Here is a 58235-nt window from a genome sequence, read left to right on the forward strand (position 1 = left end):
TCCGAACATCACACCTGCGGGACAGGTACAGGATGGCAACAACAACTGCCCGAGTTACACCAGGAACGCACAATCTCTCCATCAGTGCTGACTGTCCACAATAGGCTGAGAGAGGCTGGACTGAGGGCTTATAGGCCTGTTGTAAGGCAGGTCCTCACCGGCAACAACGTCGCCTATGGGCACAAACCCACCGTCGCTGGACCAGACAGGACTGGCAAAAAGTGCTCTTCACTGACGAGTCGCGGTTTTGTCTCACCGGGGGTGATTGTCGGGTTCGCGTTTATCGTCGAAGGAATGACCATTACACCGAGGCCTGTATTCTGGAGCGGGATCGATTTGGAGGTGGAGGGTCCGTCATGGTCTGGGACAGTGTGTCACAGCATCATCAGACTGAGCTTGTCGTCATTGCAGGCAATCTCAACGCTGTGCGTTACAGGGAAGACATCCTGCTCCCTCATGTGGTACCCTTCCTGCAGGCTCATCCTGACATGACCCTCCAGCATGGCAATGCCACCAGCCATACTGCTCGTTCTGTGCGTGATTTCCTGCAAGACAGGAATGTCAGTGATCTGCCATGGCCAGCGAAGAGCCCGGATCTCAATCCCATTGAGCACGTCTGGGACATGCTGGATCGGAGGGTGAGGGCTAGGGCCATTCTCCCAGAAATGTCCAGGAACTTGCAGGTGCCATGGTGGAAGAGTGGGGAAACATCTCACAGCAAGAACTGGCAAATCTGGTGCAGTCCATGAGGAGGAGATGCACTGCAGTACTTAATGCAGCTGGTGGCCACACCAGATACTGACTGTTACTTTTGATTTGGACCCCCCTTTGTTCAGGGACACATTCAATTTCTGTTAGTCACATGTCTGTCTCAGTTGTTGAATCTTGTTATGTTCATACAAATATTTACACATGTTAAGTTTGCTGAAAATAAACGCAGTTGACAGTGAGGACGTTTCTTTTTTTACTGAGTTTATATAGGCTAGTGTACGGATGTTGCATTAATAGTCCAGCCTATTAATTCATTTCTAATTTACACATCTGTTTCTTTCTTGCGCAATTTATGCATCTCTGTTTGCAGCGCCACTGGCCTCTCTTCCGTTTAAAGCTCTTGAACCAGTAGCCTAGCCCAATGCGTTCCTAGAAATATATATATCTCAATATATCAATACATTGCTCTTGCTTGATGGATATAAAATAGGCTACAGCGTTCACAATGAACTGGCGGGAACGTTTGAATGGAGAGAGCTTCTTTGGTGTGATTGTGATCACATAGGCTGGTGGTTAAAATGCAATAAACGTGAAACCTCTTTCTCCCTCGCCCAGTTTTTATGTTTACAATTACATGTATTACGTCAGAATACCCAATGTTTAAATGTTTCCAATCAAATGTATTAACTAAACTTTAGAACGTTTTCCTATCGATCTAATTTGCATAAATATTGTGATTGGATAATAGCTGTGTGGGTTATATCAGGATCAAATCTCCTGATCTCTTCGAGCTCATTAATGATAGAATATTCATATTTGAAGATTGCTGAAAGGCAAGTCTCTTTGGCAAAGACAATGAGTGGCAAGAAGTGGGACGTTCGCTAAAGAGACTGGTATCATGTTAGCCATTTTGTTGCCGAGACTAAACAAGACCGCTGTGAAACAAGCAAGAATAACTAAGTACTTCCAGGTCACAGATTTTTGGAATCATTCAGAATAAAAGTCCCATCCTGTATACTTTGTAAATGAATAGTTAGGGCGTAAATGATGGAAAATGTGCACAATTATCAATATTTTATAGTAGTTATCATACAAAGAATAATTACAAGTATTTCTATAAGATATGTCATTCTAGCTCCAAATCCACAGAGGTTACACCCAGAGGAGCGTCGCGGCCCTTATTCGCCTTATTATGGAACGTCACAGTGATTGCGGCGATTTAGTCGCTATTGTGTTTGCTACGCTAGCGCATGGTAGAGGCGGGAGGCGAAAGCGGCACTTTAAGTTGAAAGTTTAATAGTTTTACACTGACAGAACCGCACAAAATACTAAACTCGATTAACAGGAGAAGCATTATATGTTCAGTACGAGGCTATCACAATAATTGTATCTAGAGCCAGTTTTTACAACAATTATGTTTTTGACACCAACCTCTACGTCTATCTGAATGTACCTGTGGAGCCCAATTCGACCTGCATCCGCATCCTAAAGAGACAGTCTTTGCGGCTCTGGCTCAAAGCGTTGTTCCTAAAGAAACCACCAAAACCTCCCTTTTGTGTGCTCCTACCACTTCTTTGACAAGAAGCCTACAGTGGAGCATCCTTACCCAGAAAAATGGTTTGGCCACGATGCTCCACTCGTGAAGAAGAGTCGGTCAGGCAGTCATCAGTGACAGGTAAGCCAAACGCTTGAGCAGTTTGCCTGCTCTCATTGTGTCTCCCTCTTGCATCTAAGCATAGTCTCATAATAGCACAATTTATTTCCTCTACAAATCAATACAATTCAATTGTATATATATATGATTATTAAATATTAAGAGCTTTCATGCAGTATGGTGTCTTATTGTACAGTTTTGTCAATTGACTTGTTTAACAAGCCATACTGATTTCTTAAACAGAAGACAGGCTCAAGTGTTCACCGAATTGAAAATGTGGATTGGCCAACAGAGAAGGAATGGATATGCCTTCAGAGAAGGATGCCCAAACCCAATGGGAAGACCCATCTCTAAGTGATCACAACTACAGCTCAGGTGATCATGTAAAGCCAACAGCACACTGACATGAAACAGAAACAATAACGCCTGGGGAAGGAACCAAAGGGCTGGTGGCCATTGCTCCTTTTGGTTTAGTGATGTACATCTCCTCAGCATATGGAGGTAGATGTAGCGACAAATATATAACATTGGATTCTAGGTCCCTGGAGTACCTCTGTCCAGGTGATGAGGTCATGGCTTCACAATCCGTGATCTGCTACACGAGAGGAAGGTCAAATGAACAATTCCTGCCTTCACAGAAAGAGGCGCACAGCTGTCAGAGGAGGACACCACATGTACAAGACGGATAACTAACGTGTGGAACGCGTAATTCAACGGCTCAAACGGTTTACAATCATCACAAACAGTACCAATCAACCTCTCATCTAAAATGGACAAAATACTTCGAATCTGCGCTGCTCTGTGTAACATGCGTGGTGATATCAATCATTTAGATGCTGAGTGAACTGACTAGTCAAATGCCATTTTCAATGTCGATTTCCCAATATGAATTAAAGTTGTCAAAAGTTACGTTAAATAAATGTCAATTCATTCTTTAACAACTCAACTTAATTATTTGTTTTACATACTTTTTAATAAAAAACAACTATAAAAACAATTTCCACAATACTGAGACTGTTTGTGCATTAAGTCTGGCTTTTTAACTGAAAAACAATGTGTTAACAGTAACTGCAAACAGGAGAGACATCTGACTACATACTTCTACAGAGCTGCATATATTTGTCACTCAGTGACAATCTGCCTGCCTGATGCTCCTCAACAATAAATGGCAGCATGTGTGTTCAGTAGAAGGCCTTCAACCTCAGGACAGCCTGAGGGCTCCCGAGTGGCGCAGCGGTTTAAGGGACTGCATCTCATTGCAAGAGGAGTCACTGCAGTCTCTGGTTTGAATCCATTCAGAATCACATCCGGCCATGATTGGGAGTCCCATAGGGCGGCGCACAATTGGCCCAGTGTCATCTGGGTTTGTCCAGGGTAGGCCGTCATTGTAAATAGGAATTTGTTCTTAACTGACTTGCCTAAAAATGTTAAGCCTGACTATTTTATCATTATGTGTCTAGATAAGGCAGTATTACGCACTTTCATCTATACAAGGAACGAAGAAAATAGGCTATAAACATCCATTACAAGACCAAATGTCCGAACTGAATTTGGTTAAAGGGCGTTTATGTACTCTGCGCCATCGGCTTGGAACGCCTTACAAAATACTTTTAAACTGGAAGAACCGATTGGTATTTTTAAATCACTGATGAAGGATTTTGAGGCTGATTCCCTGACCTGTCAATGTTTTTAATTTGCTGTTTTACGATTTTGTTATACTCTTGTGAATTCTATGGTTTTTACTCGATTACTTGTAGTTTTTCATGTTGTCTGTCTGTAATTGTGTAATGACTTGGTGCTTCCTTTCTTGGCCAGGACGCTCTTGAAAAAGTTATTTCAAATCTCAATGAGCCCTTCCTGGTTAAATAAAGGTTAAATAAAAAAGTAATGCGGAGATTGGTCATATCATCTAAGAACTCTATCATAATGTTAGCCTATGGATTATAGTAACTGTCACCACAACACATGTAGGCTGCTTGTATGCTGTAATCGCTTATGTTAAGCAATGTTAGACTTAGAAATGCAAGTGGCTTTGCTTATTAGCCTACCTTCCACAAAATTGAGGCTGCATGACTTTCCAAGGCCAGCGATGCAAGCGCATCCAGCCGTCTCTACTGATCCGTTGTTGGATACAAGTACACAAGCAGGTAAGAGCTGGTAAACTGAGCTGCTTGATTGGCTGAGCTGAACATCGGCCTTCAAAAATACCAATCGCTTTCCCTCCTGGTGAAGTCGTTTGTGTGTTCCCAAATGTGAGCCATGTTTTGTTTTTGTTTATTTGTAAGTACTCCTGAATAGAATGCGACACAATGTAAAGGTAATTGTGTACGCTGGTGTAGTATGTCCAATATGAAAAATGTACTGAACATTGTGCGATACCAACAATGGGCTAATTAACAATGGGGATTTAAAAGTGTTTTCTAAAGTTGATTATTATAATATTACTATTGTTATTATTAGTATTAATAGTAGCATTATAACATTTTTATTTTTTTATTTGTATTACTGTTACAGTGATAACTATCTGGTAATCATTACTTTTAATGTTAACATTGTCAATTATATAATGTTATTTGTGCTATAAAGGCGATTCACTTTATAACTTTTTTTTATATTGGTAATTAAACAACATTATACGTCTGCTAACATTTCCTTATAAAATGTTAAGATTTTCGGCCATTTGAATTATTTTTCACAATCTTCATTGCGGAACTTTTATTTTGAAGGAAAATCGCCGAGGTCACAGCCTTATTCTGGCTAGGTCTTGCTTATTCTCGCTAGGTCTTGCTTATTCTTGCTGGTGGAACGGAGGTCAAAGCAATCCGCGACAAGACTAGCTGCAGCCGTTGTTTTGAAGTACAGCTGTTTATTTTTTTTACTACCACTTCGGTTTTTAATAATTGAAGACATCATCGAAGTACAATGTCAGATTTCGACCACAACCCGTTCGCGGACCCTGAATTCAATAATCCCTTTCAGGTATGTGTAATACTCACCGGTCTGTCATTTGGCTATGCTAATTGGTTAGTCTGATTATTATAACTAGCAAACTATGTCATCTCTGTTGAATTCATTTTAGCTTACTAAGCTAACGTTAGCTAGCTAGCTTTCTAGCGATAGCAGTGTCAGGTCGTTTCTCCTGGCATGACTGACAGCATAGCAGCAGTAACGTCAGCTAGCTAGCTTGCAATACTTTCTAGCAAACGTTTAACATTAGCCTAAGTCGAAAATGTATTGTCATCTTCAACCTAGACTTTAACAGTACAGTAACTAGCAATTCGTTATTTGGAACAAAGATAAAGTTGTACTATGTCAGGCAATTATTTACCAACGATATTAGCTAGTACAGTAAACTAGCCAGCTAGATTTAGCGTATTCTTCTCATGTGTGATGTTATCAGTGTCAGTATGCTAGCTGCTACATCTAGCTAGCTAACGTTAACTTGCTTATGATTTGCCACCCATCTATTGTGGTGCGTCTTCTCCTGAACTGTTTATCTCTGCTAGACCGGCAGCGTATATGGTCTAACACACACACACACACACACACACACACACGTATGTGGCCTCATGTTGATTCATTAAGCACTTGTGAGTTATTAATTTAGGACAAATCATTGAAATTGATGTTGGTCGGCAGTTAGTGCCTGGCGTTACACATGACATCAGTGTTACAGACATGGTGGACATGACAACAGTGTTATTAACTTTATCAGGCAAAAGTGTTGCTTGTATTGGACTGTGTGTAGCATTGACCATTTTTTATGTTATGGGAAACAACACGCTTTTTCACAACTGACACAATGTAGGTTAATCCTCAATGGCCACACGCTGATGCTTACTAATGTAAAGTCTGCAGAGTAGAAGTCTGAGCACAACCCGCATGCTATGAAAATGTGTGATGTATTTGGAATAAATAATCCAGGGGATTTGAAGAGGGGGTGAATGGGAGCACTGTGGGGGCACCTTTTGTTGTCAGTGATTCTGGGAATGATAATCCCAGTCTTTGGGGGTGTCCATCGGCTCAGATCGCTTTGGACACAACATAGGTAGTTTGTGAATTGGTTGGACTCCCTGAGATGGTCATCGTTCTGGTGTTTGGTGACAGAAAATAACAATACCACAATATAACAGACATCACCAAAAAAAACTGTTCCTTGCAACAAAAGCACATGTATAATTTCTAGGAACTGTACTTACCAGACATAAAGTGAAATGTCTTTCGCTATCAAATAAACATCCTGAATCCAACTTTGTCCAAACTGCACCATATTCCTGCTGTGTAAACAGTGGTAGATTTCGTGGTTTGATGGTAGCCCGCTGTCTCAACTGTTGTCTTGGAATTCAATCACCACATTGTGATTGACAGGCAGAATACTCTATTCAAGCCAATAGTTTACATCGTTTCATCAAAACAACGTGATATTATGGATGCCTACAGTCATTTGATGTGCTGCTGTGATGTCATGAGTGGCGCAGCGGTCTAAGGCACTGCATCTCAGTGCAAGAGGCATCACTACAGTCACTGGTTCAAGTCCCGTAGGGCGGCGCACATTTGGCCCTGCGCCGTCCGGGTTTGGCCGGGGTAGGCCATCATTCTAAATAAGAATTTGTTCTTAACTGACTTGCCTAGGAAAATTTAAAGGTAAAAATGATGTGACACCACGTTTGCTTTCCATGAACACTGCGTTGATACCTGCTACTGTGGTGGTTGTAAGATGAGATGTTGCATTGCTTTCATTATGATAATGGAAGCCTATTACTTAGATCTGTAGACTGTCAATGTAGAAGTGTCTCACCAGGGAGAGACTGTGTATTTGATCCTCACAGCACATTTTACCCTGTTTGCTTGGTAAACAGGTCCTGCTTTGTATTGTTTGCCTAGGCTGCTTCCTAGCTAAGTAAAACGCAACTCGATGTAGCCAACTTCATATCAACAGAGTTGAGCGGCGACTCGTGTGGGCGAACTGGAGCTCGCAACATCACATGGACATTTACCCGTGTAATTGCGGACTATTCTTTGGGTGCTTAAATCTGTAGTTTTTGATAACTTAATTTTATGTGATGTCACGACCTGCAGTCCGCCCACACTAGGCGCCGCTCAACTCCGTTGATGAGAAGTAGGCCTGCATTGCAGAGTTGAGTTTTACTTGGTTAGGTTCCTTCCCAGGCTAGTTGTTCCTTGTTTTAGGCACAAACCTCTTTCTTCCTTTATCGGTTTCTCTCTCGCCCTTTCTCTCTCTGTTTCAATTAAGTTATAGTTTACTCACTGACGCGGTTGCTTGCTAGCTCTCAACTCTGAGACACATACACATTCTTGTCCTTTAATCATTGCTTTGTCAATCCTGGGAGCAGCAGAGTTGCCCTCATTAAATTATGTCCCCTCCTTGCTGTTTGAATGATGTGGCTTGGTCTGTAGGTTGATGCTTAGGCCTATGTATAAGGATTATTGATAATTGATCGTAAGCATGGTTTTATTTTTAGAGAAGGAATGAATGGTGTACTTCCCACAGCTAACTGTGCTGTATAGACATGTGTGTAACTTAACACGAGTTGTGGAGTGGTGTGCTGACCACAGCGCCACAAACAGTAATTTATTTATTGGGCTATACACGATTAGTCCCTCTCTGCATTTCTCTGCTCTCACGTATTGCTGCAGATTGTGTACCCCAGGAAGAGTAGCTGCTGCTATTGCAACAGCTAATGGGATTCTAAAAATATATATATATATATATACACACACACACACACACACACATAGTACCAGTCAAGTTTGGACACACCTACTCATTCCACACCTACACACCTACTCATCAACTATGAAATTACACATATGGAATCATGTGGTAACCAAAAAAGTGTTAAACAAATCTAAATATTTCAGCTTCTTCAAAGTAGCCAGCCTTTGCCTTGATGACAGCTTTGCACATTCTTGGCATTCTCTCAACCAGCTTCATGAGGTAGTCACCTGGAATGCATTTCAACTAACAGGTGTCCCTTGTTAATTTGTGGAATTTCTTTCCTTAATGCGTTTGAACCAATCAGTTGTGTTGTAACAAGGTAAAGGTGGCATACAGAAGAAAGCCCTATTTGGTAATAGACCAAGTCCATATTATGACAAGAACAGCTCAAATAAGCAAAGAGAAACAACAGTCCATCATTACTTTAAGACAGGAAGGTCCGACAATCCAGAAAATTAAGAACTTTGAAAGTTTCTTCAAGTGCAGTCGCAAAAACCATCAAGTGCTATGATGAAACTGACTCTCATGAGGACCGCCACAGGAAAGGAAGACCCAGAGTTACCTCTGCTGTAGAGGATAAGTTCATTAGAGTTACCAGCCTCAGAAATTGCATCCCAAATAAATGCTTCACAGAGTTCAAGTAACACACATCTCAACATTAACTGTTCAGAGGAGACTGTGTGAATCAGGCCTTCATGGTCGAATTGCTGCAAAGAAACCACTAAAGGCCCCCCAATAAGAAGAATAAAATATTTGCTTGGGCCAAGAAACACGAGCAATGGACATTAGATCGGTGGAAATCTGTCCTTTGGTCAAATTTGAGACTTTTGGTTCCAACTGCCGACGCAGAGTAGGTGAACGAATGATCGCCGCATGTGTGGTTCCCACCGTGAAGCATGGAGGAGGTGTGATGGTGCTTTGCTGGTGACACTATCTGTGATTTATTTAGAATTCAAGGCACACTTAACCAGCATGGCTACCACAGCATTCTGCAGCGATACACCGTCACATCTGGTTTGCGCTTAGACTATCAATTGTTTTTCAACAGGACAATGACCCATAACACACCTCCAGGCTGTGTAAGGGCTCATTGACCAAGAAGGAGTGTGATGGAGGGCTGCATCAGATGACATGGCCTCCACAATTAACCAACCTCAACCCAATTGAGATGGTTTGGGATGAGTTGGACCGCAGAGTGAAGGAAAAACAGCCAACAAGTTCTCAGCATATTTGGGAACTCCTTCAAGACTTTTGGAAAAGCATTCCAGGTGAAGCTGGTTGAAAGAATGCCAAGAGTGTGCGAAGCCGTCATCAAGGCAAAGGGTGGCTACTTTGAAGAATCTATAATATAAAATATTTTGATTTGTTTAACACTTTTTTTGGTTACTATATGATTCAATATGTGTTATTTCATAGTTTTGATGTCTTCACTATTATTCTACAATGTAGAAATTTGTAAAACAAAAATGAAGAGAAACCCTTGAATGAGTAGGTGTGACAACTTTTGATCTCAGGAATCTGTGTGTGAACATACAGGATTGGTCAGATTTCAGAGCTGGAAGGCTGTAGTGATTCCATCTGAAGTGCTCACATTTGTCACTCAGTCACTTGAATTGGGACATGAGTGCCTGCCTTACCCCAGTCCTAGTGGGCCGCTGTCCTGTTTGGCTCCTCCCTGTCGTGGATCAATAAATCACATATTGCACAGAGTGCACAGCACACACCTAGTTACTCAAAGGGATTAAAAGGCATGGCTGAAAAGCAGCAGGGACTACTGTCCTCAATGACCAAATCTGTGCACCCCAGAATTAGGCCTAGGCTAACCTAACAGAACACAGGATTTCTAAGACCACTGTCGGTAATGGCATTGTTAGTTCAATCAAATGTATTTATAAAGCCCTTTTTACATCATCAGATGTCACAGTGCTATACAGAAACTCAGCCTAAACCCCAAACAGCAAGCAATGCAGATGTAGAAGCACGGTGGCTAGGAAAAACTAGCCACTTTTCATAGCCGCTTTTCATTGACTCCCCATTTCAGCCCGTTTTAGCCTTGAAGCCAGTAGCCTAGTGATTAATTCCCTGCAACTCCGGGCTCTCTTCAATAGTTCATGAAATCATATGGTGCTGTCATGGCGACAGCTGGTGCTTAGGGTATTTTTGGCTGCTTTCCCCTGACTTGCTTCCTGCTCTTTCATGGTAGTTTCTCTTATCAAAGCATTTGCCTTCCTAAAACCCATCTACCAAATAGCTGATGAAGTCGTTGTTGTTGCAGTGTCGCCGTGAGATTGATGTAGAGAGGCTACAAGTTATCCCTATCTAACACACACACCCACGTGTTTGTGTGTTTGCATTGTGCGCGTCAGCATCGTTGTTGCTGTGGCAGTAGTGACTGCCTGTACGGCTGCTTTCTCTCTGTGAGATGCTCTCAGAAGGAGAGGACTACTTCACCTTCTAGTGGAGCTATGTTAATGGCCCCTCATTTCTAATTATAACTGATGTTTTTTGTGTTTCACATAACCTAGATCGGTCCAACCTGTTGAATCTGTTGTACTGTAGGCTAACAAAAGCAGTAGCTTATCTTGTAGTTTTGAAGTTCAATGGGGTGTGCTTGTACTTAAGCGCTGTGTGTTTGTGGCTGTGCGTCAGGACCGTATTACAGATTCATCACGATATACCCTGAAATATTGATGACTGGCCTGTCCTCGGGACAAGGAGCAGCCTGCTTCTGTTAAACACAGACATGAGACTCAGTCAGAACAGAGGAGGAAGGTTGGACTGGGACAGATGGACTGATACTGGACCGTACCGGCTGTAACTGGCTATACTCCACTGCGCTAGTCTGTAGCCAATAAATCCAGTATAGACCGCTATCTTGGACTGCACTGAACCTGAGTCTCATCTGAATTTATGCTGCGTGAGTGAAACTTCTTGTCATTGTGAGCTGGCTACCTGAAATGCACCCTACACATGCGTGCATCCATGCACAAACACAGTGATGATATAGCCTACACCAAAGCACACCTTATTCTCTGTTTCAGAGCTGCCAGCAGCACACACCTGTAGACACAGTGGACACACAGTAGTTAAACAATGCATCAGTCCTGGGAGGTGCACCTCTAGGCCTACTTTTAGCACTTGGCAAACAGCCTACCTGTAGCCTCCTGGCTTTACAAGGAGACTGGAGAACAAAGTAGGCCAATGAAACTGAGGTTTTAACTGACTGATACCAACTTTAAATCTGCATAGCCTAAAATAAAGGTTGATGAAATATAATGATTAGCCTAGACTGTATGTCTACACAGCACAGCATGCCAGCAGCAGTACCCAGTCTTTTTTCTTAGAGAAGAGAACGCCTTCCTCTGCTAACTAGTGGGCTCTGCCATATTTATAGCTGTCTGTGGTGGGGAAAATGATTGGAATCATCCTGTCTTTGCCAGTTTTGGATTATAGCCCTGGGTTGACAGTGAAGGGTAGCCTGCTGTTGGGGTCGGTCTGTCTGTCTGCAGCCTTGTAATTGTGGAGGCATTCTCCTCTTCAGATGAAAAGTATGTTCTGATTGTTCTTTTGAAAACCTGAGACCAGGTTAGGTAGATGAGGCTGGTGGTGCTCTTGATATGTAAGCAGACATCATAGATTGGGTTGAAGTAAGCTTAGGCTAGGCTAGCATCCACTACAGATGATCTGTTCACGTCACACTGGAGTGGCTTCAGAGTTCATTCATCACACCATGGCAATGCAGCAGATATAGGCTAGACAATTTGAGAGCCTGTTATTAAGGCCTGATTTACTACATGGGAGTGCAGCCTGTTGACTGCCTCACTGCTCCTGGTGATCTACTGTATGAACACTGACTTTGTTCTCTCTTTTCCTTTCCTCTCAGGATCCGTCAGTGACACAAGTAACACAAAATGCTCCTCCAGGGTTGGAAGAGTACAACCCCTTCACAGATGCCAAGCCGGTGAGAAGTACACTGCACACTGTTTGAAGTGTTGAGGAGAGGTGGGCTGTTGGATGTGAGAGAGCGACACCATTGATGAGAGAAATAGAAGAGCTGATATGGTACTGATGGTGACTGCAGATGATTAGTGTTCGTTATGGTATTATATTCAGCGTTAACTTCCAGGAGGAGTGGCTGAAGATTCTGATTCCTGAATGTCTGCTTCTCAGCTAACACCCTATTCCCTCGTTAGTGATATATTATATGACATTTAGCAGACCCTTTTATCCAAAGCGACTTAGTCATATGTGCATACATTTTAAGTGGTCCCGGGAATTGAACCCACTATCCTGGGGTTGCAAGCACCATGTTCTACCAACAGAGGACCACTAGTACACTACCTTGTTTTGAGCTGAGCTATATGGGGTTCTTGTCAGAAGTAGTGTACTACATGGAGAATAGGGTGTGGGTTGACACTAAACCAGTGTGTGATGATTCTATTTTCCTGCCAGGTCCCTCCTGGCACGGCACCCAAAGTACCTGCCCCCACCACCACCAACACACAGCCAGCCATCATGAAGCCTACGGAAGAACCGCCTGCATACTCGCAGCCTCAACAGACACAGGTACCCCCCCACACACACCTCACAACCTCTACTACCCTTTTACACCATGCAGTTCCACCCCTCTGAAGAAAAGAGAGGAGAGCTCTACGGCTGCACCTTTTCGCGATGGAATGTATTTCCATATAAACACCATGCATGCCCCCCCCTCCCCCTGGGGTGGGTGTGACAGCTCCTGGCTACGAGGCAGCAGACTCTCCCTCAGCATGTGGAGTGTTCTAATAAAAGCTGTTTGTGACAGTGTGGAGATAGGAGGCAAGGTGTAGAGCTAGGCTGAGGGAAAAGTGTAACTTAGTGTTTGTAAAAGAGAGTGTGATAGAGACACAAGCAGACAGATAACACAGGAAAAAGAAAACGCCTTAATCTAAAGTTTTAGGGACTTTTTCTACCTCTACTGACACAGTTTTGTCCTTGGTCATACACACAGAAATAGTTTCAGAATGCTGCACCAGGAAGTTGGCAATAAGGCATGTGACTAGTATCCTTTCTCTTCACTGTTTAAATACAAATCCTTCCTACTTTAAAGATGCATTGTTCAGCATTTTTTTTCAGTAGTTTGGCTAGTGACTTCTAGTGATGGCTAATGATGTCAAATGCAGATATTGCTTCACCTGCAGTTGTAGCATGCTAGAGATGGGGCACACACGTTAGCGAGGCAATTAGCATTTTGTAAAGTAAGCAGCAGAGCGTTAATTATTCTGACTTGCATGGAGAGAGAGCAGTTGGAGATGACGACTGGGACTGTACTAACACCGTAGTCTCTGCCAAACACACACACACACACACACACACACACAGAGAGATACAGTTGAAGTTGGAAGTTTACATACACCTTAGCCAAATACATTTAAACTCAGTTTTTCACAATTCCTGACATTTAATCCTAGTAAAGATTCCCTGTCTTAGGTCAGTTAGGATCATCACTTTATTAAATTTATTCACATTCAGGTCGCAATTGTAAATGAGAACTTGTTCTCAACTTGCCTACCTGGTTAAATAAAGTTGAAATAAAATAAAAAATATTCCCAGTGGGAAGCATTAGTAGCATTGCCTTTAAATTGTTTAACTTGGGTTAAACGTTTCGGGTAGCCTTCCACAAGCTTCCCACAATAAGTTGGGTGAATTTTAGCCCCATTCCTCCTGACAGAGCTGGTGTAACCGAGTCAGGTTTGTAGTCCTCCTTGCTCGCACACACTTTTTCAGTTCTGCTCACATATTTTCTATGGGATTGAGGTCAGGGCTTTGTGATGGCCCACTCCAATACCTTGACTTTGTTGTCCTTAAGCCATTTTGCCACAACATTGGAAGTATGCTTGGGGTCATTGTCCATTTGGAAGACCCATTTGCAAACTTTAACTTCCTGACTGATGTCTTTAAATGTTGCTTCAATATATCCACAAAATTTTCCTCCCTCATGATGCCATCTATTTTGTGAAGTGCACCAGTCCCTCCTGCAGCAAAGCACCCCCACCACATGATGCTGCCACCCCTGTGCTTTACGGTTGGGATGGTGTTCTTCAGCTTGCAAGCCTCCCCCTTTTTCCTCCAAACATAACGATGGTCATTATGGCCAAACAGTTCTATTTTTGTTTCATCAGACCAGAGGACATTTCTCCAGAAAGTACAATATTTGTCCCCATGTGCAGTTGCAAACTGTAGTCTGGCTTTTTTATGGCAGTTTTGGAGCAGTGGCATCTTCCTTGCTGAGCGGCCTTTCAGGTTATGTTGATATAGGACTCGTTTTACTGTGGTTATATACACTTTTGTACCTGTTTCCTCCAGTATCTTCACAAGGTCCTTTGCTGTTCTGGGATTGATTTTCACTTTTGCACCAAAGTACGTTCATCTCTAGGAGACAGAACACGGTATGCGTGGTTCCATTCCATGTTTATACTTGTGTACTGTTTGTACAGATGAACGTGGTACTTTCAGGCGTTTGGAAATTGCTCCCAAGGATGAAAGAGACTTCTGGAGGTCTACAATGTTTTTTTCTGAGGTCTTTTTTTTTGGATTTTCCCATGATGCCAAGCAAAGAGGCACTGAGTTTGAAGGTAGGCCTTGAAATACATCCACAGGTACACCTCCAATGGACTCAAATGATGTCAATTAGCCTATCAGAAGATTCTAAAGCCATGACATAATTTTCTGGAATTTTCCAAGCTGTTTCAAGGCACAGTCAACTTAGTGTATGTAAACTTCTGACCCACTGGAATTGTAATAAAGTGAAATAATCTGTCTTTAAACAATTGTTTTTTGTCATGCACAAAGTAGATGTCCTAACCGACTTGCCAAAACTATAGTTCGTTAACAAGAAATTTGTGGTGTGGTTGAAAAACGAGTTTCAATGACTCCAACCTAAGTGTATGTAAACCTCCGACTTCAACTGTACATTACCAAAAAAAAGTCAGCTGCCTCAATTTCAAGTTGACTTGAAGTTAACTGTCAGAGATCAAATCAGACTTGTCAGCCATATGGAGACTGATCTAGTCTGGATAACGTCCGCAACATCTCTGTGTACTGTAGAGTGTCAGTGCCCCCTGTTTGACTGTGTGTGTAGGAGCAAGTGCGTGCTGCAGCAGAGCTGCTGAGGAGACAGGAGGAGCTGGAGAGGAAGGCAGCAGAGCTAGACCGCCGGGAGAGAGAGATGCAGTCCCTCAACGCATCAGGAGGTTGGCACCGACCTTCATATAACATTCAATGTTTCCACATTAAAACATTGTTAAGCTTTGTCAGACCCAAAAGTTCAAACAAGATCTTAGCAAAATCATTCAAGCATGTTTCTCCTCTCTCTCCTGTCTCAGGTAGGAAAAACAACTGGCCTCCTCTCCCAGAGAAGTTCCCTGTGGGTCCCTGTTTCTACCATGACATCACAGTGGACATCCCTGTAGATTTCCAGAAGACTGTCAAGATCATGTACTACATCTGGATGTGTGAGTGACTATATATGTTCCCTATACCTCATAACCACATTAACCTAGCTTCAGTCTCTACCCAAGATCATGTACTACATCTGGATGTGTGACCTCATATGTTAACTGCTCAGCTCCCTTGTCAAGTCAGACTCTACTATGGAAAATGTACACTTTTAGAATTGTACTTTCAATATGCCTGAACTTTTTGCCCGAGTTTTGTTGCAAGCTTAAAAAAAAATACTATTCTCCATATCTGTTAGAGCTGAAAAGGCTATTGAGAAGTGGTACAAAGGAACACATAAATGCAGCATGTATTCAATATGAGCCAATAGTACAGGGTGGAATTCCACTACCACATGATGCAGCTAGTCATGTGACCGGGTCAGGTGACTGGGGGAGACTTTGGGAGTTCCAACCTGTCTAGGGCACTCCTACCTCTCTCCTACAGTATCTCCCTTTCTGCATCTCTCTCTCACCACCTCTTTCCCCATACCTTATGTATTCTTTACCGTCTCACCAGAGAGCGTTTATAGAAGTGTAATGTTCCTCAGTATGGTTCAGAATCCTGCCGCTATAGTTATGACTGTACCATGCCAATGTGACTGTAGACTACAACACACCAGACTCTATACAATGCCCAGAGTCATGCCATTATTATAGCCCCAAGGTAGAGTTCTGCTCATTGTGATTTATTTTATTGACTGTGTGTGTGAACACTGTTTAGTTTATTAGGATCCCCATTAGCTACTGCACATGCAGAAGCTACTCTTCCTGGGGTCCACATAAAATGTACAAATGCATGACAAAGTAAAGATCAGTAATAGACAAGAACAACATAAGATATTACGTTGTCTACATAGGAAAGACAACAAAAATACTATTTACACAGTATTCATATTCTTATATACACTACAGTTAAATGAGTGCTATAGAAAGAGGAGGCGCTGTGATACAATATGTTTTTAAAGCTAAACTTGCTTTTTTTCCCACCTTTATTTAACCAGGTAGACTAGTTGAGAACAAGTTCTCATTTGCATCTGTGACCTGGCCAAGATAAAGCAAAGCAGTTCGACACATACAACAACAGAGTTATATATGGAATAAACAAACACACAATCAATAATACAGTAGAAAAATATATACAGCATGTGCAAATGAGGTAGGATAAGAGAGGTAAGGCAATAAATAGGCCATGGTGGCGAAGTAATTACAATATAGCAATTAAACACTGGAATGGTAGGATGTGCAGAAGATGAACGTGCAAGTTGAGATACTGGGGTGCAAAGGAGCAAGATAAATAAATAAATAAATAAATAAATAAATAAATACAGTATGGGGATGAGGTAGGTAGATAGATGGGCTGTTTACAGATGGGCTATGTACAGGTGCAGTGATCTGTGAGCTGCTCTGACAGCTGGTGCTTAAAGCTAGTGAGGGAGATATGAGTCTCCAGCTTCAGAGATTTTTGCAGTTTGTTTTGCATAACATCTCTCTCTATACATAACTGAGCAGTGTATTGAATCTGTTTTGGGTTTGAGTACCATGAAGAAACCCATATTGGCGTGTCGGGTATGTACTGTGTATCTGTTTTGAAGTGTATACAGATTATACAAGTGGTTAGGCATTTTCAACACACAAATGTCTTAAAAAGACTAGAAGAGAAGTAGTAATTTTGTCCTCAACCATAGCTTTGCTAGGTCTGTCTTTGCTACACCTGACTATATTACTAGACAGTAATCAAGATGGGACAAGATCAAAGCCTGAACAACTAGTACAGTTGATCTTTGTGTCAAAAACGCAGAAAGCAGAACAATGCAGACATACAGTGGGGGAAAAAGGAATTTGATCCCCTGCTGATTTTGTACATTTGCCACCTGACAAAGAAAGGATCAGTCTATAATTTTAATGGTAGGTTTATTTCAACAGTGAGAGACAGAATAACAAAAAAAATATCCAGAAAAACGCATGTCAAAAATGTTATAAATTCATTTGCATTTTAATGAGGGAAATAAGTATTTGACCCCCTCTCAATCAGAAAGAATTCTGGCTCCCAGGTGTCTTTTATACAGGGAACGAGCTGAGATTAGGAGCACACTCTTAAAGGGAGTGCTCCTAACCGCAGCTTGTTACCTGTAAAAAAGACACCTGTCCACAGAAGCAATCAATCAATCAGATTCCAAACTCTCCACAATGGCCAAGACCAAAGAGCTCTCCAAGGATGTCAGGGACAAGATTGTAGACCTACACAAGGCTGGAATGGGCTACAAGACCATCGCCAAGCTGCTTGGTGAGAAGGTGACAACAGTTGGTGCGATTATTCGCAAATGGAAGAAACACAAAAGAACTGTCAATATCCCTCGGCCTGGGGCTCCATGCAAGATCTCACCTCGTGGAGTTGCAATGATCATGAGAACGGTGAGGAATCAGCCCAGAACTACACGGGAGGATCTTGTCAATGATCTCAAGGCAGCTGGGACCATAGTCACCAACAAAACAATTGGTAACGCACTACCCCGTGAAGGACTGAAGTCCTGCAGCGCCCGCAAGGTCCCCCTGCTCAAGAAATCACATATACACGCTCATCTGAAGTTTGCCAATGAACATCTGAATGATTCAGAGGACAACTGGGTGAAAGTGTTGTGGTCAGATGAGACCAAAATGGAGGTCTTTGGCATCAACTGAACTCGCTGTGTTTGGAGGAGGTGGAATGCTGCCTATGACCCCAAGAACACCATCCCCACCGTCAAACATGGAGGTGGAAACATTATGCTTTGGGGGTGTTTTTCTGCTAAGGGGACAGGACAACTTCACCGCATCAAAGGGACGATGGACGGGGCCATGTACCGTCAAATCTTGGGTGAGAACCTTCTTCCCTCAGCCAGGGCATTGAAAATGGGTCGTGGATGGGTATTCCAGCATGAAAATGACCCAAAACACACGGCCAAGGCAGCAAAGGAGTGGCTCAAGAAGAAGCACATTAAGGTCATGGAGTGGCCTAGCCAGTCTCCAGACCTTAATCCCATAGAAAATCTGTGGAGGGAGCTGAAGGTTAGAGTTGCCAAACGTCAGCCTCAACCTTAATGACTTGGAGAAGATCTGCAAAGAGGAGTGGGACAAAATCCCTCCTGAGATGTGTGCAAACCTGGTGGCCAACTACAAGAAACGTCTGACCTCCGTGATTGCCAACAAGGGTTATGCCACCAAGTACTATGTCATGTTTTGCAGAGGGGTCAAATACTTATTTCCCTCATTAAAATGCAAATAATTTTATAACATTTTTGACGTGTTTTTCTGGATATTTTTGTTATTCTGTCTCTCACTATTCAAATAAACCTACTATTAAAATGATAGACTGATCATTTCTTTGTAAGTGGGCAAACATACAAAATCAGCAGGGGATGAAATAGTTTTTTCCCTCACTGTACCTCTCATCATCTTCACAAAAACTTTGTCAATATGACTTGACCATGATAACTGACCATCCAATGTTACTCCTAGAAGTGCACCTTGTGCTGGGGAGAATAAAAGGCCACTCTAAAATGTGCTGTTTTGTCACAAGTCAAATCAAATCAAATTTATTTATATAGCCCTTCGTATATCAGCTGAAATCTCAAAGTGCTGTACAGAAACCCAGCCTAAAACCCCAAACAGCAAGCAATGCATGTGAAAGAAGCACGGTGGCTAGGAAAAACTCCCTAGGAAAAACTCCCTAGAAAGGCCAAAAACCTAGGAAGAAACCTAGAGAGGAACCAGGCTATGAGGGGTGGCCAGTCCTCTTCTGGCTGTGCCAGGTGGATATTATAACAGAACATGGTCAAGATGTTAAAATGTTCATAAATGACCAGCATGGTCAAATAATAATAATCATAGTAGTTGTCGAGGGTGCAACAAGCACGTCCGGTGAACAGGTCAGGGTTCCGTAGCCGCAGGCAGAACAGTTGAAACTGGAGCAGCAGCATGGCCAGGTGGACTGGGGACAGCAAGGAGTCATCATGCCAGGTAGTCCTGAGGCATGGTCCTAGGGCTCAGGTCCTCCGAGAGAAAGAAAGAGAGAATTAGAGAGAGCATATTTAAATTCACACAGGACACCGGATAAGACAAGAGAATACTCCAGATGTAACAGACTGACCCTAGCCCCCCGACACACAAACTACTGCAGCATAAATACTGGAGGCTGAGACAGGAGGGATCAGAAGACACTGTGGCCCCATCCGATGATACCCCCGGACAGGGCCAAACAGGCAGGATATAACCCCACCCACTTTGCCAAAGCACAGCCCCCACACCACTAGAGGGATGTCTACAACCACCAACTTACCGTCCGAAGACAAGGCCGAGTATAGCCCACAAAGATCTCCGCCATGGCACAACCCAAGGGGGGGGCGCCAACCCAGACAGGAAGACCACGTCAGTGACTCAACCCACTCAAGTGACGCACCCCTCCCATGGACGGCATGGAAGAACACCAGTAAGTCAGTGACTCAGCCCCTGTAATAGGGTTAGAGGCAGAGAATCCCAGTGGAAAGAGGGGAACCGGCAAGGCAGAGACAGCAAGGGCGGTTCGTTGCTCCAGCCTTTCCGTTCACCTTCACACTCCTGAGCCAGACTACACTCAATCATAGGACCTACTGAAGAGATGAGTCTTCAATAAAGACTTAAAGGTTGAGACTGAGTCTGCGTCTCTCACATGGGTAGGCAGACCATTCCATAAAAATGGAGCTCTATAGGAGAAAGCCCTACCTCCAGCCGTTTGCTTAGAAATTCTAGGGACAATTAGGAGGCCTGCGTCTTGTGACCGTAGCGTACGTGTAGGTACCAGGACCAAATCGGAAAGATGGGTAGGAGCAAGCCCATGTAATGCTTTGTAGGTTAGCAGTAAAACCTTGAAATCAGCCCTTGCCTTAACAGGAAGCCAGTGTAGGGAGGCTAGCACTGGAGTAATATGATCAAATTTTTTGGTTCTAGTCAGGATTCTAGCAGCCGTATTTAGCACTAACTGAAGTTTGTTTAGTGCTTTATCCGGGTAGCCGGAAAGTAGAGCATTGCAGTAGTCGAGCCTAGAAGTAACAAAAGCATGGATTAATTTTTCTGCGTCATTTTTGGACACAAAGTTTCTGATTTTTGCAATGTTACGTAGATGGAAAAAAGCTGTCCTTGAAACAGTCTTGATATGTTCTTCAAAAGAGAGATCAGGGTCCAGAGTAACGCCGAGGTCCTTCAGTTTTATTTGAGACGACGGTACAACCATCCAGATTAATTGTCAGATTCAACAGAAGATCTCTTTGTTTCTTGGGACCTAGAACAAGCATCTCTGTTTTGTCCGAGTTTAAAAGTAGAAAGTTTGCAGCCATCCACTTCCTTATGTCTGAAACACAGGCTTCTAGCGAGGGCAATTTTGGGGCTTCACCATGTTTCATTGAAATGTACAGCTGTGTGTCGTCCGCATAGCAGTGAAATTTAACATTATGTTTTCGAATGACATCCCCAAGAGGTAAAATATATAGTGAAAACAATAGTGGTCCTAAAACGGAACCTTGAGGAACACCGAAATTTACAATTGATTTGTCAGAGGACAAACCATTCACAGAGACAAACTGATATCTTTCCGACAGATAAGATCTAAACCAGGCCAGAACTTGTCCATGTAGACCAATTTGGGTTTCCAATCTCTCCAAAAGAATGTGGTGATCGATGGTATCAAAAGCGGCACTAAGATCTAGGAGCATGAGGACACAATGCTACAGATGTCTCAAGTTTTGAGGGAACGTTCAATTGGCATGCTGACTACAGGAATATCCACCAGGGCTGTTGCCAGATAATTGAATGTTAATTTCTCTCCCATAAGCCTCATACGTCATTTGAAAGAATTTGGCAGTACTTCCAACTGGACAAAAAAATGCAGACCAGGCCTGCCCATGGTGGCGCCCCTGCCCAGCCATGTGAAATCCATAGATTAGGGCCTAACAAATTTATTTCAATTTACTGATTTCCTTATATCAACTGTAATGGCATTCAGTATATAATTACCCATTCTGACACTGACTAACTCCTTGTTAAGAGTTTCAGTGAGCTTACTGGCTGTAGGTGCTGATGTGTGGAGTGTGTAGTCATCAGCATACATAAACTGTGTTCGAATACCCATACTAACAAACTGTATACTACATACTTAATGAGTATATACTAATTAGTACATTTTATTATACTGTAAACGGAACAGTATCCTTTCAGTTGTGCATTCTAGCTCTTCGCCAGTCTACCGGAAGTTGATGCTACTGCTGTGCAACCTCTTGCTAGCTAGTTGGCATAACAAATGACTAGTTAAACATTTTACAACTTCGGGTGTGTTCTTAAATTCAATCTGGAGTGCGCTCGTAAATTCAGAGCGTTGTCAGATTGTCCGTTTGAAATCAGAACGTTTCGCTCTCGGGGGTTCGCTCTGGCCGAGGAGTTGGGTTGATTTGAACATTTTGACCTTACAACGGCAGTCAAGCACCCAAGTTAACGTTGGCTAGCTACTTCCAGATACAAAAGAGTGACCACTCTGACCATTTTATTCCCCCTAGCGAAGCTGGTTAGGCAGTTTTCATGTTATCCAGTGCGTTGGTGACCAACTGTTGGTGACCAACTGGCAGCAATTTAATTATGCTTTTTTGCCGACGTTAACTGACACCGACCATATTCAACCGGTGTTGAGTGCTAGTAAATTCATTATTCTGCTCTCTGGTACACCCAGACGAGAGTGCTCTGAAATCGGAGTAGCTAGCCAGAGCGAATTTACGAAAGCACCCGAATGTCCATTGAGAACGCACAACGACCATACCATTTAGCTAAGCTTTGGTGCGTGTGTTCCCAAACAAGGACCAGTTGCGCTCTGAGGCGGCTGATGTTGGTGGGATTTGGAGGATGATGGAGGCAACAGGGGAAAGAGCCTCAGATCCACAAAGTCCCTTCCACCAGGTGGCTGATGAGATATGTTGGCACGACTGCCATATTGTATCTCCATCCCAAAGGCCTTGCTTGGAAGTGTACCTCATCCAGGCCAAGGTGGCGAGACACTGTAGTGATGACACCGTAGGCCTTGTTGATCTCTGCAAAAAAAATAAAGGAGAGCCGCACATTCTAGGAGCTCAGATGCAAAAAATGTATGTCCAACGTTTCGACAGACAAGCGGTCTTCATCAGGGTATAATGACAAACACTGCGGGGTGACTCATTTATATTGTCAAAAGACACACACAGGTGTCTGTAATCATGGCCGGGTGTGGCCTGATATCATTGGTTAATTCTCATATATTAAAATAGCATACAAATAACACAAATGGATAGTGTACGATCATATATACAATTTGGCTACATAAGCCTACAAACCATTTACAATACACAATCACAAGAATGGCTTCAGATCAAAGTCTACGTTGAGACCGAAGGGAGCATGGGTCTTTTAAATTAAAGATCCAGGCAGCCTCTCGTTTTAACAATTAATTGTCGAGGTCACCCCCTCTCCTAGGGAGGGTGACCTGTTTGATGCCAATATAACGTAGAGACGAAATTGAGTGGTTTGCTTCCAAAAGGTGGGCCGCAACTGGGTAAGTCTGGTTTTGCACCTAATGGTGCTACGATGCTCTGAGATACGTACTTTTAATTCACACCTTGTTTTACCCACATCATTTTTACCAGAAGGACAAGTTATAATATAAATAACTGCCTTTAGTGGAGCATGTGATAACACCTTTGATTGGGATCTGTTTCCCTGTTTGGGGGTGTTTTGAAGGATCTACATTTATAAGTGCCATTGCATTGAGCACAGCCATTACACTTGTACAACAAATACCCATTGTGCAGGGATATCTTTCGGTAGTAAATCAGTTTACCAATTGATCTGAGGTTTCTGCCCCGCGAGAATACGACCAAGGGATAGTATCGGTAATGTGTTTTCGGACCATCATCGGATCTTAGAATGTGCCAATGTTTGAATGATTCCCTTAATTTGTTCAGAGCACTTTGAGTAGCGGCTAGTTAGAATGCGAGACTGACCTTAAAAGGTCATGTTTAGAATTTTCTCAATGGCAGTATTAATCTGACCATTTTTGTACCCCCCTCTCCTTGAATTTTCTTTGCGTCTCAGCCATATTTCTGTCAAAATCTGATGGTTTTTTTACGAATTCTTTTGATTTGACAGAATTAGCTGTAGGGATCTCTGCACCAGACCGGATGCTCTTTCCAGCATAGTTGGGGTCCAACATGTACGCTGCGGCGTGTATAGGCTTCAGGCAGAAGTCTTCACCCTTTGATGTGTTTCAGAACTGCAGTTTCCTCTGCTTGGAGCAACAGTGAAGTGGGCGGGGCAGAACGGATTTCTTCTCTTACATCTGCAAGCAGAGTCTGAACATCAGACAGGAGGGCATTGTCTCCCTCAATCCGAGCAATGGCTACTGCTATAGGTTTCAGGAGTTTAAGTCTGCTTACCACTCTCCCAAAATACATCATCCAGGAGGATCCTCTTGATGGGGCTGTCCATATCGGCAGACTGTGATATGGCCATTTCTTGGAGAGACTCCTTCCCATCCAAGAGACTGTCAAACATGATGACAACACCACACCAACGGGTGTTGCTGGGCAGCTTCAATGTGGTTCTCTTATTCTTCTCACTTTGCTTGGTGAGATAGATTGCTGCTATAACTTGATGACCCTTCACATACCTAACCATTTCCTTGGCTCTCTTGTAGAGTGTATCCATTGTTTTCAGTGCCATGATGTCCTTGAGGAGCGGATTCAATGCATGAGCAGCACAGCCAATGGGTGTGATGTGAGGGCAGGACTCCTCCACTTTAGACCAATCAGCCTTCATGTTTGCAGCATTGTCTGTCACCAGTGCAAATACCTTCTGTGGTCCAAGGTCATTGATGACTGCCTTCAGCTCATCTGTTGTGAGTCTGTTGTCTGTTGTGCCTGTGAGTCTGTTGTGCCTGGGAGTCTGTTGTGCCTGTGCTCTTGAAGAATACTGGTTGAGGGGTGGAGATGACGTTGTTCGACCACCCACCAGAGATGATTGCTAAAGTCAGTTTTTTTCTATTTGCTTGATCTTCACTTGAACTCTGAACTCTGCATCCAGCAAATGAGTAGATAAAGGGGTGTATGCTGGGCGAAGAACGTTCAGAAATCTCTTCCAATACACATTGCCTGTGAGCATCAGAGGTGAACCAGTTGCATACACAGCTCAAGCAAGACATTCATCAGCATTTCTCTGACTACGTTCCTCCATTGAGTCAAAAAAACATATTCTGATTCCAGGAGGACCATGAGCTTTTGCTATCGATAAGGTGTTTGATTCATCATTTTCACCTCGAATAGAAGCAGAGGGACTTTTGTCAGAGGTTGCTTGTTGTGAGCGCTGAGGGAACTTTATGCACTTGGCCAGATAATTCTGCATCTTTGTTGCATTCTTCACATATGACTTGGCACAGTATTTTGAAATGTACACAGCTTTTCTTTCTACATTAGCTGCAGTGAAATGTCTCCACACATCAGATAGTGCCCGTGGCATTTTCCTGTAACGATTAGAAAAACAATGAGTAAAAAACGAACAAATACAATTCCATGTATAGATAAATAGTTAAGCAGTTAGATTAAACAACTCCTTTGTAAGATAAATGTTTGAAACATGCATGGAAACAGGTGAATTAACACTACTCAGTTAGCAGGCTCAAGCAAGCCAAAACCCACATGGTAGCAAAAACTAACTAGCAGAAATTGTTAACAAGTTAGAAATTATTTAAACACACTTTGCTGTAGGCTATTTACTAGTTAACAAAAATGTCATATAAAATATATTCACCCCACCCAGTGTTGTAATCAAAACTTACCAGAAAGCGTGTAGTCCTTGGCTCAGACAGTGTAGTAGTGTGGGCTCAGTAGCATATCATTAGTGTGAAAGATCTTGAGAATCAGCTGCACATGTGATGGAAGAATGCACTGTGCATGCAGAGGGTTGCAATTTCATTGATAGTTTAACCAAAATATGCCACAAGACCTAGAATTGCCTTGTGTATCCCATAAAAAAAGGTTTACTGTTATAAGCTAACTTTTTTTTAATGAATTTAAGCAAAATTCCAGGGCTTAACTTCCCATGGAAAATTCCCGGAATGTTTCCGACCCTTTGCAACCCTTTGATGTATAAGTGGCACACTAATTATATCCATACTATGACCAATATGCTCACTATATACTCAATTCACGCCACCAATGGTACGGTTAGTGTGGGTAGTATGAGTATTCGAACACAGTGTTAGTCCTTTTAGCTTCTTGTAAGACAAGTGGCAAATCATTTGTAAAACTAGTATAAGAGTAACGGCCCAAGGAAACTGCCCTAAGGGATACTGCACTGTACATATCTGATGTTAGAGAAGCTTCCATTGAAGAATACTTTGAGTTCTATTGGATAAGTAACTCTCCAACCATGTGGTGGCAGGTGATGTAAAGCCATAACAAGTGAGGTTTTCCAATAACAAATTATGATCAATAACATCGAAGGCTGCTCTGAAATCCAACAAAACAGCTCCAACTATCATCTTATTATCCATTTCTTGTGTGTGTGTACACTGTGTGTGCTGGTTCACGCTCCACTTGGCACGGCACCACCAGGCTCCTCAGTGTGTTAAATGATTTAGTAGCCATCTTTCCTTATCCTCCTCCTGTTCCTCACATCCTGTTCTTCATTAGCATGACTTGGCAGGACAGTGAGGTAGCTTGAGGTCCTCTATCAGTCTTTCAGATAGAAATGTAATGTTTAGAGTTGTTTTCTCCACAACATAGATTTATATCAGCTCTATACGTTACATTTCTATCTTCAATGTATTTAATGTTAACTAACCAATGATATTGTGTGTTTGGTTCTGCTCCAGTCCACACGGGGACACTGTTTGCCAACATGTTTGGCTGTTTGGCCTGGTTCTGTGTGGATGCGTCCAGAGGAGTGGACTTCGGCCTGTCCATGCTCTGGTTCATGATCTTCACTCCCTGCTCCTTCGTCTGCTGGTATAGACCCCTCTACGGAGCCTTCAGGTCGCTACACACACACACACACACACACACACACACACACACACACACACACACACACATCTTTGTCAACATTAAACAGGAAACTTTCTCCCCCTCTCCCTTTCTCTCTCTCCAGGAGTGACAGCTCTTTCCGTTTCTTCGTCTTCTTCTTTGTCTACATCTGTCAGTTTGGTGTTCACGTGATGCAGTCCATTGGCATCTCCGGCTGGGGTGCCAGGTACGGACAGGGAGCGGTCACAGATATTGACAGGAAGTGACACGGTCACAATGTTCTCTGAGAACAGAGGGTGCAACATACTGAACTTTGATTGCACATAGAAATACAAGTAATAAAGGTTACATGTTACTCACCCTTTAATCTTGTCTATGGTTGTCCTTTTTTCCTCCAGTGGGTGGATCTCAGCTCTGACTGGTCTGAATAAGAGCATCCCTGTTGGCATCATCATGATCCTCATCGCTGCTCTATTCACTGCCCTTGCTACCATGTCCCTCATCATGTTCAAAAAGGTACCACACACACACAATTCTTCATCATATTCATAAAGGTATGAATGAGACTCAGCCTTTCACTGTGTTAGAGATGATGAGACTTAATGGAACCAGAACACCCACACAGTCTCTGAGATGACGAACACCGGGTATTTATAGACATGCTCAAGTAGATAACCTTCTCACTGCTCTCTGTCTCCTTTCTCCCTCACTTCCTCTTATTTTCCTCTCCCCCCCTCCCTCTCATCTCTCTACCCCCCCCCCCCCATTTCTTCAGGTACATGGTATGTACCGCACCACAGGGGCCAGCTTTGAGAAGGCCCAGGCAGAGTTCGCCACGGGCGTCATGGCCAACAAGACGGTCCAGACAGCCGCCGCTACTGCAGCCTCCAACGCTGCCAGCGGAGCATTCAAGCAACAGATCTGATTGGTCCACAGACCCCCCTAGAGCTCGCCCTCTTTCTTCTCTCCATCCAATCCAAGCTCCAGAGCGAGCTGGAGTTTCCCTGCCCTCCTAACTTAGCTCTACTGACATGACTAGCATGACACCTAGAAGGATGAGACCAATGATGTCATAGTAGATGGAAGTAGAAATGAGAGGCTCGTTTGAATCGTTTCATTCAATTCAATTTGTCTCCCAGTGCAGATGTACTTCCTATAGAATCTTTGAGCTTTGACATCCCCGTCTGATCCCTCTCCTCTTTCTGCTCACATGGCGACACCCAGCTTCCACCAAGCCCCGCCTCTCACATGCCCTGAGGGCTGTAACTCCGCCCACCCCAGTGACTTTATTAATGCACTCTTGTCCTGTGTCTGTCTTACCCCATACCTCTTAGTCATGTCACTAAGTGTTTGCAAACTTTCCTTTGTGTCTGATTGTGCAGCTGTGTGTATGGGTGTACAGCTGTCTGTATGCGTGTGTATATGAATATTAGTGTCTCTCCATATGTTGTGAGTCCCAGCTATAGATTCTGTTCTTTCTCTCACTCCCTCTAAAGCATTGTACCAAGTCAGTTCACTGCACCAAGACTCTCTTAGCTGTAGCTATCCATTCACTTCCACGACTGTTTTATTAACTGGATTTAGCCAAGTACTGTTAAAATGTAACACTTAATAAAATCAACACTTGTTTACTTCTTTTGAACCCTGAGCCGGTCAGGCTGAGATGGTCACTAGTCAGTGAGGTCTGTCCTCTGGTGGTGATACTGGCTAGTGTTGATGATGAATGCTGTGCATTCCACAATGTTGTTTAATACCTCGGAATGATCACATCTAAATGGTTTAATCTCAAGAAGCGAGTGTAAACTGATCAGAACTCTAAATCAGGAAGGAAGGGTACTATTGTGTCTGTACAGTTCATACACTGACAGTCACGCGACATGTTATTGTTCAGTTGATGTTATGATTAAAAGAGCAGTTAGCTCTGACACCAGTGGTTGCATCTATCCTCAATTTAACAGGTACGTGTCTCAGAAATCAGGTTTCTGTCTTCTACTGTCTTGGTTATCCTTTTCATAACCGTGTTTTTCTCACAGCCTTGTAGTCTTGCCTTTGATAACGTTTGATCAAAATACCTTATAATATAAACAAAGAACCAGATGACATGAACCTAAATGTCATAGCCTCTATCCTCTAGCCTTGTCCCTTGCTTTAGTGGTAAAGTTGCACTTCATGTAGACACTCCTTCACACACAGACACATCCACCCAATAGCTGGATTCTAGGCCTTGAGACCTGCACAGACACATGTATGCTAGCTAAGCTATATGCTAACAAATGACTCCAGTGTGAGAGAGAGAGAGCTAGCTCGTCTCCAGCCTTGGTTTTCTGGTGGAGAAATACCTCAGTTACAGTTAGTACTATTCAGGATTATATCAAGATGTACTCTACGTGCATGACAAAGCTTGCAGATCAGCTGGACACTACTCTGGTCTAGGCATCTGTGTGTATAGAAGTCCACGGTTACACTCCAGTGAGTGGGTGAACTGATGAAAAAGGAGGTTTCTGTCTGTTTGAAGTTGATGCTGTGCATTAAAGTGAATCACTCCAGTAGTCCCTCTTTCTCCAAACACTCCTTCAGAACATAAGATATCATTGGTTATATCCCAGTTATATCATTGGTCTGTTCTGTATGGCTGTGTAGATAGCCTGAGTATTCATTATTTTATCTTCATGGTTGAGTGAAAGGAGAGATTCTTCTATTCCCAGAGAGGCTTGTTTATTGGTTTGCCTGTTCTGTCTTCCCCTCAGTTGGATTGTATTCATCATGTTAGATAGAAAGTACTGAATAAGTTCTGATTCAATTTATTAACATGTCTTGTTTTGAGTGTTTATAACTGAACCTACCTGTGACTTTCAGCCTTTGAATGTGACATGAAGAGGGGTTGGGAATGTTTGAGGGGTGTGTGCGTGTCCATGTGTGCTGTAATATCATGGATGTGTGTGTTGTGGGGTGTCGGTCAAAGTGAAGTCTTAACAAGGATAACTGGTTGTTCAGTTGAATACTGATGTGGGCAGAGACAGGCTGACATCCTCATGAGTTTCCTCCTTTTTATACTTAATAGTCTAATAGTCATTCATCTCTCTGGTCTTGAATGTGTGTGTGCTGAGCTACTTTAAGTTATTCTACATCTTTTGAAAATCTGAACGAATGGCACCTGAATGTTCCTGTTAAATATGTGTTGGCTTGAAAACAATAAAAAAAAATGCATCAACTGGGAAATGTGAGAAAGTCAGTAGTTGAAACGAAGCGATGTTTGTGTTTTGAGATGGACTGTGGCTTTAACTTGTGCTTTTTAATCAATGTATCAAGTATATAGTAAAATACTGAGAATGAATATGAAATTTGTCTTGCTCAACTCTGACAATGGAATAAATTGAAGTTATTTAAAAAATTAAGCAAACTTTAAGGGATGTTTGTAGATTTTGTAAAGTTTGACAACTTGTCGGCTGGTATCCTGAATTTCATTGTACTGTACAGAAACTCTCCTCTCCTTTTTAGTCGCATGTTGAGTAGTTTAAGTTTTGTATATTTATTGTATTAACATAAAATAAAATTCAGAAGTCAACTCTACCTCCTTTTTTCACGATGGTATTTTCTGATATGGTGTTAAAAGCTGCACTACTAGTTGATGCACAGCAGAGGTCAGTAGAAACCAACGGATCTGGAGTACTGAAAGGTGGTTGATCAGCTTGTCATGGATTGTGACACTACATTGATCCTTCAACTAAGATTCTAGACGTCCTTGTGATTGACTCATTATGGTGGGTAAATCTTTAATAAACAGATACCGGGGACAAAGCCTGGAAGATATAGAAAGGAACAAAAAGACAGGGGGACAAAGAGAAACAGATGGACAGAGAGGGGATCAGATTGCCTCATGCTAAACTTCATGCAGGATGCCTCTTCCTTCTTACAGTGATCGTGTGCTCCATTTTTACCCAATGAGGGGGAGGGGATACGATTAAACTGTCCCGGGCACCTGGTAGGCGGTTTACACCAGTTGAAAAGTGATTACATTCGTTTTGGAAATGGGGTGCCTCCCGAACGTGAGTCCGGTGCCCAGTTCTGGCTAATGCCGAAGTAGGCTTAAAGCGAAAGTGAAGAACAAAAATATAAACGCAACATGCAACAAACATTTTACTGAGTTAGTTCATATGAGGAAATCTGTCAATTGAAATGCATTCATTAGGCCCTAATATATGGATTTCACATGACTGAGAATACAGATATGCATCTGTTGGTCACAGACAACCTTTTTTAAAAGGTAAGTAAAATCAAATTGTATTTGTCACGTGCTGAATACAACAGGTGTACAACAGTGAAATGCTTACTAACAAGCCCTTAAAACTCTTTAGGGATAAGGGGCAGCATTGGGAAGTTTGGATGAAAAGCGTGCCCAGAGTAAACTGCATGTTACTTAGGCCCAGAAGCTAAAATATGCATATAATTAGATTGGGAAGTTTGGATAGAAAACACTCTAAAGTTTCCAAAATTGTTAAAATAATGTCTGTGAGTATAACAGAACTGATATGGCAGGCAAAAACCTGAGAATAATCCAACCAGGAAGTGGGAATTCTGAGGTTTGTAGTTTTCAAGTGAATGCATATCAAATATCCAGTGTCTGTGGGGTCAGATTGCACTTCCTAAGGCATCCACTAGATGTCAACAGTCTTTAGAAGTTGTTTCAGGCTTCTATTGTGAAAGGGGAGCAAATAAGACCAGTCTAAGCAGGTGCTCAGCTGAAAACCTTTAGTTTAGTCACGTGCGTGGCCGTGAGCGTGAGCTCCGTTCCCGTTCCTTTCTAATGAAAACAGTATTGTCCGGTTGAAACATTATTGAATATTTATGATAAAAACACCCTAAGGATTGATTAGAAACATCGTTTGACATGTTTCTACGAACTCTAATGGAACTTTTTTGGCTTTTCGTCTAGACTTTGTGCCCGCGCTTTGTGCATTTGGATAACTGGACTAAACGCACGAACAAAAAGGAGGTATTTGGACATAAAGATTAACTTTATCGAACAAAAGTAACATTTATTGTCTAACATGGAGACCTGCGAGTGCCATCGGATGAAGATCAACAAAGGTAAGTGATCCATTTTAACGCTATTTCTGACTTCTGTGACACCACTCCTTGGTTGGAAAATGGCTGTATGGTTTTTGTGGCTAGGTGCTGACCTAACATAATCGCATGGTGTGCTTTAGCCGTAACGCCTTTTTGAAATTGGACACAGCGGCTGGATTAACAAGGAGTGTATCTTTAATCCTATGTATAACGCTTGTATCTTATATCAATGTTTATGATGAGTATTTCTGTAATTTCATGTGGCTCTCTGCATTTTCACCGGATGTTTGTTTGAGACAATGCATTTGAGACAATGCATCTGAACAATGCATCTGAACATAACACGGCAATTTCAAATTAGGTTTTTGCACATAAAGATTAACTTTATCGAACAAAACAAACATTTATTGTCTAACATGGAGTCCTGGGAGTACCACCAGATGAAGATCATCAAAGGCTAGTGATTCATTTTAATGCTATTTCTGACTTTTGTGACACCTCTCCTTTGGAAAATGGCTGTATATTTTTTTGTGGCTAGGTGCTGTCCTAACATAATCGCATGGTGTGCTTTAGCCGTAAAGCCTTTTTGAAATCGGACACTGTGGTTGGATTAACAAGAAGTTTATCTTTAAAATGGTGTATAATACTTGAATGTTTGAGGAATTTTAATTATGAGATTTCTGTTGTTTGAATTTGCGCCCTGCAATTTCACTGGCTGTAGGCCAGGTGTTCTGCTAGCGGAACCCCCTTCCCAGAAAGGTTAACCAACCATGCTTAAAAAAAATACAATTTAGTTTTTAGTAAAAAATAGATGAGTAAAAAATAGAAAATAAAGGTAACAAATAATTAAACAGCAGCAGTAAAATAACAAGCGAGACTATATACAGGGGGTACCCGTATAGAGTCAATGTCCGGGGGCACCGGTTAGTTGAGGTAATATGCACATGTAGGTAGAATTAAAGTGACGCACCCCTGATTAAAGCACGCACCCCTGAAGAGCCCCCGTGTTGAGGATCAGCGTGGCAGATGTGTTGTTCCTTACCCTTACCACCTGGGGGTGGCCCATCAGGAAGTCCAGGATCCAGTTGCAGAGGGAGGTGTTTAGTCCCAGGGTCCTTATCTTAGTGATGAGCTTTGAGGGCACTATGGTGTTGAAAGCTGAGCTGTAGTCAATGAATAGCATTCTCACATAAGTGTTCCTTTTGTCCATTTGCATTTGAGTCATTTAGCAGACACTCTTATCCAGAGCGACTTACAGTAGTGAATGCATACATTTCATAAATGTTTTCCCCCATACTGGTCCCCTGTGGGAATCGAACCCACAACCCTGGTGTTGCAAACACCATGCTCTACCAACTGAGCCACACGGGACCAGGTGGGAAAGGGCAGTGCAATAGAGATTGCATCATCTATGGATCTGTTGGGGCTGTATGCAAATTGGAGTGGGTCTAGGGCTTCTGGGATAATGGTGTTGATGTGAGCCATGACCAGCCTTTCAAAGCACTTCATGGCTACAGACGTGAGTGCTATGGGTCTGTAGTCATTTAGGCAGGTTACCTTAGTGTTCTTGGGCACAGGGACTATGGTGGTCTGCTTGAAACATGTTGGTATTCCAGATTCAGTCAGAGACATGTTGAAAATGTCAGTGAAGACACTTGCCAGTTGGTCAGCGCATGCTCGCAGTACACATCCTGGTAATCCGTCTGAATGTTGACCTGTCTAAAGGTCTTACTCACATCGGCTACGGAGAATGTGATATCACAGTCTTCCGGAACAGCTGGTGCTCTCATGCATGTTTCATTGTTGCTTGCCTCGAAAGCGAGCATAGAAGTAATTTAGCTCGTCTAGTAGGTTCGTGTCACTGGACAGCTCGTGGCTGTGCTTCCCTTTGTAGTCTGTAATAGTTTGCAAGCCCTGCCACATCCGACGAGCGTCGGAGCCGGTGTAGTATGATTCAATCTTAGGCCTGTATTGACGCTTTTCCTGTTTGATGGTTCGTCTGAGGGCATAGCGGGATTTCTTATCGGCTTCCAGGTTACAGTCCCGCTCCTTGAAAGCGGCAGCTCTACCCTTCAGCTCAGTGCGGATGTTGCCTGTAATCCATGGCTTCTGGTTGGGGTATGTACGTACGGTCACTGTGGGGACGACGTCATTGATGCACTTATTGATAAAGCTAGTGACTGATGTGATGTACTCCTCAATGCCATCGGAAGAATGCCGGAACATATTCCAGTCTGTGCTAGCAAAACAGTCCTGTAGCTTAGCTTCTGCTTCATCTGACTACTTTTTTATAGACCGAGTCACTGGTGCTTCCTGCTTTAGTTTTTGCTTGTAAGCAGGAATCAGGAGGATAGAATTATGGTCAGATTTGGGCGAGAGAGAACTTTGTATGCATCTCTGTGTGTCGAGTAAAGGTGGTCTAGAGTTTTTTTTTCTCTCTGGTTGCACATTTAACATGCTGATAGAAATAAGGTAAAACTGATTTGAGTTTCCCTGCATTAAAGTCCCCAGCCACTAGGAGCGCTGCCTCTGGATGAGCGTTTTCCTGTTTGCTTATGGCTGTATACAGCTCATTCAGTGCGGTCTTAGTGCCAGAATCGGTCTGTGGTGGTATATAGACAGCTACGAAAAATATAGATGTAAACTCTCTTGGCAAATAGTGAGGTCTACAGCTTATCAGGAGATACTCTACCTCAGGCGAGCAAAACCTTGAGGCTTCCTTAGATTTCGTGCACCAGCTGTTGCACCAGCTGTTGCCCCTTCGTGCACCAGCTGTCGCCCCTTGTCTTACCAGAGGCTGCTGTTCTATCCTTAAAACCCGCCAGTTCGTCTATTTTATTATCGATTCATTGTAAGTTGGCTAATAGGACCGATGGTAAAGGTAGATTACCCTCTCAGTGACGAATCCTTATTAGACATCTGGACCGTCGTCCACAAAACCTCCGTCTTTTCCTCTTGCGAATGACGGGGATGAGGGCCTTGTCAGTTGTCTGGAGTAAATCCTTCCCGTCCGACTCATTGAAGGATAAGATTTCCTCCAGTACAGGGTGAGTAATCGCTGTCCTGATGTCAAGAACCTCTGTTCGGTCATAAGACACGATGGCAGAAACATTGTGTACAAAATAAGTTACAAATAATGTGAAAAAACATACACAGCGGCACAATTGGTTACGGGATCGTAAAACGGCGGCCATCTCCTTCGGCGCCATTATTCAGGGGCGTGGGTCGGAAAACCAGTCAGTATCTGGTGTGACCACCATTTGCCTCATGCAGCACGACACATCTCCTTCACATAGAGTTGATCAGGCTGTTGATTGGGGCCTGTGGAATGTTGTTCCATTCCTCTTCAATGGCTGTGCAAAGTTGCTGGATAATGCAGTAACTGGAACATGATGTCGTACACGCCGATCCAGAGCATCCAAACCATGCTCAATGGGTGTCATGTCTGGTGAGTATGCAGGCCATGGAAGAACTGGGACAGCTTGCCCACAGAGCTTGCCCACATGCTTGCCACACACACATGACACCCAGTCTGCCATCTGCCCGGTACAGTTGAAACCAGGATTCATCCGTAAAGAGCACACTTCTGCAGCATGTCATTGGTCATCAAAGGTGAGCATTTGCCCACTGAAGTCAGTTACAACTCCAAACTGTAGTCAGGTCAAGACCCTGGTGAGGACTACGAGCATGCAGATGAGCTTCTCTGAGACGGTTTCTGACAGTTTGTGCAGAAATTCTTCAGTTGTGCAAACCCACAGTTTCATCAGCTGTCTGGGTGGCTGGTCTCACACGATCACCCAGGTGAAGAAGCAGGATGTGGAGGTCCCGGGCTGGCGTGATTACACGTGGTCTACGGTTTTGAGGCCGGTTGGACGTACTGCCAAATTCTCTGAAACAATGTTGGTAGAGAAATTAACATTCAATTCTCTGGCAACGGATCTGGTGGATATTCCTGCAGTTAGCATGCCAATTGCATGCTCCCTCAAAACTTGAGCCATCTGTGGCATTGTGTTGTGTGACAAAAATGCACATTTTAGAGTGGCCTTTTATTGTCCCCAGCACAAGGTGCACCTGTGTAATCATGCTGTTTAATCTGCATCTTCATATGCCACACCTGGCAGGTGGATGGATTATCTTGGCAAAGAAGAAATCCTCACTAACAGGGATCTAAACAAATGTGTGCACAAAATTTGAGAGAAATACTATTTTTGTGGGAAATTTCTGGGATCTTTTGTTTCAGCTCATGAAACATGGAACCAACACTTTACATGTTGCGTTTTATATTTTTGTTTAGTGTGTATTAAGCGTGTGGAGTAATGAGTAGGATTCTTTAGAGGAACGTGCAGGATTCTATGGAGTAACGAGCAGGATTCTTTGGAGTAACGAGTAGGATTATGTGTTTTCACGTGCAAAAGTGATTGCTTTTGATAAAAATGCTTGACCTGCCTTCCCAATGAAAACCAGTTCTGAAAATATATAGTTAGTTTGTAGATTATGGCATTATTTATTTTCATTAATAGAAACTAGTCTGTGGAATTGATAGAATAATTTGTATGTTTAAAGTAATGACTAAGATATTTCACCCTGAAACTGTATCATTGTGTGTGACATCCATTAGACACATAAGACTATAAGTTGATAATGTGCAGCGTAGGCAGGATAGAATTAGAACATTGTGTTCCTTACAGGACATTCTGTCCCCACCCGTGGAGTGGAGAAACTGTTAGGCTTGCAGAAAATTATGAAACAATGTATGTGTACAGTGGAACAATACAGCCCGCCTAAAGCGGGGTGGGGTTCCCGACTGATGTGTGTGTATAAAAGATGGGCTCTGAACTTGAGAGGGCAGAGCGCTCTCTGAATAAAGAACTGATCATTTGTATGCTGGGACTCTGTCTGTTTATTAAAACTTAGAGCCTTACAACCTCTAGGATACAGATGGAGTTATAAAATAGTTCAGTTAGAACATTGAGATAGAAATGTATAGGCCTAGCCTACGTTTCACATGATTGGGGGGTATTAGTCGTGTTTGATGCAAGTGGCATCGATTTTGGCACCAGGGAACTGGACAGCTCCCCTGTCATGTGAAAAACCGAACATGCCCCCAACGACGCTCTTAGCTGTCGCTCTTGCTGTTCACTCTGTGCTTGTTTGGGAAACACTATAAAAAATTGGATCGTAAATAATATATAGATATTGCTGGTACGGCCATCATAATGCTTAAAGCGGCAGTCAGCATTAGAAATAATAACAAAGCCATCTCCCCACCCCTGGTTTGTTAAAAAGCTGAGGGATGGGGCTAGAGAATTGATAAGCTACCACTCTCAAATTCATAGACAGAGCTTTGGATGCAAGGACTGATCATCCATTATATCAAAATTATAACATGCTTATATTTTGCGTTCTGATGGGGTCTGAAAGTTGAACTGAGCTCATGATGCATATATAAGTTATATTTTTCAAGAATCAATGATAATATCATTATTATATCTTTTTATTAGACTGTTATTTTATTTTAACAGGGGTTGCATAGACAAGCAAACAAAGTGCACCACACAGACTAAGTACAATAAAAGGAATAAGGATACAGCAAAACATTATACAAAAAGGCAGTCATAAAAGAAAAAAAATATAGACAAAAATACAAACATCACAATTATAACATGGGGCATTTATGGGAAGTTTTCTACATAGGACCACAATGGAGACCAGATTTTCCAAAATGTATCAGACTTCTGGTTTAAATCAAAGATAAGTTTCTCTAGGGGTAGAATAGCAGAAGCTTGAGAAAGCCGAGGGCGAGGCGATCTGGAATAAGGGCAATCGGTGACCGGAGTAATATTTGGTCTGCAATCTGCAAGTACCTCCATGGATCTTTCCAAGCTAAGAGTGTATTATGTACTGTAAAATTGTCAGACAAGGCCTGGATCTTTTGAAAGCTATTAATAAATGGTAAAGATGCTATTGCTCTTGGATGATATGCTATTGATTCCATCCCAACCCAAAGTGAGTGGCGTCTGTCTAGGCACCAACTAATCTGTGCTTGATCTGAGCAGACCAGTAATATTGTTGCAGATTTGGCAAAGAGACCCATTCTAAGTCCTTAGGCTTAATTCTTTTTGTAAATTTGGTTCTAGGGTTCTTATTGTTTTAGATATATTTAGAGAGATTTGCATTCATTTTCTGAAAAAAGGACTGAGATAGATGGCAGGGGATATTTTGGAATAAATAATTTAGCCGAGGAAATATATTCATCCTGACGACATTAATCCTGCCAAAAAGAGAGTTTGGTAGGGTAGACCAGTTAACCAGGTGATGTTTAATCTTTGTGAGCAAAGACAAATAATTTGAAGTGAACAGGTCTTTAAGATTTGGAGTAACATATATGCTCATGTATTTTAAGCCTGTTTCAGTCAATTGGAATGGAGATATTGTTTCTAAGTTGATTGTAGAGGGGATATGCAAAGGTAAAGCCATAGATTTATCCATGTTAATTTTGTACCCTGACAGGTTACCATATCCAGATATGATGTCAATTACTGCAGTGACAGATGTCTAAGGTTTAGATATGTATAAAATCACATCAGGGGCCCCTCAGGGGTGCATGCTTAGTCCCGTCCTGTACTCCCTGTTCACCCACAACTGCGTTGCCAAGCACAACTCCAACACCGTAATTTAGTTTGCTGATGACACAACTGTGGTAGGCATGATCACCGACAATGATGAGACAGCCTATAGGGAGGAGGTCAGAGACCTGGCAGTGTGGTACCAGGACAACAACCTCTCCCTCAATGTGAGCAAGACAAAGGAGCTGATTGTGGACTACAAGAAAAGGAGGGCCGAACATGCCCCCATTAACATCAAAGGGGCCACATCACCAACAAACGATCATGGTCCAAACACACCAAGACAGTCGTGACGGGGGCACGACAACGCCTTTTCCCCCACAGGAGACTGAAAAGATCTGGCATGGGTACCCAGATCCTCAAAAAGTTCTACAGCTGCACCATCGAGAGCATCCTGACCGGTTGCATCACCGCCTGGTATGGTAGCTGCTCGGCATCCAACCGTAAGCCGCTACAAAGGGTAGTGTGTACGGTCCAGTATATCACTGGGGCCAAGCTTCCTTCCTTCCTTCCAGGACCTATATACTAGGCGGTGTCAGAGGAAAGCCCAAGAAATTGTTTTTTATTTTTATTCAATGTTTTACTTTAGTTTATTTAGTAAATATTTTCTTAACTCTATTTCTTGAACTTTCTTGAACTTGGTTAAGGGCTTGCATTTCACGGTAAGGTCTACACCTGTTGTATTCGGAGCATGTGTCAAATAAAATTTGATTTGATTGATCATCAGCAAATAATGAAATTCTAAGCTCTTTGTCACTCATAAAGATCCCCCTGATGCTATCACTAGACCTTATTGCCTCAGCCAGTGGTTTTATGACTAACGAGAACAGAGCAGGAGATAAAGGACAGCTTTTATGACAGCCCCTACTGATAGGCAATCTTTCTGATCATTTACCATTTGTGTTAACTGCTGCTGATGGGTCAGAATAAAGTCATTTTACTACATTAATAAAATGGTCACCCAGATTAACTTTTTCTAATACAGCAAACAAAAAATTCCACTCAACTCTATTGAAGGTCTTTTCGACATCGAGAGAGATAATGAGTGCAGGGTCTTTATTTCTGCCAAGATGGTTTATGATATTCAAAGCACATCTCACATTGTCTGTTCCAAATCTGGATTTGACAAAGCCAGTCTGATCAGGTTTAATGAGGTCTGGAAGTAGGAACTCCAACCTGCGAGCAAGTGTCTTAGCAACCTTTTTAACTTCAACTCCCCAGCAAACTGATAGGTCTAAAGGAAGAGCAGTTTGAGGGGTTTTTGTCCTTTTTTAGTATCAGGCTAATGGATGCAGTTTTCCAGGATTCTGGTATGATGTCCCTTTCGAACATATCATTTAGAGCAGGCATGAAGATAGGGCATATCTCAGGCCAGAACTTCTTGTAGAACTTTGCCAAGAAGCCTTCTAGGCCGGGTGCCTTGCCAGAAGGCGTTGCCTTACTAGTTTCCCAAACCCCTTCAGGAGTAAAGGGAGCTTTTAGTCTATTTCTATGCTCATCTGATATAGTGGGCAAGATGATCTTATTCAGGTATTTTGTAATTTCGTCGTTCGATCTTGTACATTGTAGCCTAGCCTATATAATAAAACAAAAATAAATAAAAGTAAGTTAACATAGCCTAGTAATTATGCCCCTTTGCCTACCTTGAGTCCCAACTAAAGGAGCAAATTAACAGCAACATCATTGTCCTTTGGCTTACTCGTTCTTGAAAAAATGAAAGAACCTCAGTTCTGTAAATGAAAAGCTTAGTTACATTACACCATAACGCTTAATGATTCATTTGTATACCATGGCAAATTGGAATGGTAGACGGTTCCATCACGAGATAGTCAGCTTAAACCTGATCAGACTGGCTAATGGCGCCGGAAGAAATGGCAGAAGGTTTACGGGCGCTCAACCAATTGTGCGCCCGTGTTTTTTTTTGCGTTATTTGTAACTTATTTTGTACATAATGTTTCTGCATCCGTATCTTACAGCAAAAAAGAGCTTCTGGATATCGGGACAGTGATCACTCACCTCGGATTAGACTAAGATTTTTTCTTCAACAAGCAAGATGCACAGGACATTCTCCAAACACCCAACAGGGCCAACATCCTACTTGCCTAGAGAGTTTTCAGCTATACTTTTCGTTGCTGTTCATTTACCACCACAGACAGATGCTGGCACTAAGACGGCACTCAGTCAGCTGTATAAGGAAATAAGCAAACATGAAACCACTCACGCAGAGGCGCCGCTCCTAATGGCCAGAAACTTTAATGCAGGGAAACTTAAATCAGTTCTACCAAATTTCCATCAACATGTTAAATGTGCAACCAGAGGGAAAAAAAATCTCGATCACCTGTACTCCACACACAGAGACGCGTACAAATCTCTCTCTCGCCCTCCATTTGGTAAATCCGACCACAACTCTATCCTCCTGATTCCTGCTTACAAGCAAAAATTAAAGCAGGAAGCACCAGTGACTCGGTCAATAAAAAAGTGGTCAGATGAAGAAGATGCTAAACTACAGGACTGTTTTGCTATCACAGACTGGAACATGTTCCGGGATTCTTCCGATGGCATTGAGGAGTACACCACATCAGTCACTGGCTTTATCAATAAGTGCATCGTGGCCGTTGTCCCCACAGTGACTGTACGTACATTCCCCAACCAGAAGCCATGGATTACAGGCAACATTCACACTGAGCTAAAGGGTAGAGTTGCCGCTTTCAAGGTGCGGGACTGTAACCTGGAAGCTTACAAGAAATCCTGCTATGCCCTGCGACGAACCATCAAACAGGCAAAGCGTCAATACAGGCCTAAGATTGAATCATACTACACCGGCTCCGACTTATATGGCAGGGCTTGCAAACGATTACAGACTACAAAGGGAAGCACAGCCGCGAGCTGCCCAGTGACACGAGCCTACCAGACGAGCTAAATCACTTCTATGCTCGCTTCGAGGCAAGCAACACTGAGGCATGCATGAGAGCATCAGCTGTTCCGGACGACTGTGTGATCACGCTCTCCGTAGCCGACGTAAGTAAGTAAACAGGTCTACAAACACAAGGCTTCGGGGCCAGACGGATTACCAGGACGTGTGCTCCAGGCATGTGCTGACCAACTAGCAGGTGTCTTCACTGACATTTTCAACATGTCCCTGATTGAGTCTGTAATACCAACATGTTTCAAGCAGACCCCCATAGTCCCTGTGCCCAAGAACACAAAGGCAACCTGCATAAATGACTACAGACCTATAATACTCACGTCTGTAGAAATGAAGTGCTTTGAAAGGTTGGTAATGGCTCACATCAACACCATTATCCCAGAAGCCCTAGATCCACTCCAATTTGCATACCGCCCAAACAGATCCACAGATGATCAAATCAAATCAAATGAAATGTATTTATATAGCCCTTCGTACATCAGCTGATATCTCAAAGTGCTGTACAGAAACCCAGCCTAAAACCCCAAACAGCAAGCAATGCATGTGAAAGCAGCACGGTGGCTAGGAAAAACTCCCTAGGAAAAACTCCCTAGAAAGGCCAAAAACCTAGGAAGAAACCTAGAGAGGAACCAGGCTATGAGGGGTGGCCAGTCCTCTTCTGGCTGTGCCGGGTGGATATTATAACAGAACATGGTCAAGATGTTAAAATGTTCATAAATGACCAGCATGGTCAAATAATAATAATCATAGTAGTTGTCGAGGGTGCAACAAGCACGTCCGGTGAACAGGTCAGGGTTCCATAGCCGCAGGCAGAACAGTTGAAACTGGAGCAGCAGCACGGCCAGGTGGACTGGGGACAGCAAGGAGTCATCATGCCAGGTAGTCCTGAGGCATGGTCCTAGGGCTCAGGTCCTCCGAGAGAAAGAAAGAAAGAGAGAAAGAGAGAATTAGAGAGAGCATATTTAAATTCACACAGGACACCGGATAAGACAAGAGAAATACTCCAGATGTAACAGACTGACCCTAGCCCCCCGACACAAACTACTGCAGCATAAATACTGGAGGCTGAGACAGGAGGGATCAGAAGACACTGTGGCCCCATCCGATGATACCCCCGGACAGGGCCAAACAGGCAGGATATAACCCCACCCACTTTGCCAAAGCACAGCCCCCACACCACATGATGCATGATGCAATCTCTATTGCACTCCACACTGCCCTTTCTCACCTGGACAAAAGGAACATTTATGTGAGAATGCTATTCATTGACTACAGCTCAGAGTTCAACACCATAGTACCCTCAAAGCTCATCATTAAGCTAAGGATCCTGGGACTAAACACCTCCCTCTACAACTGGATCCTGGACTTCTTGACAGGCCACCCCCAGGTGGTGAGGGTAGGTAGTAACACATCTGTCACGCTGATCCTCAACACTGGAGCTCCCCAGTTCTCCCTGTTCACCCACGACTGCATTGCCAGGCACGACTCCAACACCATCATTACGTTTGCAGACGACACAACAGCAACGACGAGACAGCCTATAGGGAGGAGGTCAGAGACCTGGCCGGGTGGTGCCAGAATAACAACCTATCCCTCAACGTAACCAAGACTAAGGAGATGATTCTGGGCTACAGGAAAAGGAGGACCGAGCACGGCCTCATTCTCATCGACGGGCTGTAGTGGAGCAGGTTGAGAGCTTCAAGTTCCTTGGTGTCCACATCAACAACAAACTAGAATGGTCCAAACACACCAAGACAGTCGTGAAGAGGGCACGACAAAGCCTATTCCCCCTCAGGAAACTAAAAAGATTTGGCATGGGTCCTGAGATCCTCAAAAGGTTCTACAGCTGCAACATCGAGAGCATCCTGACTGGTTGCATCACTGCCCGGTACGGCAATTGCTTGTCCTCTGACCGCAAGGCACTACAGAGGGTAGTGCGTACGGCCCAGTACATCACTGGGGCTAAGCTGCCTGCCATCCAGGACCTCTACACCAGGCGGTGTCAGAGGAAGGCCCTAAAAATTGTCAAAGACTCCAGCCACCCCAGTCATAGACTGTTCTCTCTACTACCGCATGGCAAGCAGTACCGGATTGCCAAGTCTAAGACATAAAGGCTTCTCAATAGTTTTTACCCCCAAGCCATAAGACTCCTGAACAGTTCATCAAATGGCTACCCAGACTATTTGCATTGTGTGCCCCCCCAACCACCCCAACCCCTCTTTTTACGCTGCTGCTACTCTCTGTTTATCATATATGCATAGTCACTTTAACTATACATTCATGTACATACTACCTCAATTGGCCGACCAACCAGTGCTCCAGCACATTGGCTAACCGTCTATCTGCATTGTGTCCCGCCACCCGCCAACCCCTCTTTTACGCTACTGCTACTCTCTGTTCATCATATACGCATAGTCACTTTAACCATATCTACATGTACATACTACCTTAATCAGCCTGACTAACCAGTATCTGTATGTAGCCTCGCTACCTTTATAGCCTCGCTACTGTATACAGCTTGCCTTTTTACTGTTGTTTTATTTCTTTACCTACAGTAAGGGAAAAATGTATTTGATCCCCTGCTGATTTTGTACGTTTGCCCACTGACAAAGAAATGATCAGTCTATAATTTTAATGGTAGGTTTATTTGAACAGTGAGAGACAGAATAACAACAAAAAAATCCAGAAAAACGCTATTGATTAGAGCCTGTAAGTAAGCATTTCACTGTAAGGTCTACAGCTGTTGTATTCGGCGCACATGACAAATAAACTTTGATTTGATTTGATTCTCTATGTAGTGCATGGACTGCCCAAATAGGGCAAATAAAAGTTACTCACGTTCACATTCTTAAGCTGACAATGTGTGCACCCTAATAACATAACTAGCAGCCTTCACAGATCTGGGTTCTGTGCCGCTGTTGAGTGGATATTGTCCCTATAGAAGGTGAGCGCAGACTGGGGGTTGTCATATGTGTGGCTAGCCCCCTAGAAAGTAATCCTCAGTTTAGCAGGGTGTATCAGGCCAAATCTGACTCCTGCCTTGTAAAGGTGGGCTTTCAATAGCTGGGTAATTGCTTCTTCACTTCTAACGGCACATTTTTACGAGTACGAATTTGTATAAGCAGTAATATTTCTAGAGGTAGTATCATCTGCTTTGTCTGATAATTAAATAATTGTAATTCAAGAAAATGTATTTAACATTTTAAATATATTAACATTTTTCATCCTAAATTTCAGATTGGTTGTGACCGCTGCCCACGATGGTTCCACCAGTCCTGTATGAAACCCATCCCATCATTGGAGGATTATGTCTACGCTGCCTGTCAGAACAAGGTTAGGCTTGAGTTCCAGGCGACAGTATCACCTGGAAAACTTTCCATAAAACGTAGACTAAATGTTCAGTCAAGTTTTTGCAGCTTTCCAATATTTGTTTATGTTATTTATTGTATTTTTATATTTGATTTATTGTCATTTTATATCTTATTATGCAAAGATCGAAATGTGTATTTCTTTTTTAATGTTTGTTAACAAACTTAACTTTCTGTGATGCTTTTGCGTTATTGTGTGATAATATTTTGTGTATTATCTTTATTTTCTTAAACATTACAAAATATTTCTAAAATAAATGTGTGTTTATTTATACTTTAATTGTGCTTTCTGTGGCACACACTACTGGTCAACACGAGCTACCAAAATGATTCTGACCGGTGCCAGGCCTTGCAGTCCCAAGATAGAATGGGGAGGGGGGAGTATTTCAGCAAGCAAGAAAATGATTCTGACCGGTGCCAGGCCTTGCAGTCCCAAGATAGAATGGGGAGGGGGGAGTATTTCAGCAAGCAAGAAAATGGCCTTGTTGAAATTCTCCCACCCTTCTAATTTCCTTCATTTGGTAGCTAGAGTCAAATACTTTCTATAGAACAAACTTCTCGTCAGGATAGGCAACCGAAAGGAATAATTAATGTATGTGTGTTATATTAAACATAGAGGATGGAGTAAAATGTAGGCAAGCAATAAACATACTACTATGTGAATTAAAATGTGATGTTTGCATAGCCGCGGGGATAGTGGGGGGGTACTGCAATTAGCATCCCTACTTCCAGCGGCTATGGATGTTTGGAGGGAGAGGTCACTGTGGAGCAGTAGAGCTGTTTCTCACAGACACAAACTCAGCTACTCAACTCCTCATCTTCCAAACAATTCCAATGACATTTTTATTCAAAGAGAAATCTCAAACTCATTTCACTTTACATAATTGGTTTAGTACTTTTGTCAAAGATATATGTAAGAAAATGTAATAATTAATTATAGAACGGTGACTTACTATGAACTCTGGCCATTTACCTTGCAATAAAAAGAGAAAACATTTATCATTCCACCAGCTATTCATCATTATTTTTCTCAAGCACACATATACAAACTTTTTCATTCCTAATAGTTTAAAAACAGGAGTGTTGTGTCTAGTTTGGAAAGTGAAATATACTGAGATCTCTTACCTTTTCTGGTCTTCACGTCATCCACTTCAGATTCAAAACATTTGATTTAAATCCATAACAATGCCCATATTCACAAAAGGTATTCTACAATACAAATGCATGTAATATACGTTTTTACACAATACTTGCACTTCGGGGCCTGTACCACACAGTGAAGAACACTTTCACTTTCTAATATGAATCTTGCAGTAACTCTCCTTTCCTAATGTTCTTCTTTGCATCGTTCTCTCTGCTTGTTGGAAAATAGACGCTTTTAAAAAATTGTTGATTTAATTCCAAACAATGCCTCACTATTCATAAAAACTTACTGTACAGTCCATGTATCGTGCGTTCAATGGTTATTCCATTCAAATGAGGAAATGAAACAACGGGAATTGGCTAATGTATTGTGTTTGGTTTCAAAATTGTTTGAACAAAAATTGGATATCAACTCGTTTTCTTGTTTATTGTGTCCAAATTGTGCATTGAGTTATTCGACTAACAGAAAACAAATAATGACAAAATGTATCCCATTTTATTTCATTGTATTCTTTTTTCATACTTGGAAGTACACGGCCAATAATAGAACATTCAGTCTGGGTGGATTGATTGAGCTGCAGTGTCGGCAGCAGAGATTATACATTTGTGTGACAGGAAAAAAATAATAATGTTAGCTAAAATGCTTAATTTATCACGAAGTTAGCATGCCAATTGGACGAACTGAACAAAGTTGGCTTGTACTACCTGGCTAGCTAGCATTAGCCGGCTAACGTTACTGCTGGCCATCTAGCAAGCTGGCCAGCCCTACTGGCTATATTCATGCTAGCTAGTATAAGTAGTAGCTAGTGGAAGTAAGATAGTCCTTCAACTGGGTACAAGATGAAGCTAACAGGTGTTGTGCCAAAAACCTCCCCCCTGACAGAATCCCCCCCCCCCCCCCGGCACAACACCTGTTAGCTTCATCTTGTACCCAGTTGAAGGACTATCTTACTCTTACCCATTCAAAAAATGTAGAACTATGAAAAGATATAGCCCTTGGTTCAATCCAGACCTGACTGCCCTTGACCAGCACAAAAACATCCTGTGGCGTTCTGCATTAGCATCGAATAGCCCCCGTGATATGCATCTTTTTATGGAAGTTAGTAACAATATACACAGGCAGTTAGGAAAGCTAAGGCTAGCTTTTTCAAACAGAAATTTGCATCCTGTAGTACAAACTCAAAAAAGTTCTGGGACACTGTAAAGTCCATGGAGAATAAAAGCACCTCCTCCCAGCTGCCCACTGCTCTGAGGCTAGGAAACACTGTCACCACCGATAAATCTACGATAATAGAGAATTTAAATAAGCATTTTTCTACGGCTGGCCATGCTTTCCACCTGGCTACCCCTACCTCGACCAACAGCTATGCACTCTCCACAACAACTTGCCCAAGCCTCCCCCATTTCTCCTTCACTCGAATCCAGATAGCTGATGTTCTGAAAGAGCTGCAAAATCTGGGCCCCTACAAATCAGCCGGGCTAGACAATCTGGACCCTCTCTTTCCAAAATTATCTGCCACAATTGTTGCAACCCCTATTACTAACCTGTTCAACCTCTCAACCTATTATCTGAGATCCCTAAAGATTGGAAAGCTGCCGTGGTCATCCCCCTATTCAAAGGGGGAGACACTCTAGACCCAAACAGTTACAGACCTATATCTATCCAACACTGCCTTTCTAAAGTCTTCAAAAGTCAAGTTAACAAACAGATCACCGACCATTTCAAATCCCACCGTACCTTTTCCGCTATGCAATCTGGTTTCCGAGCTGGTCATGGGTGCACCTCAGCCACGCTTAAGGTCCTAAACGATATCATAACTGCCAACAATAAAAGATAGTACTGTGCATCTGTCTTCATTGACCTGGCCAAGGCTCTCGACTCTGTCAATCACCACATTCTTATCGGCAGACTCAACAGCCTTGGTTTCTCAAATGACTGCCTCGCCTGGTTCACCTGCTACTTCTCAGATAGAGTTCAGTGTGTCAAATCGGAGGGCCAGTTCTCCGGACCTCTGGCAGTCTCTATGGGGGTGCCACAGGGTTCAATTCTTGGGCTGACTCTTTTCTCTGTATATATCAATGATGTCGCTCTTGCTGCTGGTGATTCTCTGATCCACCTCTACGCAGACGACACCATTCTGTATACTTCTGGCCCTTCTTTGGACACTGTGTTAACAAACCTCCAGACGGTTGCCATACAACGCTCCTTCCGTGGCCTCCAACTGCTCTTAAATGCAAGTAAAACTAAATACATGCTCTTCAACCGATCGCTGCCCGCAGTCTAGCGTCACTACACTGCACGGTTCTGACTTAGAATATGTGAACAACTACAAATACCTAGGTGTCTGGTTAGACTGTAAACTCTCCTGCCAAACTCACATTAAGCATCTCCAATCCAAAATGAAATCTGGAATCGGCTTCCTATTTTACAACAAAGCCTCCTTCACTCATGCTGCCAAACATACCCTCGTGAAACTGACCATCCTACCGATCCTCGACTTCGGCGATGTCATTTACAAAATAGCCTCCAACACTCTACTCAACAAATTGGATGCAGTCTATCACAGTGCCATGCGTTTTGTCACCAAAGCCCCGTATACTACCCACCACTGCGACCTGTATGCTCTCATTGGCTGGCCCTCGCTTCATATTCATCGCCAAACCCACTGGCTCCAGGTCATCTAGAAGTCTTTGCTAGGTAAAGCCCCGCCTTGTCTCAGCTCACTGGTCACCATAGCAACACCCACCTGTAGCGCGCTTTCCAGCAGGTATATTTCACTGGTCATCCCCAAAGCCAACTCCTCGTTTGGCCGCCTTTCCTTACAGTTCTCTGCTGCCAATGACTGGAATGAATTGCAAAAATCACTGAAGCTGTAGACTTATATCTCCCTCACTAGCTTTAAGCATCAGCTGTCAGAACAGCTTACCGTTCACTGCACCTGTACACAGCCCATCTGTAAATAGCCCACCCAACTACCTCATCCCCATATTGTTATTCATTTTCTTTGCTCCTTTGCACCCCAGTATCTCTACTTGCACATCATCTTCTGCACATCTATCACTCCAGTGTTAATACTAAATTGTAATTATTTTGCCACTATGGCCTATTTATTGCCTCACCTCCCTAATCTTACACATTGTATATTGTTAGGGGTGTGTACGGCGGCGAAGTCAGGTGCAGGAGATCAGTGTAGTAAACAGAGTGTAGTAAACAGGCGCACTTTAATTCCGGTCCAAAAACAACAGCACATAAAAACATAAACGTGCCAAAAACACGGAACATAACAAAAGTATAGCGCCTGAACAATATCCACATTACAATAAACAATTGCACACAAAGACATGGAGGGGAAACAGAGGACTAAATACATGCAGTTGATTATGGAATGAAAACCAGGTGTGTATGGAACAAGACAAAACAAATGGATATATGAAAAATGGAGCGGCGATGGCTAGAAAGTCGGTGACGTCGACCGCCGCATGCCACCCGAACAAGGAGAGGAGCCGACTTCAGCGGAAGTCGTGACATATATAGATTTTTCTATTGTGTTATTGACTGTACGTTTGTTTATCCCATTTGTAACTATGTGTTGTTTGTGTCGCACTGCTTTGCTTTATCTTGGCCAGGTCGCAGTTGTAAATAAGGACTTGTTCTCAACTGGCCTACCTGGTTAAATACAGGTGAAATAAATAAATAAAATAAACAAAACTGTGCTTGCATGTCACACATGGCTAGTCGAATGCCAAACTCTTCATTGAGACAATGCTGCAACATCAATCCATGGGTGAGTCAGTGCCACATTTGTGCTAAAATCTTAATACTTATCGTTAATGCCTTCTTTGGTGTGCTTTTCAATGCACAAGCACCTTTTTTTCAACTCCTATCAATAAAATATTTGTATTAAGTCCCACAAACGTTTTACTGTGCGTAAAGTTTCAAATGCATTTTACCATTACTAAATGTGTATTGTCATAAGTATTTTAACAATTTTTAACACAAAACATTTGAGGGAATCTGATTTTGTTGGTACCCAACTCGCAGCTCAGACATTTCATTCAGGATAAATGGAGTTAGCCCTGAGTTAGCCTGCCACAGAGCTGCTTAGTTCTGATGGATTCGTTGCCATAGAAATTTTGGTGGCTAAAGGGTGAGCCACTTTCGTGGTGCCGGTTATGCCGAGTTGAACTCAAGAGTTGACCAAAGTTGATTTACCTCACTAAGTCCTCAAACCAGGTACATAGTATAGGGCTCATTACTAAGAAGGCCTGATTCGATGGTCAGGGCCGTTTCTAAACCTTCTAGTCCTAAACCACATCTACTGACCTCTAGTATATATGGAGACCGTTTCGTGCCAAAATGTCAGTGAAGACACTTGCCAGCTGGTCAGCGCATGCTCTGAGTACGTGTCCTGGAAATCCGTCTGGCCCCAGGGCCTTGTGAATGTTAATCTGTTTTAAGGTCTTACGTCGGCTATGGAGAACGTGCTTATTGGTGTCGTAAAAATGTTAGCTAACGGGTTAGCAGCTTTTTGATTAGCGGTTTAGCTAAAATATATGTCTTGTATCATCGGCATACGGTCCCCAGTTATTGGCCACCTTACTATTTTGTTAAATTAAAATATATATCCTATTAATTTTGTTAAAAAAAGACAGCAACCTTGTCTCTAAAGTTTTACTAGATACATGACTAACCTTTCGGTAAAAAAATGTTTTACTTGCCCGTCAACTTTCCATTGCTTAGCCCAGTACGCCTTACTGTGGACTCTTAAAATGGTTCTTCACCAACATCTTTTTCAGTGTTGCAACCAAATAATGTCTCATATTTTTTTTTACAGATGAATCTGATGTTTTGAGAAAGTAGATAACAGTTTAATACTCAAATATAAATGAGTATGAATAATTTACATCAAATAAAACTTACATTTCAGTGATGTGCATTAACATAAACAAGTAAGGTATAAAAAGATGTCGCCAAAGAACATGGCTGACGTTTTACATTCTCCCAACCAATTGTGCTATTTTGTTATTTTTTTTGCATTTTGTGTTACTTATTTTTTTAACTTATTGTGTACATAATGTTGCTGCTATCGTCTCTTATGACTGAAAATAACTTCTGGACATGAGAACAGCGATTACTCACTGTGGACTGGAAGAAACTTTTTTCTTTCACGAGTCTGATGAGAAGGATATCCTGCTCTCACTGGAACAGGCCGAGTAGTGTTAGACAGAGAATGTTTCATGAAACCATTTTCAACTTTTTTACATCAATACCACTGGAGCAAGCTGCAGAAGATGTGGAGGAGGTGGACATGCCTTGTGGGCTGGTGCTATGGACTGTAGATATGTTACAAGAGAAAAAAAGAATGAGTTAAACAGCAGTTTTATAAAATACATAAACAGTGGAGGTAGCTGTATTCAAATTACAAGGGGCAGGGACACCAGATGAGGCTGCTGTGGTGATGTGACCAAAGGAGACTGAGGAGGCAGTTGGTCCAGAGGAGGTTGCTTCAGTGGCGACAGACATGGGGCTGATATTTATCATGGTGTTGGTGGACGAAACCGCAGACAATGGCTTGGAGGAGCTGGTGTTAGTAGTGGTAGGGTTGAAGGGCCGACGATGGTGTGGCCGGGAGAGCAGGCACATGGCCTTCTTCTGCAGCTGGGGGCTCCGGCAGCTCCTACAGGTGTTTCAAACTGGGAGGCACTGGCGGTGGTGAGGAGTTTCAGCGGCATTAAACGGGACCCTTCAATGAATGAAGGGTGAAAAGGGAAGAGGCCCCACTTCTTAAACCCTTCCACCACATAGCGCATGTCCTTGCAACGCTGGTACGGGTAGCTGAATATTCTGGCAAATTCTGATTTGTTTACCAATGGCTGAGGTAAACAAAAATGGCTGAGGTCTCCAGCTACCTTGGAGAGGGCCTTTAAAGGGCCAAAGTATGCCACGACCAGTGGCTGCAGAACCTGCGTGCAATGTGGTGGAAGAGAAATATGAGACATCATGCACCAGCTGTTATTGACAAATAGACACACATCACCACCCCTCGTCTTACCAGACGTAAGCTGCTCTGTCCTGCCGATGCACTGAAAACCCAGCCAACTGTATGTTATCCGTGTCGCCGTTCAGCCACGACTCGGTGAAACATAAGATATTACAGTTTTTAATGTCACGTTGGTAGGATAGTCTCCAACGGAGATCATCCAGTCAATTCTCCAGTGATTACATGTTGGCCAATAGAAGAGATGGTAAAGGAGGGTTACCAACGCGCCGACAAATTCTCACAAGGCACCCCGATCTCCGCCCCGTGTATTTCGGGGATTTGGGCCTAGTTCGTCCAGTTTGAGGTAATCACTGTTCTGATATCCAGAAGCTCTTTTAGGTTATAAGAGACAGTAGAAGCAACATTATGGACAAAATAAGTTACGAACAATGCGAAGAAACACACAAAAAAACAGTTGGTTAGGAGCCTGTAAAACGGCAGCCATCCCCTCTGGCGCCATTATCCTTTTTACTCCAATAATCTTAAACTACATTAATTGTAATGAAAATCGGTGGTCAGCTAGCCAGAAGGGTGTATTTAGTCACAAAAATTACTGTTGTTTTCCAGTCCATTTAAATGTTAAGCTTGAGGTGAATTAGTCTTCACACTGCTAGAGGGCGTCCGCAGTTAGGGGAAAATTAGCTACAGCATTTATACTATAGAAAACTGTAAATACTATAGTCATGTCCGCAAGACTACAGTAAATACTACAGTATTCTTTGGTTCGCAAAAACACTACAGTGAATGCTACAATAAAGTCTGCAAAAACACTACAGTGAATTCTATAGTATTTAAACCATAATATACTGTGGTATTTTTTCATGTGTGCAATTAAAAAAAGTATTTAATGACCTGACACTTGCACTTGTGTAACGGTTGTCATTTGTGGTTGAAGGAGAAGTGGACCAAAACGCAGCGTGGTAAGTGTTCATGATATTTATTACCAAGAAACACTCAAACAAGAAATAACCCCCCCCCCCCAAAAAAAAACGAAAGCGAACAGTTCCGTCAGGCACAGACACTAAACAGAAAATAACTACCCACAAAACACAGGTGGGAAAAGGCTGCCTAAGTATGATTCCCAATCAGAGACAACGATAGACAGCTGCCTCTGATTGGGAACCCTACTCGGTCAAAACAAAGAAATATACAACATAGAATGCCCACCCCACATCACACCCTAACCTAACCAAATAGAGGAATAAAACGTCTCTCTAAGGCCAGGGCGTGACAACTTGACTTTTTCCCTCATACTAGTTCTTCGCTGATAGCTCATTTATTGAGGAAAAATGTACTTACTATGACTGTAATATCATCAATCAATCAAATTTATTTATAAACCCTTTTTACATCAGCCGATGTTGCAAAGTGCTGTACAGAAACCCAGCCTAAAACCCCAAACAGCAAGCAATGCAGATGTAGAATCACGGTGGCTAGGGAAAACTCCCTAGAAAGGCCAGAACCTACAAGAAACCTAGAGAGGAACCAGGCTCTGAGGGATGGCCAGTCCTCTTCTGGTTGTGCCGGGTGGAGATAATAACAGTACATGGCCAAGATTTTCAAACGTTCATAGATGACCAGCAGGGTCAGATAATAATAATCACAGTGGTTGTAGAGGGTACAACAGGTCAGCACCTCAGGAGTAAATTTCAGTTGGCTTTTCATAGCTGATCATTCAGAGTTAGAGACAACAGGTGCGGTAGAGAGAGAGTCCAAAACAGTAGGTACGGGACAAGGTAGCACGTCCAGTGAACAGGTCAGGGTTCCATAGCCGCAGGCAGAACAGTTGAACCTGGAGCAGCAGCATGACTAGGTGGACTGGGGACAGCAAGTAGTCATCAGGCCAGGAAGTACTGAGGCATGGTCCTAGGGCTTAGGTCCTCCGAAAGAAAGAGAAAAGGCGAACGAGAAAAGAAGAGAGAGAATTTGAGGGAGCATACTTAAATTCACACAGGACACCGGATAAGACAGGAGAAATACTCCAGATATAACAGACTGACCCCGCGACACACAAACTATTGCAGCATAAATACTGGAGCTGAGACAGGAGGGGTTGGGAGACACTGTGGCAGGGCCAAACAGGCAGGATATAACCCCACCCACTTTGCCAAAGCACAGCCCCCACACCACTAGAGGGATATCTTCAACCACCAACTTACTAAACTGAGACAAGGCCGAGTATAGCCCACGAAGATCTCCCCAACGGCACGAACCCGAGGGGGGTGCCAACCCGGACAGGAAGATCACGTCAGTGACTCAACCCACTTAAGTGATGCACCCCTCCTAGGGACGGCATGGAAGAGCACCAGTAAGCCAGTGATTCAACCCCCGTAATAGGGTTAGATGCAGAGAATCCCAGTGGAGAGAGGGGAACCGGCCAGGCAGAGACAGCAAGAGACAGCAATTCACTTTCACACCCCTGGGCCAGACTACAGTAAATTCATCATGCTTAAGCCATGTTTCAATCAGGCCAATCACATCATGATTATGATCAGTGATTAGTTCATTGACTATAACTGCCTTGGAAGTGAGGGATCTAACAATAAGTAGCCCTATTTTGAGATGTGAGATATCACAATCTCTTTCAATAATGACAGGAATGGAGGAGGTCTTCATTCCAGTGAGATTGCTAAGGCGAACACCGCCATGTTAAGTTTTGCCCAACCTAGACACGGTCTCAATGGGGATTGCTAAACTGACTACACTGACTGTGCTAGTGGCAGACTCCACTAAGCTGGCAGGGTGGCTAACAAACAGCCTTCTGCCTGGCCTGCACCCTATCTCATTGTGAAGCTAGAGGAGTTAGAGCCCTGTCTATGTTCATAGATAAGATGAGAGTACCCCTCCAGCTAGGATGGAGTCTGTCACTCCTCAGCAGGCCAGGCTTGGTCCTGTTTGTGGGTAAGTCCCAGAAAGAGGGCCAATTATCTACAAATTCAATATTTTGGGAGAGGCAGAAAACAGCGATTGAGTTGAGACTCTGTAGAGCTCATCACTCCCACTAACTGGGAGGGGGCCAGAGACAATTACTCGATGCCGACACATCTTTCTAGCGGATTTACACGCTGAAGCTATGTTGTGCTTGGTGACCTCTGACTGTTTCATCCTAACATCGTTGGTGCCGACGTGGATAACAATATCCCTATATTCTCTACACTCACCAGTTTTAGCCTTAGCCGGCACCGTCTTTAGATTAGCCTTAACGTTGGTAGCCCTGCCCCCTGGTAAACAGTGTATGATCGCTGGATGATTAGTTTTAAGTCTAATACTGCGGGTAATGGAGTCACCATTGACTAGGGTTTTCAATTTGTCAGAGCTAATGGTGGGAGGCTTCGGCGTCTCAGATCCAGTAACGGGAGGAGTAGAGACCAGAGAAGGCTCGGCCTCTGACTCCGACCCGTTGCTTAATGGGGAGAACCGGTTGAAAGTTTCTGTCGGCTGAATGAGCGACACCGGTTGAGCATTCCTACAGCATTTCCTTCCAGAAGCCATGAGAAAATTGTCCAGCTGCGGGGACTGTGTGAGGGGATTTATACTACTATCTGTACTTATTGGTGGCAGACGCTGTTTCATCCTTTCCTGTACTTAAATTACCCTTGCCTAACGATTGCGTCTGAAGCTGGGCTTGCAGCACGGCTATCCTCGCCATAAGGTGATCGCTCTCCTGTATATGAGTACAGCGGCAGCAATTAGGAGGCATAATGTTAATGTTACTACTTAGCTTCGGCTGGTGGAGGTCGTGTAGAACCACGTCCAGATAAAGCGTCCGGGGTGAAAATGTTGAATGAAAAAAGTTGAGCGAGAGAGAAATATAAAACGGTAATTAAAAAGTAAAAAACGTAAAGTTGGCAGGTAGCAAAGAAACGTTCATCAATCAAAGTTCACAGACAGACATAGAAGTTCTCACAAGAATAGTAAACAAACTAAAATTCACTGAAGTGAGGACATTTTGCCGGCCCTCACTTGTAAAATGTCTGTTTTAGGCTTAGGTGTAGGGTTAGGTTTAGGAGTTAGGTTTAAATATATTTTGAATGGGAATCAATTGTTTGCCCCCTAAAAGTCCTCACAAGTATGGTAAGAAATGCCTGTGTGTGCCGTTTTGTGATTCCTATCTCTGTGATTCTCCAGGTCTTAGAATAACTGGCAAAGATGATGGATAAATAAGTTTACTCAAGCCGTTTACCAAAAAATGGTCAAGGTTCCTGGCTGTGTAAGTGGGCGTTTCCACTCTCGCATGAGCACGCTTTTCCCGCATGAGCATGCTTTTCCTGCGTGGGCACACTTTTCCCGCGTGAGCACACGCTTCCTCCATAATATCTGGCATGCTCATGCAAGAGGGAACAGCTGGCTCTGGTCTACTTATTGTCCCCTCCCGCTCGCCCTGACCAGGGATGCCAGCGGCAGGAGTTTTCACTGTGGTGGAAGGCAGACTCGCGCACATACACACACACACATGAAAACTGCTCACACACTCACTGGCAACTTCACCACACAACACCCTCCACCACAAACCAAGGTCTCACACTTCTTTCCCTCCCTCCCCTCCTCACCCCCTCCCTCACCCATCCTCCCCCACATTACATAGAGCCACAAAGAGATGAATGTTGCTGGAGAAAAACTCAGACCAGATATTCTTGTCTTTTTCTTTCTGTTTTTATTGGTTTGGCAGAGACAGACTGGGGAGCTGTGATAGTCAGATGATGACGCAACAACACAAGTCTCAACAGTTTCTCTCCAGCGCTGTGGCTGGTGTTGTAGGAATAACTGACCTGCCTTGGTGATGCAGGAATAGGAGTCTTTCCTGAAACAAGACACTAATAGGAATACAATAATACGAATACTTGTGTGTATCGTTGACCAAGTTGTCCAGGTCTTTCTTAGCTAGCTCATGCAGTCCGTGTGTAACCGTGGCTTGTGTAGGTGTCCGTCCCATCAATACATTTCAAGGGTCCAAGAAGACATACATTGGTCATTTCAATTGACAGTACATTCTGTAAGCTTTAAGGACATCATGATTCCATGCTAAACTAAGGCCATGTCTGTGAGTAGTTTACTTGACTGAGTAGTGGTTCCCTTGTAGAGTTACTCACACCTGGTTTAAGCTAGAGCTGGTAGAAGTTACCTCTAACTGCGGGTCCGGGATACGATACCATATTATTTTATCCTTCTCGTGTTTCACGTTATGATTTGGAGTTGGGTAATGTGATACTAGATCTGTAGTTAGGAGCAACTTCTACCTGGCGTTTTATGGTACAACAGAAGATTAGCACCAGGAAGGCTGGTCTTTAGGTGTTGTCCTCATCACACCAGTATTCAAGGCAAGAGTGACACTAATTTAAAACACAGCCTGAACAGAGCTGAGAGGACCACCATTCTCAGATCATCATTATCATCATCATTATCATCATCATCATCATCATCATCACTATGTACAGTATATACACACTTATTTACAATACACACATACTGGTGTCAGGGTAGCTGGTACTGGCACACATTACAAATAATAACACACAGAACACAGACAGACAGCACCTCTGGTGGTGGAGAGAGGAAATACATTGAAACACAGGTTTGTGAAAAGCTTGGCACTGTAGATTTCTCCCACATGAACAATAACAACAATACAGGGTCAAAGGTCAGAGAGTCAGTCTTAGTGGTAAACAACATGGGGGGCTTCCGTTTGATTGACAGCTGGGACCCAGAGTGGAGAAGAGGGGGGTGGGACTTGACATTCCTCTCCTTCTCCCCTCCTGGTCCATCTCAGAGCAGGCAGATTAGGCTCTTGCCCTCCTCGATCTCCTCCTGCACCTTGTCTGAGGATGTGGCGATCTCGGCCTGGGCTGAGAACACAGCGCAGATGAAGGTGAGCACGGTGCCTCCCATGGCTGTGTAGAAGGCCCAGCCCATGGTACACAGCCCTGCCTGGTAGGGAGCTGCGTCCTGACCACAGTACAGCTGCACCTTGTCTGAACCCCAGCCTGCAGGGTACAGCATCAGACCCAGGATCAGAAACAGACCTGGACCAGAGAGAGGGGAGAGAAAGGCACTGTTAGTTCATAATGGACCTACATGCTGCAAACATATCAACAGTTATAATGTGTGACTGATTGAATTGCGTGTTTGAAAGGTAGCTTCAAAAAAGAGTGGAATAATGACAACAGCACATTGTCTAAAGTCAATCCACAGAACATTCTCTGGTATCAAAACATTTCCTGTTTCAAGAACACGTTAGCGTTCTAATTTGGTCAAAAATATTATACTGGTTAAAAAAAATTATACTCTCTTTTCAAATGGGACTCTACTCTGCTCCATTCCAACAATACACCTGGCCAGAGTCAAATCTCTTGACGCAAAAAAATCTTGATATCTGTCTTTCCCCAAACATGTCCCCACGTAACGACCCTGGGGTTACAGCACAATACAACCCTGG

At 43.1% G+C, this 58235-nt stretch overlaps 2 protein-coding genes and 1 long non-coding RNA gene across 7 annotated transcripts in view; 2 read left to right on the top strand and 1 right to left on the bottom strand.

Moving 5' to 3' along the window:
* Positions 1–2160: 2160 nt before the first annotated feature.
* On the top strand, positions 2161–3274 carry LOC115160232 (uncharacterized). Its single transcript, XR_003869044.1, has 2 exons — positions 2161–2386; positions 2609–3274. It is a non-coding gene; the product is annotated as an uncharacterized LOC115160232 (long non-coding RNA).
* Positions 3275–5146: 1872 nt separating this feature from the next.
* LOC115159731 (secretory carrier-associated membrane protein 1) lies at positions 5147–30201 on the top strand. Its single transcript, XM_029709747.1, has 9 exons — positions 5147–5344; positions 11989–12066; positions 12558–12671; positions 15226–15337; positions 15470–15598; positions 26481–26640; positions 26756–26857; positions 27030–27147; positions 27407–30201. The coding sequence occupies exons 1-9, from the start codon at positions 5288–5290 to the stop codon at positions 27554–27556; spliced, it is 1020 nt and encodes a 339-aa protein (XP_029565607.1). The 5' UTR covers positions 5147–5287; the 3' UTR covers positions 27557–30201.
* Positions 30202–56436: 26235 nt separating this feature from the next.
* The window catches only part of lhfpl2a (LHFPL tetraspan subfamily member 2a), a 75936-nt gene continuing 74137 nt past the window's right edge, over positions 56437–58235 (bottom strand). For all 5 annotated transcript variants that reach the window (XM_029709751.1, XM_029709749.1, XM_029709750.1 and 2 more), the window contains one exon: positions 56437–57822. In XM_029709751.1, coding sequence (XP_029565611.1) covers positions 57566–57822 — 257 coding nt within the window. In that variant the 3' untranslated portion in view covers positions 56437–57565. The remainder of the gene's footprint in view (positions 57823–58235) is intronic.

Source organism: Salmo trutta, chromosome 23 (assembly GCF_901001165.1).
Source record: "Salmo trutta chromosome 23, fSalTru1.1, whole genome shotgun sequence".
Taxonomy (NCBI): domain Eukaryota; kingdom Metazoa; phylum Chordata; class Actinopteri; order Salmoniformes; family Salmonidae; genus Salmo; species Salmo trutta.

Coding starts and splice junctions, on each gene's coding strand:
- LOC115159731 (XM_029709747.1), top strand. CDS start 5,288: ATGTCAGATTTCGACCACAACCCGTTCGCGGACCCTGAATTCAATAAT. Junction 5,345..11,988: donor AATTCAATAATCCCTTTCAG/GTATGTGTAATA, acceptor CTTTCCTCTCAG/GATCCGTCAGTGACACAAGT. Junction 26,858..27,029: donor ATCTCCGGCTGGGGTGCCAG/GTACGGACAGGG, acceptor TTTTTCCTCCAG/TGGGTGGATCTCAGCTCTGA.